Source organism: Colius striatus, unplaced genomic scaffold (assembly GCF_028858725.1).
Source record: "Colius striatus isolate bColStr4 unplaced genomic scaffold, bColStr4.1.hap1 scaffold_45, whole genome shotgun sequence".
In the NCBI taxonomy this organism is placed as follows: Eukaryota; Metazoa; Chordata; class Aves; order Coliiformes; family Coliidae; genus Colius; species Colius striatus.
In genome coordinates, this window is record NW_026908526.1 from 267,771 (window position 1) to 338,149 (window position 70,379).

The following is a 70,379-nucleotide window of genomic DNA, read 5'->3' on the forward strand; positions in this document are numbered from 1 at the left end:
AGGTGAGGAGAATGCAGAGCACATGCTCAGTGAGGGCTGGTGGCACCTTGGAGGTGGGTGGGCTTTGGGATGGAGCTGTGTTTCAGTGTTATAATGAGAGTCTAATGAGCAAAGTTCACCCAAAACCCAGCGTTTTTTTAGACAATGACAGAAGGTTGGCCCAGGTGTCAAATGAATTGCAGATGTTACAGAAGCATCAGAGCACAGAAGCGTCATTCAGCCAGAAATCTGCAAGAACACATTTGTAAGTGTTTGGTATCTGAAATGTTGGCGTTAGGAACTTGTTCCCTTGTGGCAGCACAAGCTTCAGGACATTGCTGATCTTGGAGAGTCACAAGAAGCCGTCACTGCAGCACATCTCACTCCTGTTGTTATCTGGCAAGAACAGAACTTATCTTGGAACAATCAGAGTGAGGAAAATGAATCAGAAACTGCTCAAGCCTGTCCTGTGGTTTGGCCAAACAAAGGTGAAGAATACACTGTGAGGAAGACTCAGATCTTCATCCTCAATGGCCCCTGAGGCCCAGCGAAGGAGGCGTGAGGGAGCTGTGGCCTGGGCAGATGGAGGCAGGACAATGGGGGGAACTCATGAAGAAGTGCAATGAACATGCAGATCTAGTCTGGGACATGTGGAAAGTTTCGCTCTAAGCAGGGCACACACTCGGTGGAGACATCCCCTGTGTGCCCAGCGCTGCCAGAAAGAATCCCTGCTTGACAGTCACATTGGTTACTGAGTCCTGATTGGCACTTTCCTGGCATCACAGACATACAGTTTGTGAGTTCCACAGTACCCTGCAGCTCCCTTCTTCTGCAAGAGCTCACAGGGCTGCCCACGCAGTCTCTGCTCTGTCCCAGCCTCTGTGCTGGTGTCCCAGGGAGCCACTGTGGAGCGGATTTCTTGCTCCCCAGCTGCCTCCTCCCTGCAGCCCTGCTCAGTGTCAGACTTTTGCTGACAGTGTGAACAGTGCTGTGCCTTTAGTAGAAGCTGAAGTTCTAAATGATTGCCAGGAATGATTCCAGAGGCCAAGCCAGGGGAGGGGCAGCGCTGTGGCCGTCACCAAGGGAGAGGGAGAACGTTGGCCGCTGCTGATGTCACACAGGGGCTGTTCCAGACCCCACCCAGCATTTGTGACCTCACCTGGCCAGAGTCTATAAAGCCTCCCAGCGGGACAGCCAGAGCCAGTTGGGCTGAGCTGCCCTCGGGAGGACTCAGCTCCTCCTTTGGCTACTTGCCTTCCTGATTGCTTACAGCCATTTCTCATTTCCTACCCACTTCTCAACTTCCATCCTCTTCCAAAGGTAGGGATGACCCAAACTCTCAGGACAGGGAAGAGGATGTAGACAGGGCTGACAGGAGAGTCTGCTCTGCAACTCCCAGTCCATTTCCAGGCTGAGCTCTTCCACCTCCAGAGCCTGGCCAAGGCTATGGGTAGTGTTGCTGTCTGGTGATTCTTCTGTTGACCACAAGATGAGGCTTTGGAAGCTAAAAGCAATGCTTTGGGCCCAAACATGAGGGTTTAGAGCACAGAGCTGGTAGAGCAGAGCTGTGAATGGAAGGAGCAGCCGGAAACCTGCTCCTAGCAATAGCTCAAGCTATTCCTGTTCCCTTGCCTGGGACTACAGCTTGGCTGCAGCTTGTGGTTTTGGTGTGATGGTTCAGCCCTGGCTGGGTGCCAGGTGCCCACCAAGTCGCTCTATCCCTCCCCCTCCTCAGCTGGACAGGGGAGAGAGAAATAAAACAAGAGGTTTGTGAGGCAAGGTAAGGACAGGGAGATCCCTCAGCAATTAATGTCTGGGGCAAACCAGACTCAGCATGGAGAGAAAAGGTTTGATTTATTAATGAACCCTTCAAACTGAGCAGGGAGAGGAGATCTCCTCCTCTGGAGGTCTTCAAAAGCCACCTGGACATGTTCATACAATCATAGAATCACAGACTGGTGGGGGCTGGAAGGGACCTTTAGAGATCATCCAGTGCAACCCCACTGCTTTGACAGCCAGTGTGTGTCTGTGGGAAAGATTCCACAACCAGTGTGTGAGTGTGTGTGCAAAGGTTTTATCCTTTTTAGCCCTGCTCAGTGTCAGACTTTTCCTGACAGTGTGAACAATGCTGTGCCTCTAGCAGAAGTTCTAAATTATGGCCAGTAGTGATTCCAGAGGCCATCCCAGGGGAGGGGCAGCGCTGTGGCCATCACCAAGGGAGAGGGAGACCTTTGTGATGTCACACAGGGGCTGTTCCAGACCCCACCCGGTGTTGTGACCTCACCTGGCCAGGGGCTGTAGAGCCTCCCAGCGGGACAGCCAGAGCCAGTTGGGCTGAGCTGCCCTCGGGAGGACTCAGCTCCATCTGTAGCTACTTGCTTTTGTGCTTTCTTCAACGACTGCTTGTTTGCTGCCCACTTCTCCTCAACTTCCATCCACTTCCAAAGGTAAGGATGAACCAAATCTGCACCTCCAGTTCGATCTCTAGGCTGAGCTCTTGCCCCTGCCTAGGCTGGCCATGGCTGTGGGAAGTGTTGCTCTGTTCTAGTTTAGATTGTGGTCCAAAAAGGAGGCTACAGAGGAGGGTTTGTGCCCAAACAGGAGGGTTTGGAAGCTCGGGATGGTAGAGCCGAGCTGTGAGTTTCAGGAGCAGCTGGAAAACTGCTCCTGGAAATACCTCAAGGCATTTGTGACACTTTTGCCTTCCTGTTTCTTTCCCTGTGTCTATTTGAACGTGCTGTCTGTGTCTCCTGCTAGATCCTGCTGAGGCTGTGTGCAATGTCTCTGTGCTTCTGCAGCGTGATCCCATACGTCGTGCCCGGAGCGCTGGCACTGCTGGGCTGCTGGTGGCTCTATTCCTCCCGAAAAGCGCAGGCCAGAGACCGTGAGGAACCGGCCACAGCTGCTGAGGAAGCGCTGGAGGAAGGAGGCACAGAGAAGGAATCGTGGCCCCAGATAGAAGCCTGTGTCCCTCAGGGACTCTCTTCCTCATTGGAAGAGGAATGCCCAGAGACTGAGCTTCCAGAAGTGTCAACACCACCAGTTGTGCCGAGCACCCAGGAGGATGACAAAGACAGAGAAGAGCCAGCAGGATGTGCAGGGGAAAGCAGAGTCCCTGCTGCTGTTTCTGTCCCCGTGCAGAGCACAGAGTGTCCCGGCAGCGCTGCAGGTAGCCCCGCACAGGGCTCAGGCTCAGGCGCCGACGCAGAGCAGCGGCCGTCAGCAGCGCCGGCAGCGCCAGGAGCCGGGCAGAAGCCGAGCTATGCCCAGATAGCTGCTGCGCTGCCGCCATCCCCGCAGGCAGAGCCCCGGGCTGAGGAAGCGCTGCCGGGTGCCGCGCGGGATGTGCCCGCTGGGCTCTGCCCGGCTGCAGCCGCCCCAGCTGATGCCCCTCCGCAGGCTGCCGGCGCTGCTGCCCCTGAGCGGGGGCTGGCGGAGGCGGCGGCAGCGGCTGAGCACACGGCTGCCAGCAGGGATGCTGCGGGGCTGCTGGCGGCGGGCAGCGACGCGCGTGGCGCGGCAGGTAAGGGCTGTGCCGGGCTGCTGGGCACCTGCCTGGGCTGGGGCACTGACACAAACGGCTGCTGCTCCACTTGGGGCAGCGCTTGCTCAGCACTTCTTGGACTGTCTTGCCTCTGCTGCTGGGGAAAGGGTCACTGGGTTTGAGGGGCTGCTGCTTAACTCGGGCCTCCTCCTGTTGCATTCCAAGAGGTGGGCTGGTTTCTCCCCAGGCATCAAGGGTGTGTGATGGGACTTGACCCTTTGCGACATCCTGGGGAACCTGATGGAGGAGCATCCCCATGGAATGCGTAGCAAGTGCTCAGTGTCACCTCTCTAGGAAAGGATCTCATTGCCTGGCCTGCTGTGTGGCAGCTGCACTGTGTGGGCTGTCTGAATGCTGACCTGTGTGCCTGTCTTGCAGGTGTAAATGGCTCTGACAAGCACTCGGAGGACACAGACGGTCCCGAGTGGCAGACAGTGACCCCAAAGAAGCGCAGCCAAAGAGGAAAATCCAAGGTGGTTGTCTGGGCAATAGAGGTGCCAAAGGTAAGCAGCCACTGTCCTGCTCGTGCCTCCTGCCCTGCCCTACAGAGACACTTTCAGCTGCCATGGGGACCCAACAGGAATGAAGAAGAGGTGCAGAGATGGAAAGAAGAGGCATGTTAGGGCTACACCCAGGGCTGGTGGTTGGAGTCCTTCTCCAGCACCTTCCACCCTGATCTGTCAGGGCGATGCTCTGAAAGCCCTCAGAAGCCTTTGAGGGTTCACAGCTCCTAAGAGCAGGGGATGAATTGTGGTGCTTTCCACTGTGCAGGAGGGTCACGCTCCCGCTGCCTGTCCAAACCCACCCTGCAAATGAGCTGCAGGAACCAGGAAGATGGGCAAAAGAAGCCCCAGGGCTCAGTGGTGTTTGATCTACATTTCTCTCCTTGACTCTTGCTTTCTTGTCTTTCATCAAGGATACAGTCAGATACTTGATTGGCAAGCAAGGACAATTTATTAACAGCTTGAGGAGAGAGTCTGGGGCCACAATTTCTCTCTCAGCGCTCCCTGATGTCGAAGACTACGACGTCTGTCACATCAAAGGTAAGAGGAATGCCTCTTTGTTCAGAGTCTAGAGCGTAGCTTGGGGGCTTTAATTAGACTAGAAATGGATTCAGTGGCTTGGCAAGGCCACGGCTTTTACCCAAGTGTTCTGCTCAGGGCTGTTCCAGCAGAGGGATGTGGCAAGTGGCCTGGGCCTGGGCACGTGCAGCCTGTGTTGTAGGGCTGGGAATGCATTTGAGCAGCTTTGGCTGCTGGAGCTGGAGGTGTCCTCAGCCTACCTGTGCTGCTGACCTTGGGTGGGATTCTTGTCTTCCAGGCTTCTCCCATGAAGTTGAAGGAGCGCTGAGCCTGATTGGCAGGAGGTTCAAACACCTGTGTCTCGACAACATCTACCCTCTGCATCCCCCTGCACCGGTGACACGTCCTTCTGTCCCTAGGACTGCAAAGTCCCAGACGCCTCAAGCGCTTGCAGCAGAGAAAAAGAAGAGGAAATAGTAGTAAATTGTAGTAAATAGTAGTAATTGTAGTAAATACACTACAAAATAAAGTCTAATGTTGCCAAAGAAAAACACAGGAAACAAAGGAAACTTGACAGAAAGTGAAGTACAGAAACTTGAGGGAAAGCCAGAGCCCCAGGCAGCTGCTGCCACCTGGACACAGGCTCTGCTGCCCAGGGCGGCCCCTAGTGCAGGGCTTTGCAGATGGCCAGGGAGCGGCCGTAGCACATGATGGGGAGAAGATAACGCTGTCCTGAAATGAAAAGGAGAGTCCTCAATGTGTGGGCAGCACATCCCAAGTAGGAGATGTCCCAATGGTCCCAGTGGGAATTGGCCATAGCTTTGGGGACAGTGGTGAAGGTGACACCCAGGTCCGCGAGGGAGAGGCTGAGGAGGAAGTCCATGGGAGTGGGGAGGGGGTGGTCACAGGCTACGGCGCTGATGACGAGGCCGTTGGCCAGGAGGGCAGCCAGGGAGATGCCCAGGCAGAGCCCAAAGGGCAGCAGCTGCAGCTCCCCCGTGTCTGCCAAGGGCAGGAGCAGGAACTGGCTGATGGAGCTGCTGTTGGGCATTGGCTGTTCCTTTGAAGGAGAGCCTTTTAAAAAACAGCAAAGTGCAGGGAAAATAGAAGACAGACTCCTCTGAGCAAAGCCACTCCATTCTTCAGGTAATCACCCTCCCAATGAAATGCATTTCTCTGCTGTGGTGTGTGTTGGCTGTGAGGGGCAGGAGCTCTGCTCCTGTGCTGCTGAGGAGTCAGCTTTTCTGTGTCAGGGGTGATCTTTTTTGGGATAGAACTCACTTTTATCACTGAAAATTGGAGGAATCTTGGCACACGACGTGGAAAGGTTCCTCTCTCCGTGCCTTAGTGCAGTCAGGAGAGTTGCAGTGCCCATTAGTCTTTTTCCTCTCTGCCCTGTGTTTTCCCTCATGCTGCTTGAAGATGACTTCACACACAAGTAACTCCTGAAAAAGCATCTGGGCCGTAAGTCAAGCAGGACAGTCCTGTTGCAAAGGGCACTTCTGCAGGCTCTGCTCTGTCCCACCCTGGAGATGGAGCTGTCCTGGAGAAACAGGACACAACTCCTGCTCCAGAGAAGCAAAGGGAACAGGATCACAACAATCAGAATATCAGACCAATCCTAATGAGGTTGAGGAAGTGACCCTGACTCTGTCTGCAAGCCAAAGTGTGCTGAGTCCTGACACTCCCTGCTTTATCCTCCTCTCAGTGGCACAAATGAGGGATTTGTATGCTCTACAAATGAGACGAGTTTCTATGTCCCATTGCCCAGCCAGACAACCCAGAGGTGAAGACTGTTAGAACAGGATCCTTCCCTTTCAGACAGCCCCTGCTTGAATATGTGCACTGGGAAATGTCCTGGGGCTGGTCTGGAGCTCTGAAAGGCTTTCAGTGCTTTCTTTAAAAAGACAGAATTGCCAGGTGTAGGAGGGGAATTGCTGTGTTTCCTGAGAAATCATTGAAAAGAGGAATGAAAAACAGTTCCAACACATCTGTGTGAAAGATTCACCGAGGTGGGCAAGGGGAGGGCTTCCCAGCACGGCCATGGCAACTCAGGATGGCTGCTGCTGCCTCGCAGATCTTGCCATGGGATGTGTAGGAAAGGACCAAACCAAGGCAAAGGGTGAGATCAGGTGGTTTCTGGAGGAACAGAGGTGGGAAAACAGAGAGAAAAGGGGTTGAAAGGAGCAGGTCACACGTACACAGGGGGCTGATCAGTCCACTTCTGTGGCCTTGCCTTGCAGCTGATCACCACAGCCTGTCCTGCTTTCCCAATACCTGCACATCCAAGTGCTTTCTAGGGCAAGGGAGCTCTCTGCTCTAGGTACAGATGGAGGTCCGAATGCCAGCCCATCTGAGTGGGAACTAGAAGTCGTCAGGTCTAGTGTTCTCTGTTGGGGGCAACTGGTGAGAGCAGTGGGGGGGTGGTGTTTGTGTGTGTGTGGTGGTTTGGCCCAACCAGCCCAGCAGCAGCACGACAGTCTCTTGCTCGGTGCCCACATCCACCCCCACCCTCGCTAGGATGGCAGAGGCCCCAGCGAAATGGCAGTAAAAAGATCACCAAGGTGGTTGTGGATGGAGACAAGGGCAGGGAGGGCTCGCTGCCAGTGATGGTCCTGAGCAAAACAGTCTCCAGTGCTTGACCGAGAGAGGAGAGTAGGAAAGCTTATTCTACAAGAAATAGGAAGGTGGGAGCTCTCGTCATTCGTGTGCAGTCAGTCTGCTCAGCCCAGACTCAAATAAAGGCTGCCCTCGGACCCCTCTACAGCAGTAGGATGGACACCTTGTGACTGGGTTTGTGGTGCCAGCTTTGACGTGAACCATTCTTTGAAGTGGGCCGTGGTCAGGGAATCACGGAATCACAGAGTGGTGGGGTTGGAAGGGAGATTTAGAGATCATCTAGTCCAACCCCCACTGCTAAAGCAGGTCCATCTCTGTCAGGTCCCACAGGAACGTGTCCATATAGGTTCAGAGAGCTCCAAGGAAGGAGCCTCCACACCCTCCCTGGGCAGCCTGGGCCAGGGCTCCCTCACCTCACAGGGAAACATTGTTTTCCTTACATTTCAATGGAACTTTTGTTGTTCCAGCTTCTTTCCATGACTTCTTGTCCTGTCACTGCCTACAACAGGAAAGAAAGGGAAACCCCAGCCTCCTGACACCCACCATGTAGACGTTTGTAACTGTCAATGAGATCCCCCCTCAGTCTCCTCCAGACTAAACAGCCCCAGATCAGAAGAAAGCCCCCAGCCACAGCTCTCCTACTCCTCTAGAGAGGTCCCAGGGGAGCCTGTCAGCCAGCAAAGTGCTCCCTTGCCAGCTCCTGTGATGTGGGAGCTATGACAGAATCACAGAGTGGTAGGAGCTGGAAGGGACCTCTAGAGATCATCTAGGCAAGCCCTCTGCTAAAGCTCCCAACTAGATCAGGTCACACGGGAAGGTGTCCAGGCCGGGCCTGAGAACCTGCAGAGCAGGAGCCTCCACAGGCTCCTGGGGCAGCCTGTGCCAGGGCTCCCTCAGCCTTCCTCTAAAGAGGCTTTTCCTTCGGTGAGACTACTTGTGTTGCAGCTCTTGTCCATCAGCCCTGGTGCTCTCCCTGGGCACTCCCATCCCGTCCCATCCCCTTGCCATGCAACTGTCAAAGTGCCAAAATGCCGAGCTGCTGGCTTCAGTCTTCTTCCCTAGGCCGTGTCCCCCCCAGGCCAAGCCCCAGCGCCCAGGACACCCAGCCCAGGGCTGCGTCATGGGCTCGTCTTTATTGCAGGAGCCGTGGCGGCGCTGCTGCGGCGGCACAGCAGCGGTGCTGGCAGCGGCCAGGAGGCTCAGGACCAGCGGCCGCGCGGCGGATCAGAGCCGGCCGGGCTCAGCCACAGCGGCGGCTGCGCGTCCCGCGGCGGCGGCGGCTCCTCACGGGCCGCGGGCGCCTGGGCTGCCCGGCCCTGCGGGCTCTCTTGGCTCGGCATGGGCCCCGGGAGCGGCGGCTCCTGCTGCGGCTCCTGCTGCGGCTCCTGCTGCGCGCTCTGCGGCTCCGGGCCCGGGCCATGCTGCCGCTGCCCGAGCGTGCTGCTCAGCCGCTGCCCGCGCTGCCGGCTCGCTGCCCCCGGCCCGCTTTTATAGGGCTGCTGGGGCCGGGCCCTTCGTGACAGCGGCACCTTCTCTGGCCCATCCACGCTCTCGGGCACCTTCTCTCAGCACTGACGTCACCAGGGCTGCACCCGCCGGGCTGCGCGTGGGCTCCAGCGCAACAACGGTGCTGACCACAGGGCATCCTGCAGGGACCGCAGGGAAAAAACACCACGACACAGCAACAGAAAGGATTGTGCAGGGCACCCGTGTTTTCTTTCTAAGCTGCTCAGGCCAGACTGAAAAAGCCCAGATGCAGCCAAGAGAGATTCAGGGAACAGGGTGGACACTGAGGGACACCCGAAAGCCCCCAGCCCCAGGTTTCTCACACTTTTCTGAGGTTCCATGGCAGCCTGTCTGCCCGCAAAGTTCTGCCTTCATCCTACTCTTGGTGTAGGAGCTCTCCTCATTCGTGTGCATTCAGTCTGCTCAGCGCAGACTGAAAAACGGCTGCCCTGGGACCCCTCTACAGGAGTGGGATACCTGAGGCTGGGGCCTTTTTGCTGCCCGTCAGGATCTATTCTGTCTCTTTCTCAGCTGCAGCCTGGCTTTTTCAGGCTGGGTTAAGCAGGCTCCCTGCATACAATTGAGGAGAGCTCCCACAGCAGTAGGGCTGGGAAGGTCGAAGTTTGCTGGCTGACAGGCAACCCTGGGGCCTCTCTTAAGGAGATGGAAACCTGAGACTGGGACCTTTCTTGTGTCTCTCCCTACCAAGCACATCTTTCTCAGCTGCAGCTTTCTTGGCTTCTGGGCTCATGTGCTGATTTTGTTCTGACTGGCTGCCTGGTGCCTACCAAGTTGTTCCACCACTCCCTGTGCAATGATGACTGGGAAGAATTAAGGAAGAATGTAGCAATGACACTTCTCTGGCAGAGATGGCATTGTATCAGAGGGACACACGGCAGTGCCAGGCTCGTTTCTTTCTGGCTGAGCGGCCGGTTGAGTGTATCTGGGGGTTCCTGGAGCACAGGGAGCAGAGCAGTAGCGAGGAGCCCCGCCAGGAGCCAGCAGGTCTTACAAGAGGATGCTCCTGGTGAGTGTTGGAGCCGCTGCAACCACATGGGTTTAAACATTCCCCAGGGAGCTCAGTGACCAGGATGGGCAAACAGAGCCTGGGCATCAGCCAGGGCCTGGCACAGCAGCTTGTGCGGCAGGTGGCACAGGCAGGGCGAGCAGGGAGGACGGGCAGGCAACGATTTCAGTCCAGCATCTGACACCGTCTCCCACAGCATCCTGGCTGCAAAACTGAGACAGTGTGGGCTGGATGATCAGGTGGTGAGGTGGGTTGTGAACTGGTTGAAGGGAAGAAGGCAGAGAGTGGTGATCAACAGGTCAGGGTCTAGTTGGAGGCCTGTGACTCCTGTAGGGGTCGGTGCTGGGACCAGTACTGTTCAATCTCTTCATTAATGACCTTGCTGAGGGAACAGAGGCACTGTCAGCAAGTTTGCTGATGATACTAAACTAGGGGCAGTAGCTGCCACCCCAGAGGCTGTGCTGCCATTCAACCATACCTGGACAGGCTGCAGGGTTGGGCAGAGAAAAATCTAATGAAGTTCAACAAGGGCAAGTGTAGAGTCTCGCATCTGGGCAAGAACAACCCCATGTACCAGTACAGGTTGGGGAATGAACTCAGACAGAAGTGTAGGGGAAAGGGTGCTGAGGGTGCCAGTGGGCATCAGGATGAGCATGAACCAGCAATGGGCCCTCGTGGCCAAGAATTCCAATGGCATGTTGGGGTGGATTAGAAGGGCTGTGGGCAGTAGTTGGAGAGAGGTTCTGCTCCCCCTCTCCTCTGCCCTTGTAAGACCACATCTGGAATATTGTATCTGGTCTGGGCCCCTCAGTTCCAGAAGGACAGGGAGCTGCTGGAGAGAGTTCAGCACAGGGCCACAAAGATGATGGAGTAGAGCATCTCCCCTGTGACGAAAGGCTGAGGGAGCTGGGTGTCTTCAGCTTGGAGGAGACTGAGAGATGACCACAGGAATGTTTACAAATCCATCAAGGGTGGGTGTCAGGAGGATGGAGCCAGGCTCTGCTCAGTGATGACCAACGATAGGACAAGGGGGAATGGCTACAAACTGGAAGAGAAGAGGTTCCAAAGAAACACAAGGAAAAACTTCTTCCCTGTTGAGGTGAGGGAGCACTGGAAGGGGCTGCCCAGATGGGCTGTGGAGGCTCCTTCTCTGGAGACATTCCAAACCCACCTGAACTAGTTCCTGTGTAACCTACTCTGGCAGGGGAGTTGGACTGGATGAGCTTTCGAGGTCCCTTCCAACCCTTAAGATTCCGTGTAACTACAAATAAGTGTGAGGCACTGGTGGCAAGGGACCTGGATGAGCAAGCTCCAGAAAGGGAAACCCCAGCAAACAATTCACCATCAGCTGCTCCACCAGCAACAGGTAATGGGCACCGTAGCAAGAAGCGACAGGTGCTCATTATGGGTCACTCATTACTAAGAGGCATTGGGTGGTGGTTTAGCCCAGTGCCCACCAAGTCCAAACTGGACAGGAGAGAGAGAGACATAACAAATGGCTTGTGAGTTCAGATAAGGATGGAGAGATCACTCAGCAATGAGCATCACAGGCAGAACAGAAACAACTTGGGGAGAAAAAGGTGTGATTTATTAAAGGAACAATAAGAGCAGGGAGGTGAGAAATGAAACCATCTTAAAAAAACCTCCTCCCACCCCTCCTCTTCCCAGGACTCTCCTTCCTTCCCCCTCCAGCAGCACAGGGGATGGGGAGTGGGACTTGGGGTCACTTCATTACAGATGCACTTTGATGCTGCTGCTTCTCAGGGGGAGGCCTCCTGACACTTCCCACTGCTGCACTGTGGGCTCCCTCCCACGGGAGACAGTCCCTCCCCAACTGCTCCAGCGTGGCTCCTTCCCGTGTGCTGCAGCTCCTCAACAACTGCTCCAGCCTGGGGCCTGCCACAGGGGCAGCTCCTCACACCCTGCCCCAGCGAGGGTCACGCAGCAGGAGAGCAGTCCTTCAGGGACAGACTGCTCCAGCCTGGATCCATCACAGGGTCACAAGTCCTGACAGCAAACAGGCTCTGTCGTGGTGTTTTTTCCCTGCGGTCCCTGTAGGATGCCCTGTGGTCAGCACCATCGTTGCGCTGGTGCCCACGCGCAGCCCGGCGGGTGCAGCCCTGGTGACGTCAGTGCTGAGAGAAGGTGCCCGAGAGCGTGGATGGGCCAGAGAAGGTGCCGCTGTCACAAAGGGCCCGGCCCCAGCAGCCCTATAAAAGCGGGCCGGGGGCAGGGAGCCGACAGCGCGGGCAGCGGCTGAGCAGCACGCTCGGGCAGCGGCAGCATGGCCCGGGCCCGGAGCCGCAGAGCGCGCAGCAGGAGCCGCAGCAGGAGCCGCAGCAGGAGCTGCCGCTCCCAGGGCCCTCGCCGAGCCAAGAGAGCCCGCAGGGCCGGGCAGCCCAGGCGCCCGCGGCCCGTGAGGAGCCGCCGCCGCCGTGGGACGCGCAGCCGCCGCTGCGGGATGCGCGGCCGCCGCCGTGGCTGAGCCCGGCCGGCTCTGATCCGCCGCGCGGCCGCTGGGCCTGAGCCTCCTGCCATGGCTCCTGCAATAAAGACGAGCCCATGACGCAGCCCTGGGCTGGGTGTCCTTGGCGCTGGGGCTGGGCCAGGGGGGGACATGCCCTAGGGAAGAAGACTGAAGCCAGCAGCTCGGCACTTTGGCACTTTGACAGTTGCATGGCAAGGGGATGGGGCGGGATGGGAGTGCCCAGGGAGAGCACCAGGGCTGATGGACAAGAGCTGCAACACAAGTAGTCTCACCGAAGGAAAAGCCTCTTTAGAGGAAGGCTGAGGGAGCCCTGGCACAGGCTGCCCCAGGAGCCTGTGGAGGCTCCTGCTCTGCAGGTTCTCAGGCCCGGCCTGGACACCTTCCCGTGTGACCTGATCTAGTTGGGAGCTTTAGCAGAGGGCTTGCCTAGATGATCTCTAGAGGTCCCTTCCAGCTCCTACCACTCTGTGATTCTGTCATAGCTCCCACATCACAGGAGCTGGCAAGGGAGCACTTTGCTGGCTGACAGGCTCCCCTGGGACCTCTCTAGAGGAGTAGGAGAGCTGTGGCTGGGGGCTTTCTTCTGATCTGGGGCTGTTTAGTCTGGAGGAGACTGAGGGGGGATCTCATTGACAGTTACAAACGTCTACATGGTGGGTGTCAGGAGGCTGGGGTTTCCCTTTCTTTCCTGTTGTAGGCAGTGACAGGACAAGAAGTCATGGAAAGAAGCTGGAACAACAAAAGTTCCATTGAAATGTAAGGAAAACAATGTTTCCCTGTGAGGTGAGGGAGCCCTGGCCCAGGCTGCCCAGGGAGGGTGTGGAGGCTCCTTCCTTGGAGCTCTCTGAACCTATATGGACACGTTCCTGTGGGACCTGACAGAGATGGACCTGCTTTAGCAGTGGGGGTTGGACTAGATGATCTCTAAAGCTCCCTTCCAACCCCACCACTCTGTGATTCCGTGATTCCCTGACCACGGCCCACTTCAAAGAATGGTTCACGTCAAAGCTGGCACCACAAACCCAGTCACAAGGTGTCCATCCTACTGCTGTAGAGGGGTCCGAGGGCAGCCTTTATTTGAGTCTGGGCTGAGCAGACTGACTGCACACGAATGACGAGAGCTCCCACCTTCCTATTTCTTGTAGAATAAGCTTTCCTACTCTCCTCTCTCGGTCAAGCACTGGAGACTGTTTTGCTCAGGACCATCACTGGCAGCGAGCCCTCCCTGCCCTTGTCTCCATCCACAACCACCTTGGTGATCTTTTTACTGCCATTTCGCTGGGGCCTCTGCCATCCTAACGAGGGTGGGGGTGGATGTGGGCACCGAGCAAGAGACTGTCGTGCTGCTGCTGGGCTGGTTGGGCCAAACCACCACACACACACACACCCCCCCACTGCTCTCACCAGTTGCCCCCAACAGAGAACACTAGACCTGACGACTTCTAGTTCCCACTCAGATGGGCTGGCATTCGGACCTCCATCTGTACCTAGAGCAGAGAGCTCCCTTGCCCTAGAAAGCACTTGGATGTGCAGGTATTGGGAAAGCAGGACAGGCTGTGGTGATCAGCTGCAAGGCAAGGCCACAGAAGTGGACTGATCAGCCCCCTGTGTACGTGTGACCTGCTCCTTTCAACCCCTTTTCTCTCTGTTTTCCGAGCTCTGTTTCTCCAGAAACCACCTGATCTCACCCTTTGCCTTGGTTTGGTCCTTTCCTACACATCCCATGGCAAGATCTGCGAGGCAGCAGCAGCCATCCTGAGTTGCCACGGCCATGCTGGGAAGCTCTCCCCTTGCCCTCCTCGGTGAATCTTTCACACAGATGTGTTGGAACTGTTTTTCATTCATCTTTACAATGATTTCTCAGGAAACACAGCAATTCCCCTCCTACACCTGGCAATTCTGTCTTTTTTAAGAAAGCACTGAAAGCCATTCAGAGCTCCAGACCAGCCCCAGGACAGTTCCCGGTGCACATATTCAAGCAGGGGCTATCTGAAAGGGAAGGATCCTGTTCTAACAGTCTTCACCTCTGGGTTGTCTGGCTGGGCAATGGGACATAGAAACTCGTCTCATTTGAAGAGCAGACAAATCCCTCATTTGTGCCACTGAGAGGAGGATAAAGCAGGGAGTGTCAGGACTCAGCACACTTTGGCTTGCAGACAGAGTCAGGGTCACTTCCTCGACCTCATTAGGATTGGTCTGATATTCTGATTGTTGTGATCCTGTTCCCTTTGCTTCTCTGGAGCAGGAGTTGTGTCCTGTTTCTCCAGGACAGCTCCATCTCCAGGGTGGGACAGAGCAGAGCCTGCAGAAATGCCCTTTGCAACAGGACTGTCCTGCTTGACTTACAGCCCAGATGCTTTTTGAGGAGTTACTTGTGTGTGAAGTCATCTTCAAGCAGCATGAGGGAAAACACAGGGCAGAGAGGAAAAAGACTAATGGGCACTGCAGCTCTCCTGACTGCACTAAGGCACGGAGAGAGGAACCTTTCCACGTCGTGTGCCAAGATTCCTCCAATTTTCAGGGATAAAAGGGAGATCTGTCCCAAAAGAGAGCACCCCCTGACACAGAAAAGCTGACTCCTCAGCAGCACAGGAGCAGAGCTCCTGCCCCTCACAGCCAACACACAGCACAGCAGAGAAATGCATTCCATTGGGAGAGTGATTGCCTGAAGAATGGACTGGCTTTGCTCAGAGGAGTCTGTCTTCTATTTTATGCACTTTGCTGTTTTTTAAAAGGATCTTCTTCAAAGGGACAGCAAATGCCCAACAGCAGCTGCAGCAGCCAGCTCCTGCTCCTGGGGGGAGCTGCAGCTGCTGCCCTTTGGGCTCTGCCTGGGCATCTCCCTGGCTGCCCTCCTGGCCAACGGCCTCGTCATCAGCGCTGTAGCCTGTGACCATTCCCTCCACACCCCCATCACGGAGGCTGGGAGAGAGCCAAGACTCTGTGGGCAGGTCCTGTGAGCTCTTTCCCAAGAAAAGAGCTGCAGGGTACTGTGGAGCTCATAAGCTGCATGTTTGACACCCTGGGCCAAGAGTCTGTCAATGTGTGAGAAAATGCCGGGCTTGGGGTGACCTTTGCTCATGAGAATCTCATTCTACTACCAAAACACAGCTCCATGCCAAAGCCACCCACCTCCCAGGTGCCACCAGCCCTCACTGAGCGTGTGCTCTGCATTCTCCTCACCCTACAGCTTGGCAAGCAAAGCCAGAGCATTTCCCAGCACTCCTGATGAAGGTCTGTGTGCCCAGAGTCACTCCAGCCCCACCTGGGAGGGAAAAGGACTCTGCAAAGGGCTTAAGAAAGGGGGCTGTTGGGGAAGACACCCTCGTGAATCAGTCAGGGAAGGTTCCAGCTCAGGCTACCTCTGACTCGTGGGAGCAGCTGACGACTGCACCTCTGCACCCACAGGCATGCCTCTGGCTCAGAGCTGGTTGTGCCAAGGGCTGGCTGGGGAAGCCCAGCCGGGGACAAAGAGCCAGGAGGCTGCTGGCTCACTACTGGAACTGACACAAGGGAAAACACCCAAAAGCTCCTGGGGGTTGCAGTCAGAACAGTTTAATGGAACAACAAGAAGGAACAAGGGAAGGAGAAACACTCTAACAATGCATGAGGGGATGTACAAAGGGGATGGTGCGTGATGCCATTGCTCATCAGCTAGGACCTGACAAAACTGCACACATGTGCTGGGCACGATGTCAGGATGGGATCCAACACCTGCTGGCCATGCTGCACCCCTTCCTACATCCTTCTAGAACATAACCTTTTGCCAGCAGAAACGAGCACAGTGTTTGTTGTCCAGACACAGGTGCTGGAACCTCCTGCCAGTCAGGCTCAGCGCTCTGTCCACTTGATGGGAGAGGCCTGGAAGACAAGAATCCCACCCAAGGTCAGCAGCACAGGTAGGCTGAGGACACCTCCAGCCCTGCCATGGGAAGCAACCCAGCTGCCAGAAGCCTCCTGTGCTGCATCAACCAGTTCAGTTGGAACAGATTGGACACAGACCCTGATATCCAACCAACGTGAGCAGCTCAGAGCCCCAGGCCCCACTTGGAATGGCTTTGGCCTCCAGCAGGGACCCAATTGGCTGACAGATACTTCTCAGCCCCAATTGATCCAACATCCTTCCCAGTCATCCTTCCCATCCCTCCTTCTCATCCCCTATCTGCTGCTTCAAGCCCAAAGGGATCCTGCAAAAGGGGCTGGTTCAGCTCCAGCAGCCAAAGCTGCTCAAATGCATTCCCAGCCCTACAACAGAGGTTGCACGTGCCCAGGCCCAGGCCACTTGCCACATCCCTCTGCTGGAACAGCCCTGAGCAGAACACTTGGGTAAAAGCTGTGGCCTTGCCAAGCCACTGAATCCATTTCTAATCTAATTCAAGGCCCCAGAGCTACATCCTAGACCCTGCACAAAGAGGCATTCCTCTTACCTTTGATGTGACAGACTTCGACATCAGGGAGCTGTCGATCTCCCTCCCCCAGCCCTCTTCTCTTCCCAGCCCAGCTCACTGCTCCCCAGATCTCTCCCTCCTCCCCTCTCAATGGCTCAGGGGGGCAGGGAATGGGGGATGTGCTCAGTCTCTCACAGATGGGCTCTGCTTCTTCTCTCTGCTCAGATGAGGACGACTCCTGGCATCCTTCCCCTGCTCCAACACGGGGTCCCTGTCCCGGGACACAGTCCTGAATTAACTTCTCTGGGGTGGGTTGTTCCCAGCAGCTGCAGCTTCTGCCCATACAGGGGCCCTCACACGGGACACAGTCCTTGGTGAATATCTCTGGTGTGGATTCTTCACCACAGCTTCAGTTTCTGCAGTTACAGGGTCCCTCTCTCGGGACAAGGCCTCTTCTGGGCATAGTTTTAATGAGCTGCTTTGTCGTGGGTTCCTCCCCACAGTTACAGCTCCTGTGGATATTGGGTCCCTTCCTCGGGACACGGCCTCCTCCGGCCATAGTCACTGTCCCTGGAAGTGAATCGCTGCCCCTGGTCCGGGGCCAGCTTCACCAAATGAGTCTCTGCCCCTGATACGGGCTCATTATCAAAATGAGTCTCTACCGCTGCTGCGGGGTCTTTAAAGAAATGCAAACAAACCTCAGCTTCACCAGATCTCTCCATAGAATGCAGGGGAGTCTCTGCTCCAGCACACCTCCTCCTCGCTTTCCCAACTGGAGTCCGCATGGTTATTCCTCTCACTGTTCCTACTCCTTGCACCACCAGCAGCCAGAAGAAGAAGAAAAGGGCAGAAGATGGAAGAAGATGGAGGAAGAAACCTCCCCTTCCGGCTTCTTCCTAAAAAGTGATGGTGGAGGCGTCTCACTGGCTCAGCCCCAGCAGTGGGTCTGGCTCAGAGCCGGGGAGAGTTGTGAGCAACTTCTTACAGGAGCCATCTTTACAGCCCCTTCCCCCTCACCAGAAAAGACTGTCAGGTCAAACCATGACACCTGCTCAGCCTTCCTTCTGTGTTCCACTAAAGAAAGTGTTTCCATCAAGCCAGCACAATGAGAGAGCTGTGAGCCAGTACCTCAGAGCTTCTTTCTAGATGATGTGCATCTTACCTAGGAAGTATTTGGTTGAGAAATAATGTTGAGCAAGTTCTTACCATAAAAGTCATTGGAGGATGTGTTTATTTACACAGCCACAGCAAGTGGGCTGGTCTTTAAAGAAAGGCAACATTGCAGGAGCTGTACCTGCTGTGGCTCAGCCTGGTATGCTGCAGGTTTGGTCGGAAGTAAGAGAAACCAACACATGAACCAGTTGATGTTTAACATACTGCAGACTCATCTGGGAGAGAAGATTTAGCGGCTTGTTATCACCAGATTGAACAGGAATTGTTTTACAAATGACCTAACCAAAAAGAGAACATGCCTAGTTCTTGGCCAGGTGTGAAATCCACTTGACCAGGCCCAGGCCACTGTTTGTGGAGCTCTGTGACATCAGTGACAGCCTCATGTTTGCAGCTGGAATGCTGTGTGTGTACTCCACAGCAACACACAGAGTCACAGAAAGAATGCACGTGAAATAAGGGAATCTGTCAGTAGCTGAGCTGATGCTCTTCACATAGAAAGGAATTCTCACATTCACTTGAACGGCAACAGTCACCTGGCCATGATGATGTCACAGTGTCATCACCCAGGAGCAATGATGTCACCTGAGAATGATGATACCACAGTGCCAGCACCTGGCAACGAATGTGTCCCCTAACAGCAGTGATGTCAGCTGAGAATGATGACACCACAGTGCCCAGGAGAGTATAAAAGGGGGGTCCTCCCAGGTCCTGCTGCCAGATCTGGCCTGGGCAGCCATCTGAGAGGAAGCTCTTGATGGGGTTGAGGGAGGAAGGCAAGCCAGCAGCTGGAGGTTCTCCTCTGCAGCAGCGGCTCCTGGCTAGGCCACTTTCCAAGCTCATCTGAGGGACAAGAAATCTTCTTCAGCTGCAGAGCAGGAGCCAGAACACAGGACTGCCTTCTGGAGGGGCATTGCAGAGCTCCCCATCCTCATCCCCTGTGGAGCGAGGGGCAGCAGCCTTAAGCAATAGAGGTCCTGATGGTTTGGAGCACCCACTGTGGGTCTTGTCCCCAAGGTTGATCAGGCCTGGGGCATTTGGCCACTCTGGGAAGCCCCAGAGATGGCTGCAGCTTGAGGGAGAAGAGGGCTTGTGCATCTCGTGGGAGGCATGAGCAGCCCGTGGGACCAGGAGGCAGGTCTGCTCACATGCTCAGGGAGGAGCTGATCGCCAGCACTGGGGTCAGGAAGGAATTTTCCCCTGGGGCACATTGGCACAGGTCCCCAGGGGTTTTTTGCCTTCCTCTGCAGCATTGAGCATGACTGCTTAAGTGTCAGGGCTCCTTTGGTCCATTTGGGCTGGGCTACTGCCCGCTGTCATGCACCACCAAGGTGGCCTCTCGTGCCCTCCAGCTGACAGGAGGAAGGCTTTTTTCCCCAAGGTGGACTAGCAAGTGTCCCTGGGGTTTTTTTTGCCTTCCTCTGCAGCACTGAGCAGAGTCTTTAGCTCCTTGAAGCCATTGTTTGGCAAGTACCTGCAGTTGCTTCTCCACAACAGTGGCCCTGGTGCCCACATCCAGGGGGAGGAAGCTTTCTACACACTTCTTGTGGGCCATCCTCAGGGCTTGCTTCTCATCTGCTGTGGCATTGAGCACAGCCCCTTGGAAGGGCTCCTCTGGCCCATTTTGGTCTCTTGCACCTCCAGCCTCTTCTCCATTTCTGCACTTTTTGGTCTCCATCCTAAAATCATCTGCAGCAAAACTGTGTGCTGGGCAATGTTTTCTCTCTTCTCTGTCAAACCTCCTCATTGCTTTTGGATGGGGATGGTCTCTTGCCCATGCTGGAAGCCTTCATGTTCCAGGGGCATATGCTGGTGTTGCTCTCAGCTTCAGATGCTTTGGGCCCAAGACTTGCTGGGCTGAGTCTTGCTGGAGAGCTCCCATGCTTGCTGCTGGCAGGGGAGCAGGCTGCAAAGGGAAGCAAGCCCAGCTGGATCTTCCATTCAGAGCTTGCCCACCTGTTTGGTGGCATGCAGCACCTTGCAGCCTGGCATAACTCTGTCTGCTCTGAGTTCCACCACTCCCTTTCCCATCCTGGGCTCTTACCAAGCTTCTTTGGCTGTGTTTGAGGTCCTGCCCGATGGCAGAGACCACATGGCATCGGTCAGCAGCTGGGAGGAATGTGCCTCTGAACCAGGAGATGAGATCTGAGCGCATCCCTGCTTTCTCTTTTGCTTTGGAATATTCCTTGATCACTGTCATCTGACTTTCACCATCTGGAATGCACCAAGCCAAAGCAGCTCTGCTAGCAATGTGCATACCCATCTGCATGGCAGCTCTCCTCATCTGCTGTGCTGCTTAGGGACAGAGAAGATGTGAAGGAAGATTTTTGATGTCTCTTTCATTGCACCTGACCTGTGAGAAGTGAGATGAAGAAACATGGTGTTGATTGGAGAGAGCTGGGCTTCCTCCCCAGAAAAACTGGCCATCACTGCAGTTCTTTGGAGTCTATTAACTGACAACCTCCATCCCTTTGGTTTGGGAGTCATTGTTGAAGCCTGGCTTGATGGTGGGTCTGGAACAATGACAGGATCTTCAGCCAAGCACCTAGGGAAGGAAAATGTACTGTGTGAGGAGGATTTGTTCTGTGAGTGAAGTGCCTCATCACCCACACACTCTTCTCATCAGTTTTTGCGTGTTTTAAAAGCTCAGGCTGGGATAAAAGTTGAGCATTTCAGGTACCAGATTTCTCTGGCACTGCTGATCCTTCCCATTGGCACCATTTCCTTTCCATACCATGGACTTACACTGGGTAAGTATCTCATTGGTTTAGTCCCAGCTATATTCCAGCTGTAAGTTTGTAGTGGATGGGGATTTTTGCCCTTCCTTTGGTGCTCAGTTGAGCATTTCAGAAGGTACAAGATTTCTCTGGCACAGCTGATCCTTTCTTTCCATGTACCATGGATTTATGCTGGGTAAGTATTGTATGAGTCGAGTTGCAGGTATTTTCTAGCCACTGGTTTGTAGTGGATGTGAGGACTTTTGTCCAGGTGCTCCCTGGAGTTCAGGAGTTGGCCAAGGACTGAGGTAAGTGCCTCTGCATCACAGCATTTCCCTTCTCAGGTGTCAGCTTCCTCTCTGAGAACGCTCTGCTCTACAAAAGCTGCCTGTGTTTACCAAGTCTTGGCTCCTCTTTTAGCAAGTACTTATCCTGGGCTTCATATTAAGAAGACAGAGCCTGGCTCTTCTCAGTGCTGCCACGTGACAGAAAAGGCGTCAGGCAGAAACTGAAACATGGGATATTTGGTCTCAGCAGAACATTTCACTCCTGTGGTTGAACAAAAGAAAGTGCAGGGACAAAAAGGAGGCGAGTTGCTGAGCGAGGTTTTGGAGTCATCTCTTTGGAGAGATTTGAGACCTGACTGGACATGGCCCTGGGCAACCTGCTGCAGTTGGCCTTGCTTTGAGCAGGAGGGTTGGGCTACAGTCTGTGGAGGTCCCTTCCCACCTCGACTGCTCTGTGAGTTTGTGGTTGCCATTGTGGTTTGTCATCAGGCCAACAGGAGACCTGTGCTCCATTGTGCTGGGTTTCTTTTGTCAAAAGCCACCGTGTGCTCATAGGAGATTCTTTTTGCTCTGACTGCTGTCAAAAAGCTGCAGAGTCCAGCAGTAGCAGCTCCTCCTTCCATGCCATTAGTTTGAAGCCTCCCCAGAGAAGCAGGTGAGTATGCTCAATTACAAGCTAGCAATGTCTAAGGAAGGCTCAGTGAGCCATAGTTGTGGACTGCTGCAGAATCCTGAACCAAAGTCTCCCACTGAAGAAGTAAACCATAGCAAGGGAGAAGGCTCCTTCTCCCAAGACACAGAGATCTCAGTCTAGCACTGAAGGAAGCAGCCAGCACCCTTGAAACCTTCATGGCACAGAGAGGAAATGCTGACTTCTGGCTTCAGTGCAAGAGCCAAGGACAGAGACCTGTGCAGTGCTTCACTTGGAAAGCCACCAACGCAAATCTTGCAGCTGCAGATGGTTCAGTGAGAGGCTAGAAATATTGCTAGGACCTGCAGAATAACCCAGGTGTCACTTGAAATGATGCCAGCTTGTCCTAGGTGACACTGAAAAGCGTGACAGCCCGTGGATGCCAGCACAGAACTTCTTTCCAGGACACCACAGATCCCAGCACAGCTGCTGCAGCGCTGCCATCTCCCTGTGCCCATTCCCACAGCTTTGTTCCCCCTCTCTTGCTTTCCTTCCTACTTATTCCTTGGAGCCAGAGAGTAATTAACTGACCTTGACTAAGTGTTCTCCATTAGAATTCCTTTCCCAGGAAGTCTGAGCAAAGCCCAGTGAGATGGACTTTGGGTAACAATGGACATGACCACACTGGACAAACTTTCCTGCCCTGTTTTCATGCAGTTAGATGTGTGATGCTTTGCTGGTGAGGTGTTGGTGAGAAGAATGGGTCTTTCACCACAGTAACTGATTTTCCAGTGCAAATGAGCCCAGGGCAGCAGTGTGCTCCTAGCAGGTAGGAATGCAAGGAAAACATGTGTGTGATTCACTGTTCCTACTTAAAGAAGGTTTTCTTCTGGTTTGATGGGGCACATTCTACAGACTTTGGAGTCTTTAAACCTTTTGGTCTTATCCTCTTGCATAGTTCAGATACAGGACAAGAATGGCAAAGCACTGGACAATATACTCACTTCTTTCTCTTTGCCAAGCTTCTGTTCTGTGTTTCTTGGCTTTTCATATGCAAGCAAGGCTCAAGGGTAGGGCTGGCTCTTATGACAACAATTCCTTGGACAGAAAATAAGGTTTCAACAAGAAGAGCACCTTGGTTTTCTCATTTCCCTGGCAGGATGCCCTTTGTGTCAGTGGGATTTCTGACACTCATGAGTAAGGAGATGGCTGCCCTGGAGGAGTTGCATGCTTTGGAGAGAGTCAACTTCTCCCTGGGAGCCTGTCTGCAGCACAGCAGTGTTCCTCAACAGTCCTGATGGAGACAGACTTCTGTTTTGGAAAGACACAGAAATGCATCAACACCTGTGCAGCAAGGTCTTGGAGGGGGCAGCAAAATCATACTGAGTGGCTAAAACAAAGCAGAGGAGCTCTGTGCCCTCATTTTGCCTTCAAAATTCACCAAACCAGGTCTTCAGGTAAAGAAACAGACTGCAGGGATATTTCTTTAGTTTCAGACTGAAACAGAGATCTGAACACCACACTTGGAGGGTCCCAGAGTGTGTGAGAAGGTTTGGACTGAGAGTCACAGGGAGCAACAAAAACTCTTGTTTTTTAAACCAGTCTGGCTGCTGTGACATCAGCTGTAGCCTGGCTTCTGTGACATCAACTGTGGCAAGCAGAAGTGGTCACCTGCCCTCCCTTGCCTAACAGGTGAGCAAAGGTGTGAAGGGCTGACAGTGAGAATGGTTGTGCTTAGTCTTAGATGCAATCTATGAACTGTAAAGCTACTGTCCAAACTCAACAAGGAGCAAAGGTAAGTTCACTTTGTTCTTTTGAAACTCTAACATGTGGATTCTTTGGGTGTTGGTGTCTATTTACCCTTTTCACCTTTAGTGGTCACGCCAACCCCACATTTTATGCAGGTAGGAGTTAAAGACATTGGCATTCTGGGCATTCCCTTGGCAAGTACCAATCACCAGGTTCTTAACAAGAAGAAGACTCAACAGATCCATGGCCAGCTTGGATTGACAGTGCTACAGCTGCCAACAGCTGCATACAGCACAGCAACAGCTTCTGGTCAGATCAATACCTTCAGTCACTGGAAACAAACTCCAGCATCTGTTTCAGAGTGTGCCCGTCTGGTGGGGTTCCAGGAGAACTCCCAGAAAGCCTGCACAAGGCACGCTGAAATCTGGGGCATGATTCACTACCTTCCAGTTGATTTCGATGGACATCCCTTCAGATGGCCATGGCCCTTGTCCTCTCTGTGCTCTTACAGGGGATCAGTCTCCAGAACACACTTGGAGGGAACAAGGAAATCGCCTTCAGCCAAAAGCCTTTGCACGTTTCTGTTCTGGAGCTTGTACTCGCTGCCCTTCAGCTCTGTGTGGAAGCAGAGCAGCACCCCGCAGTGCAACCTCCCCTGCACTGTCTGTCTCTTCTTCCCCAGTAAGGAAAGGAATTCAAATGCCATTGAAACAAATGGAATGACAATTCCTTCCTTCTGGAAGAATTCCTTTCTACTACCCTTCTGATTTCATAGACTCAGGCTGTTATTTTTGACCTGTTTTCAGCCAGAAAGCTTTCTCCTCACATTTGATGTGACCCTCCATCCATTTCCAACTCTGAAGCAGTTCCTGGGGCACTCTGCCCTGCTGCTTTTTCTCTGCCTTTGAGGCTTGAAGACATTTCTTCAGCCACAGTCAAGGCTTTGCCCAGCTTCACCTGATGGATGAGCAGCTCTCCATCCCTTTCTGGCTGCAGATCCCCTTGCACAACTGCACCTTTCTGAAGATTGAAATAAAAATGCATCTTGTATTGATTGGCTGTTGTGTCAGTGTCTTTTACCTTCTTGTGGAAAGAGTTCCCTTGATAGACTGGGTCCTCTGGAGAATACCCTGTCCTGAGCTTTGTGTGCTGAAGGCTGCTCTTGGAATGCCATTCAATGTCTTGATTTTGCTTCCCTCTTCCTTCCTGACCTTAGAATAACAGACACAGGCACTATGTGATTCTTTCTATCCAGATCACTCAAAAAAATAAACCACATGTAGTTCCAACACAGAAACTGTCATTTGACTGGAAACCAGCAGCAGAACTGTTTGAATTCAGTGCTGCACTAGGTGCATTCTGTTCTGACAAAACCGCCCTCTGGTAGGCAGAGCAGTCAGGTCAGGTACAGTGTGAGATGTGTACATGACCATAGGGTTTGTGCAGATGGGAAGAGGTAAAGCAATGGGTTCTCCAGACCCTTCATTGCTGCCATCCAGTGCAGCACGTTCATTAAACTTGAAGACACAGGAGACACTGCACTCCTCAGCAGCTTACACATAACCATCCCTCATGTCCTTGTTCATTGAGATCTCTGTATTTTACTTGAGTCTTTGGAAGTGTGGTTATACAGTGGTTGAGTTACTTCAGCTTTTCCCAAGAGCTGAAGGTTTTGAGATTGTTACAGTGGTCCTTAGGAGCAAAACACAAACCCCAACAGCAAAGCAAAAGGAGTGCATCACAGTCTTGACAGAACTGCATTCATAGAGCTTTTCTGTCTTGGTTCTGGTTTCAAAGCTTGGAGCTAATATTCTATGCGGAGCATATTGGGCTTTATACCTGTGAAACACATCAATACCATCTTCCCTTAGAGACACCAGAAAAGTTCATTGTCAATGAAATTAATTAGTTTGTATCCCTCATAAAAATGCATATCCTAAGTAGAGCTCATTCAACATGGACATAAATGACTTTCAATCTACCAAGGACTGCGGTTTTACTCAGATTATGACATTCTTTCATAGAATCATCATCATTCCCTTTAAAAACAACCCACTACAAATTCTCTACGAGAATTATGCTTTTCCAAGCTTCAAATCTCAGCTGTAACCTTGGGAGTGTTGACATCACACTTTAAGAAGTGGAGGAGAAGTCTGTATTGAGAGCAGAATATTTTTACATTCCCATTTTTTGTGAAGGATGCAAATTCTAACGTTGAAGACATTCTTGATGTTAAGGTTTAGAGAAACGTTAAAGATGAGGTTTTTTATGTGTCTGTGGGCGAAAGGGCCAGCTTACAAATGAAGATGATTGAAGATCAGAAGCTCTTTAGTATTGTCTGATTTACCTTTTTTAGTATTGTCTGATTTACCTCTTTGTTGCACTATGATAAAGACGTGGCACGTGGGCTTGCATCATGTTGTGAGAGAAACAGTGTGGTATCAGATTGCAGCACATGTTGCCATTCTGGCTCTGGAGTTCATCTGTAGACAGATCCTGTGGTGGGATCTGCTATTTGCAGGTGGCTGTGAGATGAGATGCCAAATGACTGAAGCAGGACGACAAGACAGCAGAAGTTGTCTTCCTTTTGGTTTACCCGAGACTTGTTCTGGAGGGAAATCATCTTGAGGTAAATTGACCAATGGAGGCTCCAGTGTTCTGGAATCTCCTGTGGTAGTCAGCTCATCTTCCACAAAATCTTCTTTCCTGCATGGGTGGGTGCACACCAGAAATCTCTGCCTGTTAAAAACCAAACAAGCAGCTTTCATTGTAAACAGTGTCAGCAGAAATAAGTGCAGTTCCTTATCAGAAATGGTGCTGATCATAAGCATGGAAAGGTGAAGTGGCCAGTCATTTTTGCTGTGCTCCAACTTTGCTCTCTCCCATGTATGGACAAGGCTTTCTAGCTACATTGGCAGTAACAGAAACTGCAGGGATTGGATTTAGTAAAGACCTCAGTAATCCCATCAAACCTCAGCGTGAGGTGGAGCTGCTGTGAACTGCTCTTGCACAGCTTGGTGTGAAGAACCTTCAAAGCCTCTAAACATGGCAGCAGTAACTGAGTATTCTACCCCATTCCCTCCAGGCATGTTTCACATCACAGAGCTGTTGAAGTTGGGTCTTTCATGTCTTTTAAAGGTTAAAAAAATAATAAACATTTAAAAAATCTCCAATTTTGTCTGTGTGGGTTTTTTTTCTATTCCTAACATGAATCTGTGAGGGAGAAGAACAGACAACAAAGCTCCTTGACAGCTGGAGAGAATTTCAAATGACCTTTTGCCTTGGGAAACAGAACCTGAAGGTTTGGTATTTTGCAGAAAGAAGAGTCAAAGGATGGATCAGCAAGAGCTACGACAGACTTGCCTGACAGGCTGATGGCAGTGTTCAGTGCTCCCTGCTGATGATTTTGCAGGGGCATATGATTAGTCTGAAGGGCAGGGAGGGCTCGCTGCCCATTACAGCTCTGGGCAAAACAGACTCCAGCGCTCGACTGAGAGAGGAAAGGAGGAGAGTTTATTCTACAAGAAACAGAACAGAGCAAAAGCAAAAAGGGAGCAGGATGATGAGAAAATTACAATCAGTTCTTTAAGATCTCCCTCCCCTGTCCCTCTTTCTTCCCAGGCCCAGCTCACTGCTCCCCACATCTCTACCTCCTTCCCCTTCACAGTCACTGCCCCTGGCACAGCATCTTTAATGAAGAGAATCACTGCCCCTGGTGTGGGGTCCTTAGCAAAATGAGTCTCTGCCCTTGATGCAGGGTCTTTAGAAAAATGACTCTGCCCCTGGTCCAGGGTCTTTAACGAAATGCAAACAACTCTCAGCTTCACCAGTCCTCTCCACAGGATGCGGGGAGTCTCTGCTCCAGCACACCTCCTCCTCTCCCCTCACTGACCTTGGAGTCCACATGCTTGTTCCTCTCTCTCTTCCCACTCCTTGCACTACCACCAGCTGGAGAAGAAGGGACAGATGAAGGAAGGAACAGGAGAAGCCTTCTCTTCAGGCTTTTTCTTAAAAAGTGGTGGTGGAGGCGTCTCGTTGGCTCAGCCCCAGCAGTGGGTCTGGCTCAGAGCTGGGGAGAGTTTCCAGCAACTTGCTACAGGAGCCTTTACAGCCCCTTCCCCATTAGCAGAAATGGCTCCATGTCAAACCATGACACCTACCTACAAGTGTAGGCAAGGTCTGTCTGTAACTCTCAGGGTGAGAGGTTTGTCTCTGAGCAGCAGCCTGTGTTTTCAACAGGAGCCGAGCAGGCAAAATGCACGCCTCTGCAGATAGCTGCCACGGGAAAGCTGCGAGGAAGGCAGCACAGTGCTGGCTGACAGATTACCCTACCAAACCAAATAAATAAATAAATAAATATATGGAAAACAAGTGTTTAGTCTGTGAAGTCACAGAAGAAAAACCACTCACCAGTGGGATACAGCACAGGATTCATCTCAGGGTCTGGAGCTGCATCTGCAACCAAACACCCAGAAGTTGTTTCCATCATCCAGTGGGAGATACACTGAATAGCAGAGTACCAAATACTCTGTGTGCATTCACAAGAGTCCATGAAGAGCCCACAGGCCCCGAGAAGAAGACAAAAATCAGCCACAGTTTCAAAAACACAAGTAGAAACAGACAGTCCCACCAGCCAGGGCTGAGCTCAGAGCCCTTCATCGCAGCTGCCTTCTGGTTACGAGCCTGGCCTCAAGCTGGGGCTGTAGCTTCCAGCTGTCCCTCACCCCGAGGGATCACTGAGAGCCCTCAGACACCCAGGAGAACAAGGGGCTGGACCAGGCTGTGGAGGATATAAACCCTCAGTTTCCCAAGGCTTTTGGTTGAGAGTGACAGATTTACCCACTATTTCCTGCCTTTGCCATGTTTCCCATCAATCTCTTTACAACTTCATTAAATAGCTCTCAACGGTTTTCTGTTTCAGATTTGTTCCCAGCTCCTTCAAGATCTGAACACAATGAGTAAACTTATATTTCTGATTAATAAAATCTGGGTATCAGAGTGTTTGGTCTGTGCAGTCACTCAAGACAGAGCCCTCACTGCTGGGATACACGGTGCGTTCCAGCACAGGAACTGGAGCCACAGCCAGGACAAGTTTCCATCATACACTGGGACATTCACCCAACAGCAGAACAGCCCAGTGTCCGAGGGGCTCACGCCATGGTGTAGCCCACACCATGCAGGGCTGTGTCCTCACACCCACAGCACAGCCCTGGCTCCCATTTCTGCCCTGCTGTGGCAAGACATCGACGGGCAGCTGCAAAAGCTGCCTGTGGAAATAAAACCCTGAGAGTGTGGCCACTGAAGAACATCAAAAAGACCAAGAGGTGCATCAGGCTGCTGAGGCAGAAGGGGCTGAGGTGGATCTGGGTTGGCAAGGTAACGGTGGGTTATTTCTGGCCTGATGTGAAGAGCTGCAACGTGGAGGGATGGAGCTAACCGTGGTCACTCTCACACAGGCTGTTCATCATCAATGTGACACGGGCTGCAGCCAAGCAAGCCAGGCAAAAGCTCAGAACCTCATTTTTCAGCACTAAAGACACATTTTCAGTGTTCAAAGCTGCATTTTGTGTTCCAAAGACCTAGTTTAGGTTCTTATGATTAGTCCTATCTTTATAGTCCAAAGCCACAATATTTAGGCCCAGAGCCTCAAATTAGGGCTCAAAGTGTCAGTGTAGGGTCCAAAGCCTCATTTTTAGGTTCCAAAGCCTGAAATTAGGGTCCCAAGCCTTCTCCTAGGACCCAAAGCTACATTTTTAGAGTCAAAATTCTAAGTTTCAAGGCCCAAAGCCTTATTTTAAGGTCCGAAGCCCTGTATTTGGGACATAGAGCCTCTTTTTTTAGGGCTCCAAGTCTCATCTTTAGCAATCAAAGTCCAATTTTTTAGGGTCCAAAGCCTGGAATGTTCTTTTTTTCAGGACCAAATCCTCATTTTTGTTTTTCCAGAATCTTCTTTCCAGCCTCCAGATCCTTGTTTTAGGTTCCAAAATTGCATTCTTAGCATTCTACCTGTCATTTTTACACTCAAAGCTGCATCTTGAGTGTCCAAATACTCCTTTTTAGTGTCTAAATCTGCATTTTCTGGCCTCAAAACAACTTTTCATGGCCTGAAGCCTTATTTTTTGTCTCAAACCCCTATTTCAGGACCTAAATCCTTATTTAGAGGATTCAAATCCTCATTGCTAAGTCCCAGAACCTCATTCTTAGAGCTCAAACCCTCATTTCTAGGGTCCAGACCCTCACTTTTAAGGCCTCAAAATCTCACATTTAAGGCCCAAAGCAAGAAGCGAGGGTCCAAATCCTAGTTTTACAGCTCAAAACCTCCCTCTTGGAACCCTAAGTCTCATTTTAAACCTTAAAATCTTCCTCTTGGGGTCCTAAAAGCTCTTCTGTAAGCTCTAAAGCTTCCTTTTTTCTCTTCCTAAATCTTCACTTGTGCTTCCAGAGCCTGGTTTTAGACCCAAAGGGGCATTTTTAGCAGCCCACCACTTATTTTTAGCCTCCAAGACGCATCTTTGTTCCTTATGGAATGTAACTTTCCTTTAAAGCAAAGACAAGGAGCTTGAGAAACAGGCTGTGGTGGTTAGAAGGAGTTAATGTTGAGCCTGTAGGAACACTAAGTTGGGATGACCATGAATCAACAACTTCCTTGTGTGAACCTGAGAACAGGCTGACAAGAAGGGAAGCTCCTGCCTCAGAAAGCCCAAAGGCTGCTGGTGCCTAAGGAGCGTGAAGTCAGCAAACATCTGCAAACCCAGTTTTGCTGAGCTCTGTCAAGTTATTTGTAAACTTAATTTAAACTGCCTATTTGATAAAATCACTTTAATTTTTGTACTTTTTATAATGTTTCTATGATTGATGCTGTGACTCTGTGACTCAGTGGTTGATGCTGTGACTCTGTGACTCTGGTTGATGTTGTGACTCTGTGACTCAGTGGTTGATGCTGTGACTCTGTGACTCTGTGGTTGATGCTGTGACTCTGTGACTCTGTGGTTGATGCTGTGACTCTGTGACTCTGGTTGATGCTGTGACTCAGTGGCTGATGCTGTGACTCTGTGACTCTGTGGTTGATGTTGTGACTCTGTGACTCAGTGGTTGATGCTGTGACTCTGTGACTCAGTGGCTGATGCTGTGACTCTGTGACTCTGTGGTTGATGCTGTGACTCTGTGACTCTGGTTGATGCTGTGACTCAGTGGCTGATGCTGTGACTCTGTGACTCTGTGGTTGATGCTGTGACTCTGTGACTCAGTGGTTGATGCTGTGACTCTGTGACTGTGGTTGATGCTGTGACTCTGTGACTCAGTGGTTGATGCTGTGACTCTGTGACTCTGTGGCTGATGCAGTGACTCTGTGACTCTGTGGTTGATGCTGTGACTCTGTTACTCATTGGCTGATGCTGTGACTCTGTGACTCTGTGGTTGATGCTGTGACTCTGACTCTGGTTGATGCTGTGACTCTGTGACTCAGTGGCTGATGCTGTGACTCTGTGACTCTGTGGTTGATGCTGTGACTCTGTGACTCTGGTTGATGCTGTGACTCTGTGGTTGATGCTGTGACTCTGTGACTCAGTGGCTGATGCTGTGACTCTGTGACTCAGTGGTTGATGCTGTGACTCTGTGACTGTGGTTGATGCTGTGACTCTGTGACTCTGTGGTTGATGCTGTGACTCTGTGACTGTGGTTGATGCTGTGACTCTGTGACTCTGTGGTTGATGCTATGACTCTGTTACTCAGTGGCTGATGCTGTGACTCTGTGACTCTGTGGTTGATGCTGTGACTCTGTGACTCAGTGGTTGATGCTGTGACTCTGTGACTGTGGTTGATGCTGTGACTCTGTGACTCAGTGGTTGATGCTGTGACTCTGTGACTCTGTGGCTGATGCAGTGACTCTGTGACTCTGTGGTTGATGCTGTGACTCTGTTACTCAGTGGCTGATGCTGTGACTCTGTGACTCTGTGGTTGATGCTGTGACTCTCTGACTCAGTGGTTGATGCTGTGACTCTGTGACTGTGGTTGATGCTGTGACTCTGTGACTCAGTGGTTGATGCTGTGACTCTGTGACTCTGTGGCTGATGCAGTGACTCTGTGACTCAGTGGCTGATGCTGTGACTGTGTGACTCTGTGGTTGATGCTGTGACTCTGTGACTCAGTGGTTGATGCTGTGACTCTGTGATAGATTCTGTGACTCTGTGATGGATTCTGTGGCTCTGTGACTCTGCAGTTGATGCTGTGACTCTGTGACCCAGCTGCAATGGTGGCAGTCTGGGAGCCAGGCCCTGCCTGAGTGTCCAACCCACCTCCCCTCCTGGCTTCAGTGTAAGAGCTTTCCCTGCTGTGGGCGGCCAGGCAGGTGAAAACCCTGAGCATGGGAGAGGGACCCTGGCAGTGCTGCCAGCAGCTCCTGCTTTAGGGGAGAGACACAAACATCTCCTGTGCCATGGAAACGTGTTCCCCTGAGCCTCGTCCTCAGCCAGGCCAGGGGCTGGGCCACTGCTTTGGGCTGCAGCACGTGTCTCCTGGGCATCCCATCTCCATTGGCCTGGCCCTCCAGCAGTGCTGAGTGACAGAAAGGTGTCCCCAGCCCCTCTGCCCCCAGCCTCTTGCTCCCACACACAAATTCTGAGCCTGCACAAGCCCAAAGTGACATCCCTGTTGAGGCAGCAGGAAGGCAGAGGTGGGGGCTGGAGGCGAGCTGCACAAGAGGGTCCCAGGGCTGCTGTGGAACATCCCGGGCCCTGCTGAGGGAGGAGGTGGCTCTGCGGCTGTGCCCAGAGCGCTGGGGCTGTGCCAGGCCCTGAGGCAGCAGGAATGGCCCCCAGTGAGGGGGATGATGGCAGAGGGTGGGAAGAGGGAATCCCAGCCTGTGTGGCCCACATCAGGGTGGCGGGGAGCACAGCTGCCTCCTGACCCCGCTGGGAGCTGAGGAGATGGGCACTGCCACGGGGGCACGTGGCGGCACCTCCCACAGGGCCCTTTGTGCCGGCCCCGCGGCTGGCGGCGTGGCAGTGTCTGTGCCAGGGGCACGTGCCCAAGGGCTGAGGGGCTCCCGCGGCCCCAAAGCCCGACCCCAAACCCGCTGCCCCTGGGACGGGCTCCTTCCCAGCGCCACGAGACACCGCGACGCCTGCACAGGGAAGCACCGGCTGCGGGGCAACCCCCCGAGGCTTTTAATCACAACCACCGCGACACTGAGGCTCGGCACGAGGCCAAAGCCAGAGGAAACTCCTTCTGCCGCCCCTGGGTGCAGACAGTGTCCTGGTGCTCAGGGCTCTCCCGGCTGCTGCGGCCCTGCGGCAGCATCGCGCGCTCCCGTCGGGGGCTGTTGTGCCCCGACCTGCGGTGCCACGGCCTTGGTGTCCTCACAGGGACGTGCCACAGACACCTCTTGGGCATCGTCGTAGCTGCAGCTCCCCCGGGACAGGGACGAGGGCTCTCCTCCAGCTCCAGGGACCCCGGCGCTTCTGCGGGAGCGCAGCTTCGCCCCTGCCAGCAGCGAGGCAGGACGTTGCAGTTTCCCCTCCTGTGCGTCCCCCTCCTCCCTGCTCCTTACCACCTGCAGCTCCTGCTGCCAGCCCCGGCCCTTCCAAGGAACACTCCTTGGCAGCTTCGCCCTTCCTGGCAGCTTTGGGCCTCGCTAACGGCAGCGCCTCAGGCGGCACCAGGGCATTTCCCTCTCACCTGCGGCCACGTCCCCGGGCCCTGCTCCCTCCTCCGGCTCCCTGGGCCTTTGCCAAGCTCCCTGCCCAGGGCCAGCAGCCTCCTCGGGCTCAGAAACCTCTCTGGCATCATCGTAGCCATCCGCTGGGCCGCCTGAGGGCAGGACGGGGCTGTCTGGAAGGAGAGAGGAGCCGCTGACAGGGAGCAGACGCCTCGCATGGAGCAGAGGGCGGGTAGATGTGCAGGGACACGGGGCTGAGACCACAGGAGACCCCCTCATGGCCTCCCCGTCTCCCATGGTGACACTCGGGGCCACCTCATTCCATCCCAGCCTTACCTGGAGCTGCTCCCACAGCATCCTCCTCCTCACTGGCCACAGGGGAGGGCTGCAGCCGGGGCAGGGACCCCTCTGAGGAGGAGCCTGGGGAGATGCACAGTGGGTATCATGCAGCGAAGCCCCCACAGCTGCTGGGGAAGGGGAAGGAGGACTCCCAGAGCTGGGGCTGCACAGGGATGAGGCCGGCTGGGAATACACCCAGCTCCCCTTGGACAAACACCATCTATGGAGAGACTGTCTCACAGCACAGTCCCTTCTCTCCCTCCCTCTCTCCCTCCATCCTCGGGGGTCTGGTGGTGGGCAGGAGGAGAGGGGCTGTCAGGATGGGACAGGGAAAGCTGGAGGGGAGGGAGCTGCTTTGGCTGGGCCACGACCCAGATGCTCCCTGCACAGCCCACGTGCTGCAAGAGTTGGGGGTTGTGAGGGACCAGGCCTGTCTCGGGGCCAGGGGAAAGGGGCCTGCAGATGTGCCCCCAGGAAAGCCCCGCACCCACCTGAGTGCCCAAACCTCTCCTGCTCCTGCCACACCGGGCTGTAACCGATCTCCTCGTACACGGCCTCGGGGAAGGGCTGCTGAGCTCTCCTGGAGCCTGGGCACAGGGACAGCGCTGGCACAGGGACGGGCAGAGGGGCTGCGGGACCCCACCGTGCTCCCCCAGACCTGTTCCTGGGGCCAGCCCAGGGCTGCTCCAGCCCCACTGCGCTGCCCAGCCGTGGCTGCCACATCCCCAGGGAGGGCAACGGCGCTGCGCAGACGCTCTGCAGCTGCTCCAGGCAGCGCCCAGCCTCATCCCCTCAGCTCTGCCCCTGCCCCTCGGTGCCACCCTGCAGCCCCCACAGCCCCGCCAGGAGCCATCTGCCCCCGGGACCATTCTGCAAGGACCCACCTCTGCGCCTCAGCACTTGCCCAGCCAGGAGGGCCAGGAGCAGGCAGAGAAGGGCCCCCAGGACGATGCAGACGATGACGGGCACCGAGACTCTCCCGTTGCTGCTCACACGGCCTCGTGTGGGACCTGCATGGGCAAGAGCACGGAAGGGGCAGTGCCATCCGGGGCTGGGGAGCTGGAGGCAGCACCAGTCCTGGCTGCCGGCACACACGGAGCAGCCCAGGATCCAGCACTGGGGCAGCTCCCACTCTGCTGAGCCACTTACAGCCCTCTCCAGCCCCTCAACCCCAGCCCAGGGCCTCCTCCCACCACATTTGCACCCCCCAGCAAGCAGCCCCTTCCCTCAGGCTTTGGGGCAGAGCCCAGCCCCAGGGATCCCCAGGGACAAGACAAGTTACCTGCTCGGGGTGGTGATGCTGCTGTCGCAACTGGAGCTGCAGGGGAGGAAAAGCAGAGCTGTGCTTCTGAGGTTGTGCGGGCGTCAGGGAGCCCCCTCCCCACCACAGCCCCCTGTATCTGGGGCGGCCCTGAAACATCCCACAGCCCAAGCTGCCCCATCCTGCAGTGCTGCAAAGCCAGAGCAGGATGAGGCCCAGTGTCTGTGATCCAGGCAGCAGGTGGGATGACCCAGGTAGCCAGGGGCCAGCCCCAGGGCTGCTGGGCCCCATGGGCAGTGGCCGCGGGATGGCCGGTTCCACTGAGGCTGCTGCCACTCGGCACCAGGCGCCTGCACTGCACAGGGAGGTTCTGGCTCTGGAGAGGGGGAAAACGTGGGGATGGCCCTTCCCAGGGACTGGGGGCTTGGAGCTTGATCCAGTTAGAAGGACACTGAGGGGTGATTGACAGGAGAGTGGAGTGAGGTGGGGATAAATCACTTCTCCCGAGTAAGGAGTGATAGGACAAGAGGAAACAGCCTCAAGCTGTCCGAGGGGAGGTTGAGGTTGGAGCTGAGGCAGAACTGTTTCCCTGAGAGGGTTGTCAGCCCCTGTGCCAGGCTGCCCAGGGAGGTGGGGGAGTCCTCAGCCCTGGAGGGATCCCAAAGCCGTGGAGCTGAGGTGCTGGGGGCCATGGGTCAGTGGTGAGCTTGGCAGTGTGAGGGCAACACTTGGACTCCATGATCTCAAAGGACTTTTCCAGTCTGACGAACTCCATGAGAGGCCAGGGCCATGATGTCAGGCCCAAGCGAGCCCAAATCCCTTCCCCAACCCCCTGCCCCTGCCCCGGGCAGAGCTGCAGCCCCTGCACTCACCCGCGCAGCGCACGGCCGCGTCCTCCTTGTGCCGGCAGAGCCCGCGGTCCCCGGGCCAGGCCCAGCACTGCTGCAGAGCCGCCTCTGTGCCCTGACACTCCACCTGCTCCAGCCAGATGGGGCCCGTGCCCTCCCCAAAGGCAGCCTCGGGCAGGGCGGCCACGGCGGGCCCACAGCCCAGCTGCCTGCAGGCCACCTCGGCATCCCGCACGTCCCACGCGTCGTCGCACACCGTCCCCCAGGAGCCGCGGTGCCACAGCTCCACCCGGCCCGAGCAGCCGTCCTCTCCTCCCATGGCGCGGATCCTCTCCCTGTCTGCAGGAGCCACAGAGCTGCTGGGGCAGCGGGATGGTGGGCACAGCCCTGCCAGGCCAGAGGGGCAGCAGAGGAGCAGCTCCCTACCTGTGCAGCTCGTGGCGTTGGGGCACGGGGCCGGCGGGGTCGGGGGCACTGCAGAGCGAAGCCCTGGAGGAGGAAATGCTGTGGTGAAGGGGCTGCTCGGGGGATGGGGCAGAGGAGAGTGGGGATCACAGAATCACACAATCACGGAATCCTAAGGTTGGGAAGGGACCTCGAGACCTCATCCAGTGCAATTCCCCTGTCAGAGCAGGGCCACCTAGAGTAGGTCACACAGGAACTCATCCAGGTGGGTTTGGAAAGTCACCAGAGAAGGAGACTCCACAGCCCCTCTGTGCAGCCCGTTCCTGTGCCCCTCACCATCACAGTGGAGGCATGGGCTGAGGCCAGTTTTATGAGGGGCTGGAGCACAACTCTGACTGGGAGGGGCTGAGAGAATGGGGGTGTTCAGGCTGGCAAAGAGGAGACTGAGGAATGACACGATCACTCTCTGCAGCTGCCTGGCAGGAGGTCGGAGTGAGGAGAGGATCGGTCACTTCTCCCAAGTAAGGAGTGATAGGACAAGAGGAAACAGCCTCAAGTTTCCCCAGGGGAGGTTTATATTAGAGCTGAGAAGAACTGTTTCCCTGAGAGGATTGACAGCCCCATTCTAAAGCTTCCCACGGAGGTGAGGGACTCCACATCCTTGGAGCAACCCCAACACCGTGGAGCTGAGGTGCTGAGGGCCATGGGTCAATGGTGGGCTTTGTGGTGTGAGGGGAGGGCTGGGACTCAATGACTTTCAAGGTCTTTTTCAACCCAAACAACTCTGTGATTCCGGTATTCTCTGCCTTGGCCATGCCCAGGGGGAGCAGGAGCCGGGGTGACCCTGGTGCCTGGGTGGCTCCGAGTTACCGTTGCAGGTGATGTGGATCTCCTCCCGCAGATCGACACAGGACTGCGGGTTCCAGGGAGCGGAGGGACACTGCCAGAAAGAGCTGGTTCTCTCCCCACACTGGATGTTGTCCAGCCAGGCGGGGCCAGACACCCTGCGATGGGGCAGGAACGATTCCAGGGTCCCTGTGTCCCCGCAGCCCAGCTCCTTGCACACCAGTGACACCGTCTCGAGAGTCAGCGAGTTGGAGCAAACGCTGCCCCACGTCCCGTTGTAGAAAACCTGCAGGCGGCCGGAGCAGCCGTCGCTGTTCTCCAGCCTCAGGGCCGTGAACTCTGGCAGGGGAGGGAGACAAGTCCCTGAGGGCCGCACACCGCTGCCCTTGCCGCCCACCCCCAGGCACAGCTGAGCTCCCCAGGGACCCCAGCGGCCCCGGCGCTGCCCATCCCTGGCTGTGCGCAGGAGGTGCCCGCGCAGGAGCTCAGCGGCAGCCCGGGCCAGCGCTGGCCGTGCCCGGCTCTCCTGCTGGCCCGGGCTCCCTGAGCACCAGCCTCCCGCCACAGCTCCCGCCACGCACCTGAGCAGACGGCTCCGGCGTCCTCTTTGTGCCCGCAGTCGTGCCGCCCCCAGGGCCCAGCCGGGCAGTCCCAGAGAGCGGCTTCGGCCCCGGAGCAGTTGACGCCGTCCAGCCAGATGTGCCCGGAGCCCTCCCCAAAGGCGGCAGAGCCCGGCGCCCGCACGGCCCCTCCGCAGCCCAGCTGCCGGCACACGACGGCGGCATCGGGCAGGTCCCAGCCGTCATCGCAGACGCTGCCCCAGCTGCCCTGGGAGTAGATCTCCACTCTCCCGGCGCAGCGCCCGGGCCCGTTCGCCAGCCGCACGCGCCGGCTCCCTGCGGCGGGGACGGAGCCCAGATGGCGGCGGGGGCCAGCTGCCCACCCACCCTGTGCCCCGGGGGGCCCGTGGGGACACTCACCCTCGCAGACCACCCCCACGTCCTCCACGACCCCCTCTGCCGCCGGCCTCCCGGGCCAGGAGACGTTGCAGAGGCTCAGCTGGGCCTCGTGCCCCTGGCACCGCACCCCTCGCAGCCCCACGGGGCCCGTCCCTCGCTTGGCCTTGGGTGGGTTGTAGGCCGTCTCTGCCTCTCCGCACCGCAGCTGCCGACACACCACACGGGCCTCCGCCACGTCCCACTGCTCAGACAGGACTCTGCCCCACGTCCCGCGCTGGAAGATCTCCACTCGCCCGGCGCACCGGCTCCCTCCCCCCACCAGCCGCAGGGACCCGGAGCCCACGGGGCCTGTGGAGAGCAGACAATTAATTGCCAATCCTTTCTGTTGGAGAAGCCCTTGAAGCGGCTGCAGTCCAAGCGCTCCCCTCACCCTGCCACGGCCACCACCACCCCATGGCCCTTACCGCCATCAGTGGCAACAGGGCCCGTGGCACTCTTCAGGGAGAAGGGCAAGGCAGGGGTTTTGTACTAAACATGACAAGATGGAGCCTTGTGCTGATGAAAAATATAGGCTAAGCTCGGGCCCTTTCTGCACTTCAGAATCACAGAAGCACAGTGTGATGGGGGCAGGAAGAGCCCTGCACAGATCCTCCAGCCCAACTCCCTTCTAAAGCAGGCTCCCCTCAATCAGAGAGCACAATAACTTGACAGGCAGGCTGGGAAACCTCCCAAGAAGGAGCTTCCCCACCCTCCCTGGGCAGCCTGTGCTCCTCCTGTCCCAGTGGAACTCCCTGTGTTCCAGCCTGTGCCTGGTACCCCTTGTCCTGTCATGGACACCACACGGGCTCCTGGGGAAGCCAGGCTTTCTCCAGGGAGACATTCAGCCCGCTGCTGCCACGAGACCCCTTCTTTGGGCAGCCACACAGCACCCCGAGGCCAAAGGGGGTGGAGGCGGCATCTTCCCGGCGCTCACCTGAGCAGATGAGCGCGGCGTTGTTCCCGCGGGAGCACGGGGAGGCCCCCAGAGCGGTCACTGGGCACTGGCTCAGCCGGGCTTCAGTCCCATCGCAGTGGAAGGAGTCTCTCCAGACAGGGCCGGGCGCCGGGCCGAAACGCTCTCCTCCAGGAATGGACTCGGCAAAGCCGCAGCCCAGTTGCCCACAGAGAACGTGGGCATCGGCCAGATCCCAGCGCGAGGCACAGAGGGTCCCCCAGGTCTCCAGCAGCTGAACCTCCACCCTCCCCTCGCACGCTGTGCTGCCGTTGGCCAGCCTGAACCCTGCGTACTCTGGGGACACAGGAGGAGGAGGAGAGGGGCTGCCCTGGGGCTCCTGGGCCCGCAGCAGCTGGCACAGAGGCCCCAGGGCCAGCACGCCTTTGTCCTTGGGCACTGGCAGCCTGCTGCACACAAGCCCGGCAGCGCTCCTGGCCCCAGAGCCACGTCCGGCCTCTGCTCCCCGAGCCCCAGCACAGCCCCGGCCTCCAGCCCCCCGTCCCGCAGCCCTTACGTGTGCAGGTGAGGACAGCGCTGTCCTGCTGGCTGCAGGGCCGCTCCCCCGAGGGCCCCGTGGGGCAGGAGATGAGCTGGGATTCATTCCCCACGCAGCGCAGCTCTCTGTCCCAGCTGGCACCCAGTCCTGCTCCAGAGGCAGCTGTGCCAGACACAGACAGGGCCCCGCCGCAGCGCAGCTCCCTGCAGGCCACAGCGGCAGCTTGGGCACCAAAGTGGGAGCTGCAGACACCTTTCCACTGCCCCCCGGCATGGACCTGCACACGTCCTGAGCAGCGGCTCTGCCCTCCCACCAGACGCACAAATCCTGCCAAGAAACAACGTGGTGAGGAGCTGCCCCTGAGCCCAAACTTCTCCTCTCCAGCCTCCACAGCCCCAGGGCCCCCCAGCCTTTCATCCTCACAGAGATGTTCCCTCCCCTCAGCATCTTGGTAACCCTGCACTGGCCTCTCTCCAGCAGTTCCCTATCTCCCTTCAGCTGAAGAGCTCAGAACCGGACACAGGACTCCAGATGTAGCATTAGACATGTAAAGCAGAAGGGGAGGAGATACTCATCAACCTGCTGGCTACACTGTTCTTGATGCCCTCCAGGATGCTATTGGCTTTTTGACAACGAGGATATGTCACTGCTTATGACTCTGGTTTTATGTCAACCAGCAGTCACTGGTCCTTCTCAATAGAGGTGCCCTCAAGCAGGTCACCCACAGTTTGTCCTGGGGCATGAGGTTGTTCTTTCCCCAGTGCAGGACTCTGCACGGTCTCCTCATGAACCTCAGGAGATTCCCCTTGCCAAAACAGGTACAGGGACACTCAAGCTCAAATGGGCCCTGCTCCAGTATCTGCTTGAGGCTTTTTGAGAGCACAGCCAGATCCCTTCCCCCAACCCAGACTCAAAGATCAACACCAGGCTGACTCCTTACCTGAACAAATAACTCCAGCCTCCTCACCCTCATCGCAGTCATGTTTGTCCCATCCTCCATATTTGCAGTCAGAGAGGGCAGGCTCGGTGCCGTTACAAGTCACATCATCCATCCAGATGAACCCAGATCCTGGCCCAAAATAGCCATCCTGGGTAGCTCCAAGGGCAGCCCCACAGTCCAGCTGCTTACAAACCACCTCTGCATCAGCCATGTCCCAGTAGTCATCACACACGGTGCCCCACTCGTGCTCTCGTCTCACTTCCACTCTCCCAGCACAGCGATGTTCACCATCCACCAGCCTCAGCTCCACAGCACCTTCAGACACTGACACAGCACCAGTCAGAGCAGCCCCGAGCCCCAGCACTGTGGGGTGGGGGAATCCCCTGTCTGGGAAGTCAACTCAAAGCTTGGGGTTTATTGTCAGTTTGGGTGTTTTTGTGGGCATTGGAAGAAAGGGGTTTGTTCACAGCACGGGGATCCCCGACCAAATACGGACCCAGCATCAGACAGCGATTGCAAAGCACCCAATCACCAGAGGAAGCAGCAGCCAGGCACTGTAAGGCCCATCCTTTTCGGACAGACCTCGGTCCCTAGGGGCAATCAGCTCCCAGGCCAATGGAAAAAGAGGCAGCAGGAAAAAGCATCCAGTTGGTTATATCCCCTCCCAAATAGAACCACCCAAAGAAGTGCCTGAGTGTCAGATTCAGGACAGGCAGCTGGCAGAGACCTTGGAGTTGTGGAAGCATGGGAACTTTGAATGGTGGGGGTGAGAAGGGACTTCTGGAGCTCATCTAGTCCAACCCCCTGCTTAAATGGGTTCCCCTTGACCAGGAGCACAGGAATGTGTCCTGGCGGGTTTGGAAACCTCCAGGAGAGGTTTAAGGCCCATCAAAACCCTGCAGGGTGCTGGGTAACAACACCACACGGGGTTTTAGTACCACAGGCCTGAACGAGACAAACAGCTGAAGATCAACACAGGGATACAGGCTGGGGAGAAGAGCCTCTTGCTTAACAGATCAAGTGATTAAGGTAAGGAGAGGCCCCAGGGCCAGCACACCTTTGTCCTTGGGCACTGGGAGCCTGCTGCACACAAGCCCAGCAGCCCTCCTGGCCCCACAGCCCGCCCAGCACGGCCTGCCTCTGCTCCCCGAGCACCAGCACAGCCCCAGCACAGCCCTGGCCTCCAGCCCCCCGTCCCGCAGCCCTTACGTGTGCAGGTGAGGACAGCGCTGTCCTGCTGGCTGCAGGGCCGCTCCCCCGAGGGCCCCGTGGGGCAGGAGATGAGCTGGGATTCATTCCCCACGCAGCGCAGCTCTCTGTCCCAGCTGGCACCCAGTCCTGCTCCAGAGGCAGCTGTGCCAGACACAGACAGGGCCCCACCGCAGCGCAGCTCCCTGCAGGCCACAGCGGCAGCTTGGGCACCAAAGTGGGAGCTGCAGACGCCTTTCCACTGTCCCTCGGCATGGACCTGCACACGTCCTGAGCAGCGGCTCTGCCCTCCCACCAGACGCACAAATCCTGCCAAGAAACAACGTGGTGAGGAGCTGCCCCTGAGCCCAAACTTCTCCTCTCCAGCCTCCACAGCCCCAGGGCCCCCCAGCCTTTCGTCCTCACAGAGATGTTCCCTCCCCTCAGCATCTTGGTAACCCTGCACTGGCCTCTCTCCAGCAGTTCCCTGTCTCCCTGCAACTGGGGAGCCCAAAACTGGACACAGGACTCCAAATGCTGTATGAACAGAGCAGAGGAGAACCTCCCTCGACCTGCTGCCCACACATGTCTTGATGTACCCCAGGATGCCTTTGGCCTTCTTGCTCATGAAGGCACAGTGCTGCTCATGTTTAGTTGTTTCCCAATGGAAGTCCCACACCCCTCTGCAGAGCTGCTCTCCAGCATGCCATCCCCATCCTGTCCAGGTGCATGGGCTGTTCCTGCCCAGCTGCAGGTCTATGCCCTTGCCCTTGGTGAACCTGAGAGGGTTCTCTTGTCCAACTATGAAACAAATCTGGGCAAAATCTCAAGTCCAACTGGGCCCTGCTTCAGTTAATACATGGGGCTTCCTGATGAAACAGACAGTTACTTTCTCACAACCCAGTACCAAATATCAGCCCCAGGCTTACCCCTTACCTGAACAAATCACTCCGGCCTCCTCACCCTCATCGCAGTCATGTTTTCCCCAGCCTTCATATTTGCAGTCAGACAGGGCAGACTCGGTACCATTACAGGTGACATCATCCATCCAGATGAAGTCAGTTCCTGCCCCAAAATAGCCACCCCGGGGAGCTCCAATTGCAGTCCCACAGTCCAGCTGCTTACAAACCACTTCTGCATCGTCCATATCCCAGTAGTCATCGCACACGGTGCCCCACTCTTGCTCTTGTCTCACTTCCACTCTCCCAGCACAGCGATGTTCACCATCCACCAGCCTCAGCTCCACAGCACCTTCAGACACTGACAAAGGACCATTTAGAGCAGCCCTGAGCCCCAGCACTGCAGGGCTGGGGGAATCCTCTGCCTTGCTTCTCAGAGGACTCATTGAGACGTATTTGCACTCCTGGAACCTAAAGTTACATCCACATTTTGAGAGAAGGAACAGCAGTGAGGGAATCTGCTTTATCCTCTGCAGCCTTAGATGTTGGCAACACCAGGGGAGCTTGGGACAGGGATGAGAACTTGATAGTGCCTCGGACCTGCTGAGCTGCAGAGCTGCCCCCAGCCCAGTCGCTGAATGCTAAGTGCTGCTGTCAGTGAGCAACCAGCCATTTGGAAATGGGGAACCACCAGGAAAGTTTCGGTTCAGGCTGCCCCTCCAGCTGATGCAGGTTTAACTCAGTCAGTCTCCTCTCCCAAGTAACCAGTGAAAGGACTAGAGGAAACGGAATCCAGTTGCCCCAGGGGGACAATGGCCACGAAGGGACTGAAGGTGCTTCGTGCTCTTTGTGTCTCTCTGCTACAGACACCCTGGTTCTCCTCTCTGGGAGGGGCGCTCGTGAGGTCAGGAATCTCCTGGACCAAGGGCTAGAAGAGGAGCATCCAACACCCTGGGGCACCCCAGGCATTTGCAGTGCCCTGGGCATCTCTGGGTGCTTCTGGCCCAGCCAGGCCACCACCAGCTCCAGGGGCACAGTGCTGGCAAAAGGCTGTCCCAGGACACAGGCTCTGTGAATGCAGCCAGGGACAGGCTGCCCTGAGCACTGGAGCCCTGCAAAAGCAGATGCTCTCCCACCCAAAAGGGCACAGGGGAGGGCACAGGCTCCATGGACTTGAGCACCTTCTGCCTCTGCTCTCAGGTGCATCCCCAAAGGAACCCCATTCCCAGACAGATGCCACTGGGCACACAGGTACCTGCTGGCCCTGGGCTGTGGGACAAGGGACCCAGCACTTACCCCTCCACAGCTGAATCCAGAGGAGCAGCCACAGCATCTGAGGGCAGCTCAGTCCCTCAGGGCCCATCCTGAGCCTCCTGCCCCGCCAGCACATCCCTGCTGCACCACGCTCCCTGCCACGGCTCCTGAACCTCCCGGAGACAATGGCCAGGGGAGGGCAAGTTCTCTCTGCAGATGCCAGCCCAGCTGCAGCAGCAGCCAATCAAAGCAGCAGCAGCAGCACCTTTGGAGACATTATCAGGAGCTCTCTCCCCTGCCACACAGCCCAGGCCTCCAATGAACTTCTCCAGCACCGTTCATGACCATATTTGAGAGACGGCTCCGCTGCGGGGTCATGGCACCGTGCTGGGGGGTTGTCACCAGGCAGGGCCAGAGGAGCTGAGGGGGGACCAGCTTTTCAGCCCCCGAACCACGGAGTGTGGAGCAGCAGCCCCGAGCATCTCCTCTGCTGGGCACGGCTAAAGGCCTGCGGTAGCAGTGTCCGAGCCATCCCCGTGCTGCGCAACCACAGGGCCAGGGCTGCAGCGGGGCCAGTGTCAGGAGAGCAGGGAAGCAGCCTCTGGCCCTGCTCCAGCCCCCTCTGTGCCAATGGAAGTTTCCAACAACTCCTCACAGGAGCCACCACTGCAGCCCCTTCCCCAGGACCAGCCACAGCTCCACACAAACCCACAACAGCTTCTGTACACCACGGCCCAGGGTGGGTTTGTGGCTGAACCAGCAGCAGCACAAGCCCCCAGTCCCAGTCCCCCACATGTAGCAGTGAAACTCCTGCCAGCTCAGCAGGGGCTGGAGCAGGGTGTGAGGTCCCGGCCCTGATGGCACCTCGTGCTCTGGGGCCTGGCGCAGAGAGGCCACGTGCCGTGCCGAGGCCGTCCCGAGGGCTGGGAGCTGCTGTCCCTGTCCCTGTGAGGCCGAAGGAGCAGCCCTGGCAGGAGCAGTTGCAGTGGGGGTGTCTGGAAGGGCCCCGCGGGCTGTGCCTGGGCACGGAGCCAGGAGGAAACCACCAACTTCCTGCCCGGGTACTGCGAGGCCGCGGGGGCTGCGGTTTGTGCAGCTGCAGCTGCAGCTCCTGATGCATCCACCCGCCCCAGGGGAACAACGGCTGCAGCCCAAAGCAGTGGCCCAGCCCCCGGCCTGGCCAAGGAGGAGGCTCAGGGAAATGTTTCTATGGCACAGGAGATGTTGGTGTCTCTTCCCTAACGCAGGAGCTGCTGGCAACAGTGCCAGGGTCTCGGGGTCACAGAGCCACAGCATCAAACACAGATTCACAGAATCCATCACAGAGTCAGAGTCACAGCATCAAACACAGAGTCACAGAATCCATCACAGAGTCAGAGTCACAGCATCAAACACAGAGTTACAGAATCCATCACAGAGTCAGAGTCACAACATCAAACACAGAGTCACAGCATCCATCACAGTGTCACAGAGCCACAGCATCAAAGAGTCACAGCATCAAACACAGAATCAGAGCCACAGCATCAAACACAGAGTCAGAGTCACAGAATCCATCTTAGAAATGTTACAGAAACTATAAAAAATTAAGTGATTTTATTGAACAGTTATTTTTAAGTAAATTGACAAGTAAGAGTTTAGAGCTCAGCAAAACTCGGCCTCCTTTGTGAAGCTGCTCCCAGAGGGAAGAACATTAATTGGAAATCAGGCACCATGGGGGTGAGAGAGAGAACCAGGGGGACTGTTCAGAACTGAGCACCTGCAGGCCATGAAACAGCCAAGAGCAATGTTGGCAGCAACTGCTGCCAAGGAAGAAGAAAAGAGTTTGTGAAGTTATCTATGAAGCTGCTCAGTGCCCTGAAGCCCTGCAACATCCTGGGCCAGAACACCAGGTAATTATTTCCTTTCTGGTGTAGCCCACCAGATACTCAACAGCTTAGCTCAGTTATTGCCAAGTGATTTGGAAATGTCTATACATGCGTGTAACGAGTGCCATAAGGGACCAATGTCTCCAATGGTCTTTATCTCTACAGGGAACACAAGGGAGATTCTTGCAAACCCCATGGGCATGGAGTAACATTAGCTGCAGTGCTCATCTCTCCTGTGAAGCCATCTTAGACGTGGCTTGTGACTGAATATTGGCATCTTGTAGCCCCCTTCCTGTACTTACCTGAACAGAAATTCCAAACAGAACAGAAATTGTCCCCACAGATTACAGAACCACATAAAATCTGGAAACAAGGTGGTTTGAGGCCTAAAAATAGCTTCTAATATCCATCCCACTTCTGTTCCCTTAGCAGGGTGTCTCCATGGGTCTGTGTCACCTTGTTTTCCTTTCCCTCATAACTGGAGACCAGATGGTCTTTTTGTCCCCAGTGGTCTTTATCTCCACAGGAGACACAGGTTGACACACCTGAAGTCTGCTGGTGTGCCTTTTCTTTCCAAGGAGAACTGAGTGGTCCACGTTCCATCACACACGGGTCTGGGCCATGACAGGCACTGTTCCCCTGGTGCAGAGTCGCTTTGGATCATGGTGCCACCATTTACAGAGGTGGAGTCATTCCCACAGAGACCGTAAAGCCCTGGCTACTGGACCCAGACACTGGATTTCACCACCAGCTGTGCAACAAGTCAAAACCCGTGATTTTGTGGTTCTTTCAGCTCTCTTGGCTTCTGCTGCCTTTCCAAAGCTTTGCCTTTGGTGTCATCCTGACATCCTTGGACAAGGTTTTGAAATTCCTCCCTTCTCCCCCTGCTGCCACCTCCTGGCTGCTGCCTTTTTGCCAAGGAGCTCATTCAGCCAGGTCAGACAAGCAGCTTACTTCAATGGTTGCTCCTCCTCATGGGTATTTGGAGAGGTCATTCTTGACCCAGTGCTCGTGCTCCTTCACCCTCCAGAGCTGCTTCCAGTGGCACCACTCGAATGGGGGGCTGTGGATCCTGGTGGTGGCTGTTGTGACTTCTCTCTCTCTGTCTCTCTCTCTTCTTTCTTTCTCTCCTTTCCCCTACAATGTTGTTTGTTGTGGGTAAAATAAAGTGGTTTAGCGATTGACTCCATTTTGAGTCTTAATTCTGTTCCTGAGAGCATACAAAACCTGACCATGGTCACCTGTTTGATTGGACATCACTCAGGAGTGAAGCCCAGCCACCTCCAGCCACCCAGAATTGTCTGAGCTCAGTTGGAAAGCAACAGGGTTTAACTGCTGCCAAATTAAACCCAGCAGGGGATCGTTAAGGGTCTCTGGTAGCCCAAGTGGTGCAGCTCATGGACAATGACAAGGGGGCTCCCTGGCTCAGGGATGTGTCTGGTAGTCCAGGGAGATCAATTGCCAAGTGTAAAGGGCTGGGGACAGCCCTGCTGGTTGGTAGCCAAGGGAAGGTATCTGGTAGTCCAAGGGGCTCAGTAGCATCTGGACACAGACAGGAGTGTTTCTGTGGATCAGTAGCCTCAGGGCTGAATATGGTAGTCCCTGGGTTCTGCAGCTCATGGACACAGATAGGGGTTCCCTATGGGTTGGCAGTCCAGGAGAGGGGTTTGGTAGTCCAGGGGGCTCAGTAGCCTGTTGACACAGCTGAAAGGATCCCTGTGGCTTGGTAGCCCACGGGAGTTGTCCTGTAGCCCCCAGGGTGTATTAGTGCATAGACACAGGATGGGGGAGTGTCTCTGTAGGTTGGTAGCCACAAAAGGCTTTCTGGTAGTCCCGGGGAATTAAATTGCCAATGAGCATGAGATAGTGGAGGCTCCATGGGTCTGTAGCCCAGAGGGAGATCTGGTAGCCCAAGGGGCACAGTAGCTCATATACATAGACAGGGAGGCTCTTTGTAGGTCAGTAGCCCAGGAAGAGTGTCTGGTAGCCCAGGGAGGTCAGTTGCCAAATGGAAAAGGCTGGAGGGATTCCCTGTCAGTTGGTAGCCCAGGAGGAGTATCTGGTAGCTCGAGGGTGTCTCTGTGGGTTGCTAGCCATAAGGGGTTGTCCTGTAGCCCAGGGGGTTAATTGCCCATGGGCATGTGATGGTGCAGTTTTACACTTTGGGGCTTCAAATGAAACTCAGAGTCCTAGAATGATGCTTTGTGTGGTCAAACAAAGATTTGGACCCTGTGTTCTGGTTTAGCAAGGAGCAGCTTTTGGCTTAGTAACAGGGGGAGTGGGTTGCAGTGAAGACCCGAGAAAGAGTTTGCGGACTCTCCCCCGGCTCCTGGGTTCACATCCACCTCCGGCCCGGCTGGGCCAATCTGGCACCTCTGCCAGCACTATTTAGGGGACAGGAATTTGGAATGCGAGGCAGGAGGTGTAAGAGTGACACGAGGTGGAGGCGACCACGCGGACCCTTCAGCCAGAGAAGGAGGAAGGAAGGAGAAGCAACAGACCAGAGACCCCTCTGCAAGCCGTGGCGAGAATGCAGCTGTGCCCCTGCAGCCTGTGGAGATCCATGGCAGGAGCGAGAGTTCCCAGCAGCTCCGTGTGAGTGAGCCCGGACGGGAGAGGGACTGTGTGGGGAGGGGCCATGGCCCAGGCCGTGCTGGAGAGCCTGCACGCCGCAGAGCAGCCCCACACGAGAGGCAGAGACGAGCTGCAGCCTTTGGAGTCAGTGGGCATCGGAGCAGCCCGTGCAGGGCTGCCATGCGTGTGAGTTACCCCACGGACTCACAGGGAGGACTGGTGTGGAGTTCACCCGTCCTGAGGAGGGACAAACGGCAGAAGCTATCGGGAACAGACTGACTGAAACCCCCACTGCCTGCCCCCCGAACCGTTCAGGGAGGGACAAGGTAAAAACCCCGGGATCAGGGCTCTGAGCCCGGGAAGAGGGGAGGGGTGGCAAGAAGGTGTTCTTCAAAAGGCTGGTTGGACTCTTCATTGATGTATTGCTCCGTGTTGTTTCATTTTGGTTATGTTTTGGGTTTTTGGGGGTATGTTTTAGTTGATGTTGCATTACACTGTTTCTCTGTTTTCTTCCCCAAACCGAGTGGCCTGGTCTGCTTTGTCCTGAACCTTCAGCGGCAATTAAGCTCTCCCTGCCCTTGAGCAATTCTCAGCCACTTCGGTACTTGGGGCTAATCGTGGTCTTTGTTCCCTGATGGGCCTAAACCAGGACAATTTCTGAGAAGAAAAGTCAGGTTTTGTTGGAGTTTTAGGATAAAAAAGTGGGTTTTGGTGCAGCTTTGCAGGGAAAAGTGTAGTTTGGAAGAGTTTTGAGAGGCAAAGTGGGGATGGAGTAGATTTCTGAGGGCCAAAAGCAGTGGAGTTATGGGATAAAATGAGGTTTTGGTGCAATTCTGAGGGGAAAAGGTGGGATTTGGGTGGAGTTTTGAGGGAAAAAGTGAGGTTTTGGTAAATTTTTAAAGGGAAAAAGTGGGATTTGTGTGGATTTTTGAAAAAAACCAAATGTTTTGGTGGGGTTTTGAGGGGAAAAGTGGGGTTTTGTGGAAATTCTGAGGGTAAAAGTGGAGTTTGGTGGTGTTTTGAGGGGGAAAATGGGGTTTTGGTGGAGTTTTGAGGGGAAAAAGTGGGGTTTGGTAGAGGTTTGAGGGGAAAGGTGCAGTTTTGGGGAACTTCTGGGGGAAGAAGCGGGGTTTTGGTGCAGTTTTGAGGGAAACAGTGGTGTTTTGGTGGAGTTCTGAGTGAAAAAGTGAGGTTTTGGAGGTCTTTTCAGAGGAAAAGGGGGTTTTAGGTGCTATTCTGAGGGAAAAAGTGGGATTTTTGGGAACTGCTGGGTAAAAAAGTGCCATCTTGAGGGAAAAAGTGGAGTTTTGGAAGCGTTTTGAGGGGAAAAAGTGGGGTTTGGGTGGAGTTTGAATGCAAAAAAAGGAGGAGTTGGTTGGGTTTTGACGGGAAAAGTGGGGTTTGGGGGAGTTGTGAGGGATAAAATGAGGTTTTGGTGCAGTTCTGAGAGGAAAAAAAAGGATTTTGGAGGAGTTTTGAGGCTGTAAAGTGGGGTTTGAGTACATTTCTGAGAAAGAAAAGTGGCATTTGGGTGGAGTTTTGAGGGCAAAGATGAGGTTTTGGGGCATTTCTGAGGGAAAAGGTGGGATTTGGGTGGTGTTTTGAGGGAAAAAGCAGGGTTTTGGTAAATTTCTGAGAGCAAAAGTGGGGTTTAGGTGGAGTTTGGATGGAAAAAGTGAGGTTTTGGAGTAGTTCTGAGGGGAAAAGAGGGACTTTGGGGAAGATGTGAGGAGAAAAGGGGTTTTGTGCGAGTTTTGAAGGACCAAGTGGGGTTTTTGGGGAGTTCTGAGGGATCAAAAGAGGTTTTGGGGTAATTGTGAGGGAAAGCAATTGGGATTTGGGTGTAGTTTTGAGAGGAAAAGTGGGGTTTTGGAGCAATTTTGAGGGAAAAAGTGGGGGTTTGTATGGAGTTTGGAAGGAAAATATGTGTTTTTGTTGGGGTGTTTAAAGAAAAAGTGAGGTTTTTGGGAAATCTTGAGGGGAAAGTGTGGGGGTCTGGGTGGAGTTGTGAGAAAAAAAGGAAGGTTTTGGTAACTATCTGAGGTCCAAAGTGGGGGTTTGGGTGGAGGTTTGAAGGAGCAAGTTGTTTTCTGTTGGGATTTAGAGGGGAAAAGTGTGGGTTTGTGGGAGTTGTGAGGGATAACATGAGGTGTGGGGGCAAATCTGAGGGGAAAAGTGAGGTTTGGGTAGCGTTTTGAGTGGAAAATTGGTATTTGGGTGGAATTTTATAGAGGAAAAGTGGGGTTTTGGAGCAATTCTGAGGGGCATAGTGGGGTTTTGGTTTATTTCTGAAAGGAGAAGTGGGGTTTTGTTGGAGTTTTGGGAGAAAAAGTGGGGCTTTGGTGCAGTTTTGCAGGGGAAAGCTGGGATTGAGTACATTTGCGAGGGCAAAGAGCGGTGGAGTTCTGGGATAAAATCAGGTTTTGTTTCAATTCTGAGAGCAAAAGTGTGGGTTTGTGTGGAGTTTGCAAGGAAAAAGTGTGTTTTTGTTGGGGTTTTGAGGGGAAAAGTGAGGGTTTAGGGGAGTTCTGAGAGATAAAATGAGGTTGGGGGCAATTCAGAAGTCAAGTGAGGTTTGGGTGGCGTTTTGAGTGGAAAAGTGGGTTTTTGGGGAACTTCGGTGGCAAAAAGTGGGGTTTTGGTAGAGTTTTGAGAAGAAAAGTAGGGTTTGGGGGGTGTTTGGAGGGATAAAATAAGGTTTTGGCGCAATTGAGAGAGCCAAAGTGTGGTTTCAGTGGAGTTGTGAGGGATGAAAGGAGGTTTTTGGGCATGTCTGAGGGGAAAAGAGAGGTTTGGGTGGCATTTTCCAGGAAAACAGTTGGGATTTGGGTGGAATTTGATAGAGGAAAAGCGGTGTTTTTGAGCAATTCTGAGGCTTTGGTGCAATTCTGAGGGGAAAAGGTGGGATTTGGGTGGAGTTTTGAGGGGAAAAGTGAGGTTTGGGTGAATTTGTGGAAAAACAAGTGTTTTGGTGGTGTTTTGAGGGGAAAAAGTGGTGTTTTGGTGGAGTTCTGAATGAAAAAGTGAGGTTTTGGAGGTATTTTCAGAGGAAAAGTGGGTTTTGGGTGCTATTCTGAGGGAAAAAGTGGGATTTTTGGGAACTGCTGGGTAAAAATGTGCCATCTTGAGGGAAAAAGTGGAGTTTTGGAAGCGTTTTGAGGGGAAAAAGTGGGGTTTGGGGGAGTTGTGAGGGATAAAATGAGGTTTTGGTGCAATTCTGAGAGAAAAAAAAGGATTTTGGAGGAGTTTTGATGCAAATTGCCTTTGCATCAGGCCAGTGCAGAGAGCCTCAGGTTCCATCAGAAATCATCTGCTGGTTATTTCAAGTGCAGAGCACAGAGTCTGGATAAATGTCCAGCAAGAACTGTAAAGGGAGAATCCTAGGCAACAAATGTGAAAAGGGGGGTGGAAAAGGGAGGGAGAATTCTCAAGTCCAGGTGGCCAAAATGTCAAACCAAACCCAAAGTAAAGTCCCCAGGAGATCAACAGAAACTTGTCACCACTACAGTGAGAGGGAGACTTTTAAAACACCCGTTGTTTGCTCTTCCAGATGCTGGGTTAGTGAGGAAACACTGGGCTGGAGAAGAGCAGGAAAGAACAGGCAGCTGCGTCATTGAAACACCATCACTCAGTTTTGCTACTACGCAGACGACAGCCAAAGCATGTGCTGTAGAAGATACCACATCTGATGTTTTCCTTTATGTGACAATAAAAGGTGAAAAGGTAAGATATTTTTCTCTCTACAAAGCTCTTTGTGCACTCTGCTGTAGAAGTTATAACTTTGTGACAAATTTAAGACCGAAAAGTGTTATTTGCAAGTGAATTTTGTAATTTGCCATATACAGTAGAAGTGCAATCATTAACTTATTAGAAGATTTATTTTCTAAATCTGTTGTTTGTGAACTTTGGAATGAATTCTGTGAGGTGGAAACTTGTGAACCGCTTTGGAAGGTATTGACAAGCAAATGAAGTCCCCCAAGTACTTCAGATGAACAACTATGTGAATTTACTGTACTTCTTTGTGATACACTTAAAGATATTTCAAGAAGGCAGTTGCATGATGTTATGAAAATAAATACAAGTTCATATGTGCATAAGGCTGAATTCCCAAACAGTTGGGAGAAAGGAAGAAAGCTCGTTGCACTTACCAAAGTGCGTAACTCCTGCTAAATCTCTGCTGCAGCTACTGTCAGACTTAAGCAGCTGCCTAGTAGACAAAAATAAATGTGTTTGCAAACTGCTGCCATTTGGAGTATTTTACCAAGACTTTTAACATTAGAGCTGTGCTCTTCACTGTAGATAATAACTTGGATTACATCTTAATTTGAATACCTTCTCTGTTCAGAATCACAGTTGGCAAGTGTCACTTCTCTCTGAGCCAGTAAGAACTTTGAAGTTGAATATTGTTTTTTCCTGCCAGGTTTGGATGCACTCTGAATCAAAGGGACATAAAACTAAGATAGTTTTTCTAAAAATGTTTAAAGCTCATAGAAAACTGAGCACAGAATTTTAGGCAAAAGCATGAAACTGGTAAGTAACACCTGTTTGGAGAACATAGAGGAAGATATGACCAACTTTCCTGCCCTGGAATGAGTACTCTTCAGAAAGCATTTGTACATACTGCATATGTCTTCCTGTTGTCCCAGCTTCAAATAAATTCTAAAGCAGTATGTGATGGTGACTTGCTTGTTGATTCTGGTCAGTCAAAGACTTGGGTTTTTTAGGTATGCATTAATGATGATCTCGTCTTAAGCAGCTTTGCTCATTTTGAGCAAGCTGAAGAGAATGCAGTGAGTTCAGCAGATTATCAGCAGACCCAAACATCATTAAATCTTGACTCTCTTCCAATGAAAGTTGTTAATCCTGCACTTGATTTGAGGACAGTGCTGGCCTTTCATAGATTCAGATAATCACAAACGTGTTTCTGCATCTTTTAAAATTGTCTTTCTAGATCTTGCTGTATCTGGTTCTGTTCTTGAAAAGACATGACAAAGCTCCAACACAGATGACAGTGAAACTACCACATCTGTAAGTGTTAGATTTTCTATTCAAATGTCAGAATGAATTAAGTGAAGCATCTGTAAGGCAGATTAGGAATACTGTAGTCAGCTATCACGTCCTTTTCTGTAACAAATCTGGGACTAACTCTTGATCTAGTTAAAAGAGAACGTTGTCCTTCAAGTTTGTGGTTCTGGTGGTTTTGGTTTTTTAGATTGCAACGATGGACTTTGAACAGGTTGTGTCTCCTTTTGTACTCACTTGCTCTAGTGCTGTGAAGATGTGTAGTGGTTTTGTGTGGCCAGCTTTTGGTAGTTGTTGGGGGAATACAGGGGCGGATTCTTCAAAGAAAGAGCTGCCAGAAGCTATAGCTTGAGCTGTGAACATGAACTGATTCTCCTGTGTGGTTGATGTTCTTGTTGCATGCTTGATTCTTAATGAAGAAAATTCGGTTAGGTAAGAAAACCACCTTGAGCTCAGTAATCTTTTTTTTCTAAAATGTTGCTCTTAAACAGTATTTTACTGCCAGAAAAGGGTTTGTCTTTTCTTGATAGATTGTCAAAACAATCCCAGGATTGCCTTTCAAGGAAAATCCAGCAGTTCACACAGACAGGTATGGTACAGTATGTTACATATTTGAACCAATTGTGTAGCCAGATAATTAGGAGCTGTAGTATGTTTCCAGTTACTCTTCTTAGACAGTTAAAAGGACAGAGGGTAAGAGAAGATGTGTGCACATGGTATTGGGGAAGGAGGCCATTAGAAGCTGCTGATACTTATCCAGACCACAGTAAAAATAGCAATTCTTTCTAAACAAGGATGTGATGAGGCAGTACGCTTCTGCACACTCAGCATATTCAGTTGCCTTCTTTTATTCTTAGTGTGATTTATAAAGATTTCAAGCTGAATGAAATCTGACTGAGTTGACTTGTGCAAGGCTTTTGTTATGCTGGAGATCACTTGCTGCATATGTAAACAACCTGAGGGGTGTTTTTAATTCAAGTTTTAACTGTTGCAAAGATACATTGTTTCATGGTTTTGCAACTTTAAGACACCTTTTTCCTGCAGTCCCATCTGATTTTCTTCTGAAGCTGAGGAACCCACCAATTATCTTGGTTAAAAAACCTTTGGGTTATTTTCAGATACCTAAAACCTAATAGTAAATTTTACATCCAAAATGGTACTTTTTGATTTCTTCTGTCATATTTGAGGGTTTTTGTTAGCATAGGTAATACATCAGAGATATTTTGTAGGTGAACTGTTATCGATTACACTTTCCTTTTGCATTTCCATTGAATTTAATATTTGTATATTTCTCAGGCTTCAGCAGTGCTTAAATTCTGATCCTTTGAACACACATAGAACTGAAAATGAGCAACAGGTAATTCCAGGATATAACTTCCATTTAAACCTCTGCAAACGTGTGTCATATATGTGGAGGTGTGGGTAGTGTTGAGGCTACAAGAGTGGTCTTTGTGGAGGGACTCTGTGGAGGGACATCAGGGACTGAATCCAGCCACATCAGCAACAAGACCAGACCAAAGGTCAGCAAGCCAGCAAAGTTGGTGATGCCTCTGTGAAAATATGAAGGGCAAAAAAAAATGCAGGGGAAGAGACAAAAAGAAAAAAAGCAAGAAACAGAGGCAATGGCCAAGTCAGGGGACAGTAGGAGTCTCAGCACTGTTCTGTGTGACGTGTGTGTGAGTTGTACTTCATTTGTGTTTACATTTCTTTGGCTAATTCTTCTCAAAAAAAACAGTTTTTAAGTTGGATGTAAGCTCAAACCCATTTACTAAGTATTGCCTTTGTCATCTATTTCACATGGTTTCAGAGTTTTCAAAATCTTGAAGAAAGAAACTTTGTCTTTCTTGGCAAGAAAATGAAGCCACCATCAATTCTGGAAACAGCACCACTTCTTGAAGATCTGGAAAGGGTAATGCTAATGTAATACATTACATTTAGTATTTTTAAGACTAGTATCATACCTTAACTTTCAGATACTAAATATGACAGTAGCTAATTTTGATTGAGGAATGTGTAGGAGGTTGTTCATATGGTTGAGTAATTTATGCTTCAGAGAGACTGTAGAATTGTACAGTTTCATCTGATCTATCAACCACTGCTACAAATGATGGCATTTGAATTAGATGTAAGAATTTAACTCCTCATCCCAGAAGAACTCTTATCATATTGTGTGTTAAGGAAATGTATTATGCAGTGGGTCAAAGGCTTTTAAATTGCTCAGTGCTTTGTGTTGCCTTGTTGGTGTTTCAAGCACACGATTTTCAGGTAGAACTCTTTATTTCTCTTGCTGTAGGAACTTACTTGGAAAAAAAGTTGTAGGCCCTAACTCCACTGAATCTTACTGTTGGCCACCAATAGCTCAAGGATGTGATGTAGTTGCCATCTCATGTCAGGGAAATAATCCTTTCTTGTATATTCCACCAATTCTTACACTTTTGCAGTTGAGCAGTTGCTACAAAGCCTTGAAAAACAGGAGTGGAGGATGTATATATTAGAGTACTGCAGGTTTTGTGTTCTAAGGTGCAAATGTCAATGAATGATCCAAAAGGTAGTGCATGTTGAGAATGGGTGCATCTGATGTCATCTTAGAGTATCTTCATGATGCTTCCCAGGTTATTTAGGCCATCTGCTTAGACATTGACAGAGATGGACTGCATGAGTGTGGGAGTCTGTAACTTATTTATCAAGTAATATCTAACAAGTGGTTAATGTCATATCACTTTGATACTCGATGAAGCTTGATTTTTAAGGGGCTGTTACATCGTGAAATGGAAATGTCTGGTTTGATTTTTAAAACATTGTCATTCATTTTCTAATGCATTAGATCACAGAAACATAGACTCACTGAGGCTTTTAGGGGCCACTGAAACTGGCTCACACAGCTCCAAGTAAGACAAGATGTTTCTGCTTCTATGAAACTTTTGGACCTTTCACCGTGTGTTGCTGCACATCCATTTGTCTCCAGCTTGGTGCATGGTTCCTCGGGCCTGTACCATCTGCATTGAAGAGGTGATATGGTGTTAAAAGCTTCTGTTTGAACCATTGAAAGGCCTGTTTTGCGGATTTTAGTTTTGCCCTAAATTCTGAAATAGTACAATGACTAAGATTCTAAACAGTTGTCTCATGCTCTACTGTAACTCTTTTGTCCATACACACCTACCCACTAGCACTTATCTTGTGTCCTGGGTGGGAGAAGGCACAACTTGTTTTTGAGCTACTGAGAACATACCGGAGATGCTCCAGACAGCTTCATCCAATGTTGTTAATACTTGGGCAGAACAAAGAAGCAGCTAAAAGTGTGAAAATCTGAGGAAGTAAGAATACTTCTGTTGTCTTAATGACACTTGAATGCAGTGTAGGCTGTCTTAGTTGTTTGTGACCAGAATGTTGAGAATGTTTTTGTGGTTGTTGATTGAGTGGCAGAACTACAAGTGAGTTTTCCAAAGACAGAGCTAGTAAAATGCTTGTTTGACTGCTCTGTGCCACACAGTGCAGAAATTAATTTGACCTAATATTTTGAGAAAGCTACTGTATATCCTGAGGTGTCTTCTCATGGAACTTCCAGTCAGTGTGGTATAGAGCTGAAGAACTGTATAAAATGTTACAAGTATGATCTTAATTCTTCAGTGACTCAAAACATAATCATTTGGGGATTGAAAATGTTGGGAAGTCTCTAAGACCAGACATTCTGAGCATGACATGAAACTGGAAAAACATCACTTTTTGTGAAAAGTCTAGTGATTTGGCAGCACTGCAAATGTCCATGTTTTGGGGCTTTTTTTAAGACTATCTGAGGTAGTGCACTGTGCTTATGGAGTGTGAAACTTCTTCAGTGGTACTTCAATGAGAAACTTCAACACTGACAAATCATCAAAAATCACACGTATAAGAAAATACCGATGTGAGATTTTGATTGTGATGGGTTTTGATTTTGCTTCTGGAAGCTGTCAGAAATTCACACCCTTTGTGAGAATTGTATATTGTGCATTGTAAGTTCAACAGGAGATTTACGATGTACCGATGTTCTTTGGCATATAACAATGCTTCGTGCTTCTTAAAAGAAGAAACACACGGTAAAGCATGTCTAGATTACATGAATTACCAGCCCTCTGGTTTGTATCCACCTTTAGGTTGTACAGCCTTGTATGGACAGTGAAAGAACCGCTGTGTTACTCAAAATACTGGCTTTTACCCACAGTAATCTTCAGAAGGTGCCGACATTCACTAATTCAGGAGATGAGGCAGAAATGGTTCATCAGGTGAGCATCATTTTACACAGGTAAGTGGGGTTTTTAATTATTCAGATATAACAAACTAAAATATCTTGACTTCTAAGAATAAAGGAGGTTTGTGAATTTGTAATTTAACTACTTCTGCTAAAAATAGCCCAAACCCTGCCCTTCTGCCAGCTAGAAGAAAGGCTGACAGGAATGTCTGACACAGAATGCATTCATGATGACATTTTTAACTATGTTCTGTCTCATTTTGATAAATCCCAATCTGGTTCCTCCCCACAGTTACAGCTGTGGATATTGAGTCCCTCCTTCGGGACATGGCCTGCTCTGGCCATAGTGATAAAGAAGGAAATCACTGCCCCTGGCTCGGGGCCATTAATGAAGTGAATCGCTGCCCCTGGACTGGGGCCAGCTTTACCAAAATGAGTCTCTACCGCTGCTGTAGGGTCTTTAAAGAAATGCAAACAAATCTCAGCTTCCCCAGTTCTCTCCATAGAATGCAGGGAGGTCTCTGCTCCAGCACACCTCCTCCTCTCTTTCATCGCTGACCTTGGAGTCTGCATGGTTGTTTCTCTCACTGTTCCTACTCCTTGCACTACCACCAGCCAGAAGAAGAAAGGGCAGAAGAAAGAAGAATGGAGGAAGAAACCTCCTCTTCAGGCTTCTCTTAAAAAGTGATGATGGAGGCTCATTGGCTCAGCCCCAGCAGTGGGTCTGGCTCAGAGCTGGGGAGAGCTGCGAGCAGCTTCTTCCAGGAGTCATCTTTACAGCCCCTTCCCCCTCACCAGAAAAGGCTGTCATGGCAAACCATGACAAAGTGGTTTGGGAAGGACCTTTTTTCTTAATGCTTAAATCAGTGGATGGAGAGATGGAAACAGCCACTGTTAAAGTGATGTCACACTTCACATGCTTCGAGTAGTACACTTACACGTGTGTATAAACCGTGTGCTTAGCTTTAACAGATGAATGCATGCAGTCTTTGGAAGCTACAGATGCCACTTGTGTGACACATTTCAGTTTTCCTTCTCCAAGAATCTTTGCTCATCGTGTACACAGCATGCCTGACAACTTCTGTAATGCGATAAAGGTTTGACAAACCGTTACCAGGTTCATACTGCATTTGATCACAAAGTAGTGGATACACAGAAGCTGTTAAAAATACGTGTGTATTTGTTTTAGGATTCTTCTGTAGACCAAGAGATCACAAAGGCAAAGTCAGTCATTCTGTTAACAGAAAACAACGAGTGTGATGCACTTGGGATCCTCCGCTATTTGCAGCAGGCAGAAGCTGAAGTTCCCCCAGAACTGCCTGGTTTGACTGCCAAGGTGCTAAAAGATGAAGAATACCAGAAATTGTCAAGGCCACTGTGTACCCATCTTAAAACATTTGGGACTTGCAGGTAAGGAATTGCCAAGCTTTCTTACCACCCATACTGGTGTAGGAAGGTGGTATATGCCTCAATCATGGCTGCTTCTGTTTTCTTGCTCAATTTTCCTGTTGGATACTTTCATGAAACCATTTTTTGCTCATGACTCTTTTTCTTGTGGTTACTTTTGCATCAGTTTCACTCTTCTTAGATACTGCTACGAAAATCAAAATACCAACATTTTCTGGAGACCAATCTCATGTAGCCTGACAGGATATCATAATTCATTGTCATTCCTGCCCAAGTGTTCTTGAGGGAACTTCAGACTCTTTTTTGATTAGTACTCTAGCCCATAACTGCCCAAGGCTTATGCTTTGCTCTCTCCTCTGTTGTCTTCTGTCCCTCCAGATTAGGTAAGTAGATGACTTCTCTGAGCTGTGTCTAACTGTTATTGCTTTTTCCCTTGGTTTGGTGTACCTTCCTGGTTACTGGTTTGACTTTGCTATAGTGGCTCTTCACATCTCAGTAACAGTTTGTATGTCAAAACTCCCTTCACTTGGCTTTTCAGTCCCTACTTTACTAGATGTCTTCCTGTACAGCAGTACTGTAGAGTCTGTCTCGTCTCCACCTTGGATAATGATTGCTGAGGGCAGGTGTGTAGACACTGGTGCTTCCTTTCAAGGTTAGTACTTGAGAACTGCTGGGTGCTTTCCTTTTTGGATGAGCTGCTTACACTTTCTTCCTGTCCTGTCTTTAGCTAGAATTCAGGTGTGCTCAAGTCATGCAATCAATGGGTGTTCCCCATTCCCAAAAATCATAGGTTGTGAAAATAGACAATAAAAACTGGGTGGATTCCTTGGTGTCACTCCATTTCTGCCTAATAAATAAGCTTTTGTTGGCAGCTGGTAGTTGAAACTCATTGATAACCTATAGATACAATCTGAGTGCTTGAAACCTGGACAGATTTCATAATACTCCTGTTATAAACTTGTACTTCCCTTTTGTGCACTCAAGACAGCAGTTGTGGCCTCTTTCCTCATCTAGTTCTGCTTCTGCTGACTGCAGAGCCTGGATATATGTCTTACAAATCCATTGTCAATTGGATAAGTGTTCACTGTCTCTTTTGTTTAGAACTCGGTATCATGTTGCTTTCCTTTAAGAATCTCTAGTTGCATTGTGAGAGTTTTAGGGTTTTAGTAAGTGGAAATTACCTTTCTGGTCTTCTTTTCTGTCTGGCCTCATACACTCAGCTGTATCTCAGTACTTGTGCCTAGCATGAGCCTTTGGATCAAATGCACCCAGCATTTTGTGAATTGGTGTTCTTGGTAGCTTATGTCAAGCATTTTCTGTGCAAAAAGAGGGAAGGCGTCACACTTCCCCAGTCAGTTCTTCTAAATCTCATTGTAAGGTTGGAGAACACTTAAAATTAAGCTTGGATGATGTGAAATGCTGTAGTGGTTAATAGCTTTACAGGTAATACTGTAGTTCACTAGTGTTCATTTAAGTGGAATACCACCAAGAGCTATTGATCTTGCTCTATAAACTTGTGTCCAGTCTGGACTGGGCTATGGACAGTTACTATTCATAAGGATTCATTCATTCAGGATTATTCCTAATCTTTGGAGTAATAAGAGGTCATCATCTTCTGAAATGCATGTGTACAGCAGTATTTGTCATCTCTTTAGGCTGGAAAGAGGTAGATCATCTTCAATATGAAAACGTCTCATTAACTTAAGAAACCATCAGTTGTCTTTATAACATATTTTATGCTTTCAGATTCTGCCTCTCCACGTTGTAAATGCAACAAACTACTTTGGTCGAAGAGTAGATCAGCAGAAGGACCAATATACAATTCTTGCTGAAGGAATTAATGGGCATTTTAAGGAACCTGGTAATAAGATTGCTGTTAAAAATGTGGAGAAGCTGGCATTTCATGGTTTGTGTCAGAAAACAGTTGTTCACAGGTAAAAATGTGGATTTTTTTTGGTTTAAATTATTCATGTGCACTTTTTAATACAAAGTAGTTTAGAACTTTTACTGCTAAGTTAAAGTTAACCCACCATGAAAACTAGCAAAAAAATCTCTGCTGTACAAATTGCTCTTTAAAAAGCTCTCCCATGCTGCCTGTGCTGAAGGGAAGCCAGAATGGCTCCACATACACACCACTGAACATTGTGCTGTGAAAGTTTAATCTTTTTTAGACACAAGTAGGTGAAGAAACTTTACAACTATAATAATTCTTTGTTTCCTCTCCAACTCTGAAGGGCTCAGGTGCTAGATATTTCCCCAAAAGAGAAGGAAAATATGTTCTGTAGTGTCAAAATTAACTATCTAGATGAAGGCAGAACATGTCAAGTCCAAAGTTACCAGCTGCTTCACTCACCTGCCAAGTTTCAGTGTCTGCCACCTCAGGCTGGGGAATTTGTAGAGTGACACCCATTGGTAATGAACTGGAGTGGAACCCAAAGGTAATATTTATCAGATTTTCAATGCTATGTTCTTTTATTTCTCTTTGTGTGTTATTTTCTGTAAGAAAGCAGTAATGAACTGCAAAGTTAGTTTTCAAATTTAACTCCTCATTAGTATTGACAAGAAATATCTACTATTGGGCCAGATTCTGAGAAGTCAGCTTTCTTGGTTTGTTTTCCTGCAAAATCAAGTGAGATTTATGCGATTTTTTTTCTTCAATTCTTCTGAATTCAGTATCTTCTTCCAGAAAACGTTATTGCTGCTTTTGCATCTGTGGGGATTCAACGGGGGAAGGGTAGCCTCTGTAAATGAAACTGTGTTTGAGTACTGTCCCATTCAGGAAGCTCCTTCCTTAATGAGTAACAAAATCTGGTTTTATTTGTTTAATACTCGTGTCATTTTTAAGCTTGGAAGATTTGTTTCATTGCAGTTACTGTAAAGTTATGTTGGAATTCACCTCAAGTGCAGTGACTTTGTTTTTCCTTAGGTAACTAATTCTATTCATCAAAAAGTTAAAGGAGAACTACAGAAAGCGAAAGTAGTACTGACCTTGGGAAACACAACTGGGATTGACCCAATGGGAGGTATAGAATTGCAGCATTACAAAATATTTGTATCTAAACTCCTTTACCAAGAGCACCTGTTCTTTTCTTTGCTTCTGTCCGTTCCAAGTTCAATTTGATTCCACATGGTATTCAGGTAATACTGTTGGATAATTTACTGTGGTGGTGTCTGACCCCTGGAACAGGTTTCTCAGAGACTGTAGAGTCTCTGTCCTTGGAAATAAGCAGAAGCAACCAGCATGTGGTCCTGGGCACATGATTCTAGGTGTCCCTGCTTGAGCAGGGAGTTTGGATGAAATTATCTCCAGAAGGCCATTCCAGCCACAGCCATTCTGTGGTAAACTGAGATAACTTCTCATGGCAATAATCTCAGGCATGGGATGAAATTGTTTTAATTATTGGTTTTCTCAGAGCCAACTCTTCAGGTTTTCCTGAAATGAAAATATTACAGTCAGTGCCATGTTTGTATTGTTCTGTCAGTTCCCTGGCCTGTAATAAAGGCACTGGCAAATATTCTTCTGGGTAAGACTGACTAGAAGGTAACAGCCCTCCATGCAATGAGTGTTTCCTCTCAGCATTCTCCTATTCTCCCAAAACCTTGTTGGTAGGAGATTCACTAAGAGGTGAGTTTTGCTTAAAGAGTTGGTTATTTTTTAATTGTCTGGACAAGTTCATCAGAAAGGCCACCCCTCCCTCTCAGGATCATGACGTGCCTCTTGTGGCTGCTTGGTCCTGTCCAAGAGTACAGTTAGTTAGTGTTTTGGAATGTGTGATGCTGTTTTCCATCTGAGCATTCAGTCCATTTCAGATTAAAAATAAAGTGGAAACGGGGAATTACTGGAAGTAATTCTCTTTAGCAATTTCCTTTTCTATATGGCACATCTCAGCCTTTTTCTGATTGCCATGCTTTTGTTCTTGTTTAGAGTTTTTCTAACTGTGTCCCCCCAGCAGTTTTCTTCTATGTTTTGGTCTAGGAAGTTACTCTGTGTGGTGTGTATTTCAGCTGTAACTTGTGTAATCAGGGCTCGGATTGTTTACTTGGTTGCTCTCTTGGTTGTGTTCCATGGAGTTGACTACGAGTTCCGTACGACACTATTATGATGAAAGAGATGGCAATATCTGGAGAAGAATTAAACATGGGAACGTGCCTGTTGGGACATTGGGAGAAAACCAATTACTTACAGGTATCAATAAATGGGTACATGTTTAAAGTTTCACTTAGAGCAGCTTAGAGTTAGACTACTGATGAGTTATGGTTTCAACTTGGTGTGTTTTGTCATCCAAGGTCCGGGTTACCAGGCTTCCAGACTTGAAGATGTCAGTTAACGAATACAACGTTCAATCTGAGGTTTTGCCTACAGGTCTGGGAACTGACAATGCAGAACATAGAACACAACTTCAGAAGCTGTGCAGCCACATGAACATATTGGACATGCAGCAAACTTAGAGCCCTTTAAGAGTTGACAAGGTTTTTTGAGCATACACTTTATGAAAAAAGAATGCTACAATTAAGGAGATGTTTTCATGATTGATATTACTGACTGTGTGTTTCGTTTGAACACAGAAACAATAGTGTTTGTAATATGTCTGCATTCCTGTGACTGTCTGTAGTGGGTCTGGGACGGTAGTGATTTTCCACAGCAGCTCCTGCAGTGCTGTGCTTACTGTTGATATCAATATTATGACTACCGCTCGCACAGCATCAGGGCTGTCCCTCCAGCATTCCTTCCCCCACCTTCACCAATAGCTGTGAGTGGGCATGATCTTGGCATGGGCCATGGCCAGGACAGCTGACCCAGGCTGACCAAGGAGATATTCCATACCCTATGACATCAGCTCAGGAATATAAACTGGGGGAGAGGAGCAGGAAGGGGAGGTGAGATTCATTTCTGGCCTTCCCAAAGCAACCGCTACGCGTACCGCAGCCCTGCTTGTCGGGAGGTGGCCGGACATCGCTGCTGATGGGAAGTGGAGAGGAACAGCTTTATCTGCTTCTGCTTTGCTTCCCGCGCGCAGCTTTGCTGCTTCTTTATTAAACTACTTTAATCTCCTCCCACGAGATTCCCATCTTATTTTTCTCTCCTTTCCTGGCTTGCTGAGGAGGTGGGGGACAGAGTGGTGTGGTGGGCACCTGGCATCCAGCCAGGCTCAAACTACCACACCTACTTACCACTGTAGTTGGGGTCTGTGTAGCTGCTTTCTTGTAGTGTCCACACGCAGTGGCATAACTTCTACTGGCAGCCTGTGTGTTTTCAATGGGAACTGAGCAGCCCAAGTGCATGGGATTGGAGATAAGTCCCACAGGAAAGCAGCTGCAAATGTGACACAGTGCAAGATGATAGACTACAATGGGACCTACTTACCACTATAGGTGGAGTCTGCCTTCCTGCTTTCTTGCAGCTCCCATACGCAGTGGTAGAGCTTAACCGACAACATGTGTTATTTCAATGGGAGCTGAGGAGTCCCAGTGAGTGGGAATGGAGATAGTTCCCTCAGGAAAGCAGCTGCAAATGTGACAGTGTGCTGGCTGATAGACTACATGGGGACATCACATCACACGTGGGCACTGCAACGGGGTTCAGTGACATTGCCGCACATGTGGCAATTGCAGAGAGACTGTGTGACATCACAGCAGACGTGGGCATGGCAAAAGTGCTCTATAACATCACATCACCTCTGGACGCTGCAACAGTGCTCCATGACATCACAGCACATGTGGGTACTGCATCCAGGCTGTGTGACATCATCGAATCCTAGAATGGTAGGGGTTGGAACAGACCATTAGATATCATCTAGACCAACCCTCTGCCCCACAATCAAGTTCACCTAGATCATGTCGCACAGGAACGTGTCCAGGCTTATGCTGAAATCCTCCAAGGAAGGACACTCCACAAGCCCTGTGGGCAACCTGTTCCAGTGCTCCGTCTTCCTCTTCCGCGGACGTTTGACATCACAGCACATCTGAACACTGCAAGAGTGCTCTGTGACATCACAGCACAGGTGTGCACTGCAACAGGAGTGTGTAATACAACAGCCCATCTGGGCTTTGCAGCGGCGCTGTGTGACATGACAGCACTTTTGGGCACTGTAGCAGTGCTCTAAGACTTCACATCATATCTGGGCACTGAAACGGGTTTCTGTGGCATCACAGCAGACGTTGTCACTGCAACGGTGCTCTGTGACATCACAGCACAACTAGGTACTGCAACATGGCTGTGTGACACTGCAGGAGATGTGGGCATTGCAGAGGTTGTGCTATGTGTATTGCATCACAGCACATCTGGGCACCACTACACTGCTCTGTGACATCATTGCTTATCTAGGCACTGGAATGGGGCTCTGTGACATCACATCACATCCGGACACTGCGGCAGTATTCTGTGACGTCACATCACCTTTGGGCACAGCAACAGTGCTGTGTGACATCACAGGACGTCTGGGCACTGTAGCAGTGCTCTAAGGCTTCACATAATATCTGGGCACTGAAACAGGACTCTCTGACATCACAGCACATCTGGGCACTGCAACAGTGCTCTATAACATCTTATCTCAACTGCACACTGCTACAGTGCTCTGTGACATTACAAGACATCTGAGCACTCAATCACTGCTGTGATATATAACAGCATCACTAGGCACTGGCACGGTGCTCTGTGACATCACAGCACATCTGGGAAAGGCAGCAGTGCTCTGTGACATCACAGAACATGTGCACAGTGCAACAGGACTGTGTAACACAACAGCACATCTGGGCTTTGCAGCAGGACTGTGTGACCTTAGAGCACATCTGGGCACTCCAATAGTGCTCTGTGACATCACAGGACGTCTGGGCACTGGACACACACTGCTCTGAGACTTCACATAGTATCTGAACACTGAAACGAGACTCTGTCATCACAGCAGACGTGGGCACTGCAACAGTGCTCTGAAACATCCTATCACAAGAGGACATTGCTACAGTGCCTGTGGCACAAGTGGGAACTGCAGTGGTACTCTGTGACATCACAGCACATCTGGGCACTGTAACAGTGCTCTGTGACATCATAGCACATCTGGGCCCTGCAACAGGGCTGTGTGACATCACAGCACATCTGGGCATTGCAAGGGGGTGTGTGAAATCAGAGAACATCTAGGCACTACAACAGGACTGTGTGGCACAGCAGTACATGTGGGCATTGCAGAGGATGTGCGGTGTGCGTCGCGTCACAGCATATCTGGGCAGTGCTACACTGCTCCGTGACATCATAGCATATCTAGGCACTGGAACGGGGCTGTAGGACATCACAGAGAATCTGGACACTGCAACAAGAGTGTTTGACATCACATCACATCCAGACACTGTCGTGGGGTTCTGCGACGTCCTAGTACTAGGCAGTGCAACAGTGCTCTGTGACATCACAGCACATCTGGGAAAGGCAACAGTACTCTGTGACAACATAAGACGTGTGCACTGCAATAGGACTATGTAACGCAACAGCACATCTGGGCTTTGCAGCAGGGCTGTGTGATATGACAGCACATCTGGGCACTGCAATAGTGCTCTGTGACATCACAGGATGTCTGAGCACTGGACACACAGTGCTCTGGGATTTCACACAATATCTGGGCACTGAAATGAGACTCTGTGACATCACAGCAGATGAGGGCATGGCAACAGATCTCTATAACATCACATCACCTCTGGATGCTGCAACAGTGCTCCGTGACATCACAGCACATCTGGGTACTGCATCTAGACTGTGTGACATCATAGAATCCTAGAGTGGTAGGGGTTGGAAGGGACCATTAGAGATCATCTAGAGCAACCCCCTCCCCCATAATTCAGTTCACCTAGATCAGGTCGCACAAGAACGTGTCCAGGCTTGTGCTGAAATCCTCCAAGGAAGGAGACTCCACAAGCCCTCTGGGCAGCCTGTTCTGCAGGGTTTCTTTTTCTTTGTGCAGGGGTTCTTCTTTGTTGCGTGAAATGGGAGAGACCAGACGCCAATCTGATGTGCATCAGCTCCAATTTATTGTCACATCATCATCACTTCTATACCTTTTCCAAATGCTTTGTACGTGCCAGAATTCATGGCAAATAGTTAATACTGAGCATCACGCACTATGCATAAGGCCTCAAAGTTTCATTTTGGTAACAACTTAAACACCAACCTCACTGTGTTTAAACACCATCCTTATTGTGCTTAAAACATCAGCCTTATTGTGTCTAAAATATCACCCCATTTGTTCGGCCTTCAGTTAGTTTTCTCTCACACTATGGTTATGCTTACCTTACGTTTAGTTACCTTTATATTATTGTTAGTTACATATGTTACCATTTATTAGTCAAGTACAGTCAATCATACAATGCTAAATTGAATGCTCTATTCAGTCCTCTAACAACGCTTGGTTTAATGTCCTGTCCTATCTTCTTGCTTTGACCTTGTTTCTGTTCCAATCTGCTGTTTCGGTTTTCCCCTTGCTCAAGCTTGCTATGGATGTGGACGAGGAGGTGCAAGCCGGTCCATCACAACTTTATCCGTCCATAATTAACCTCAACTCCCATTGAAAAAATACAAACTGTCGGTAGAAGTTATACCACTGCGTATGAGAGCTACAAGAAAGCAGGAAGGAAGACCCCAGCTACAGTTGTACGTAGGTCCCATTGTAGACTATCAGCCAGCACTGTGTCCCATTTGCAGCTGCTTTCCTGTGGGAGCTATCTTCAGTCCCACTCCTTTGGACTGCTCAGCTCCCATTGAAAAAATACATGTTGTCGGTTAAGTTATACCACTGAGTATGGGAGCTACAAGAAAGCAGGAAGGCAGACCCCAGCTACAGTAGTAAGAAGGTCCCCATGCAGTCTATCAGCCAGCATGGTGTCACATTTGCAGCTGCTTTGCTGTGGGAGCTATCTTCAATACCACACTCTTTGTCTCCTCATCTCCCATTGAAAAAATACATGTCTGTTAAGTTACAGCACTGTGTATGGGAGCTACAAGAAAGCGGGAAGGCAGATCCCACCCATGCGGTGAGTTTTGTGGAGACTTGGCTAGAGAAAAGAGGACATGTGTGGGGAGTTTTGTGGAGACTTGGCTAGAGAAATGAGGACATGATAGAATACAGCTGGTTAGGCAATGAGCACTAAGCGATACGCTACTGGACTCCTGCTCAAGGCCGTGAGAGCAAGAGAGTGGTATGATAACAGGATGAGAAAATCAGGAGCCTGGTTTGGGTTGAGCAGCCACAAGCATCCGAAGTATGTTGAAATGGGGGGGGGGTCGTACGTAATTGGGAACCAATGATGAGCTTAGCTTTTGCAATATGTATGAGCCTGATTATTGTATCTATAAAAGAGCTGTATCTTTGCAAATAAAGTTGAGACTTGTTGCACTACAGGGTGGGCTTGTCTCCCGTCGTCTTCAGCAAATGGTGACCCCGACGCGATACACGAAGGACGTGATATACCGACTGGGCCCCACGGCGGAGCGACGAAGGGGTTCGGGTCCTACGCAGCAAGGACGGCAATAAGCGTGAAAATTGGGAACACGCCGTGCCCTGGGTGACCGTATAGACGAGCCCGGCCGATACGTGCCGCCGGACCTTGAAGGGCTGCAACAGCGCGCTGACAAATAGGTATGGAAAGGCAAGCGGCATATAATTTATTTACTGCATTCTTGCAGAAGTGGCAGATAAAGGGTATAGATCTGCAAAAAGACCTACCAGGGTTGTTATCTTATGGGTATGCTAAGGGAGTGTTTCTGAATCCACATACAGTGCATGAATTGAGCGAATGGCGTAAATTTGGGGATTTGCTGTGGGAGGCTACCCTGGAGGATGATAAGGCAGCTGAAAAGTTAGGGAAGCTTTGGAAGATAGTGTATAATGATTTATTGCAACATCAGGCAGAAAAGAAGGCTGCTGAGCACGCATCAGCAGCACAGAGTAAGAATAAAAATTATGAGCATGACTGGTTCCAACCCACCCCTCTGGCTCCTACCGTCTCAAAAGTAGTGCTCCCCGCCCCGCGTGTAGAAAATGACCCTGAAGGCACGGATGGGGTACGAGAACCATATGAGCCATCAGCCCCTCCCGAGGAACGAGAGTGCCGGCCTAAAGAGCCCCCGCCTCTCCCCCCGCCACTTAGTGAGCCTGTCCCTGGGGCAGAGAGTGAACTGGCAGAGGCACCGAGAGTAGCGCCGGGAGAAGCGCTGGGAGAGGGGTTGAGAGCAGCGCCGGGAGCGGCGCTGAGGCGGATGATACCGAGAAAAAAGAAAAAGGTTCTTCTCTACACAAGAGTTTTTGCAAAGTCAGGGAGGCGAAGGGTCTTCGGAGCAGAGCCCCCGCGGGAGAGCTGCTTCCCATTCGAGCCCAACCCGCCGAGTTACCCCTGGGACGACTTGCAGGGGAATGCCAAGTGGGCGGAGTCGGGTGGGGGTGCAGCGCAGGATGATCAGAGGAGAGTGGGGGGCCGCGACCCCATGTTAGACTGGATACCATCGGGCACGCGGGGGAAGAAAAAGAAAACACGGGAGAGCCTAATACCGACTGCGCCGCCGGCGCCGGGGACGGCACGGAGTGAGCCAAACCCCCCCCGCCCCTTCCATCCGCAGCCGCCGCCGCGCAGCCGCTTCCCGCGCCCGGTCAGTGTCTCCGGAGCCCCCCCCACACACACCGCGCCGAGACCGTCGGCCCCAGCCCTCGAGGACCGCTGGGCTCATCCTTTCCATCCTCAATCCCTTGCCTCAAAGACTGTAAAAACTGTTGGTCGTGATGTTATGCCTTTTGCTGTAAATGTGATGATGAATAGTGGTTTTCTTACAGTGGAGGCTTTCTAAGGCGTTTTGGGTGTTGGGAATGGAACTTGGAAGAACAGAACATTTTGGCATTGAGAAGCTAAAAGGTGGTTTATGTTGATGCTTCAAATGATTGTGGTAAATGGTTTTAGACAATTTCAACAACCCAAGCAAAACATGTGGCTTACACTGGCCAAAGCAATCAATCAGTCTACAATATGTTTATCAATGGCCACTCCAGATAATCCTTTTTCTACCTGTTTGGTGGGCACAATGGCCTGTACCAAATGCAATAAAAACAAATCCCTTAGTTAAGGGTAATGGCAAAGTTGACAGCTGGGATTTGATCATTTCATGGTTGCCAATAATAACAACAGAGCCACAGGAGTTAGAATTATTGGGATCTATAAAGATGGATTTTTGTGTTATGTTTAATTTTACCAGCAATGCCAAAACATTTGGGACAGAATGTGGATCCCATCCTGGGCGTGTATAAGAACACAACCTCTTGGTGCAATTATACTTCACCAAAAAGATCCAGGTCTTCTGCCTGTACAGTTACCAAAGGGAATTTTTCTGATCTGTGGGGACCAGGCATGGCCTGGGATACCCTCGAGATTACAAAGGGGACCGTGCAGTTTGGGACAACTGACGATCTTGATGCCTAATCACACAATGATTTAGAAACATCATTGTCCAAAACAGTTTGTGCATGCATTTACTGGCGAATATGATGACTATGTTACCTTTGGTCTCCCTCAACAATAATAGCAACTAGTATATTTGCTCCAGGTGTAAGAGTATCTGCTTTATTAACTCAGCTATGCAAATTAGGATACTGGCCTAGCAAACAAAGTAACCAAACCTCAATGACATTAGAAGACTTGATTAGTAATGTAAGTAGTATTAGCCATACAACTTTGCAACATAGACCTGCTAGAGATTTTACCTTTAGCACAAGTATAATAACTTTCTTTGTCAGCTGTGCTTTTTTTTTTTCAGTGTATGAGAAGAAGCTTACCAGGCATGAGTTGCTAAACTAATGTGCAGATTGTCCTTGAGCTGCTCTCTACTGTGAGAAACGAAGAAGCAAAAATACCTACGAGATAACAACTTGGAGCAAGGAGGAGGCTGAGGCAGCATGTGAAACTGCAAGGCTTCTCGCAGAAAACTACAGCTGGTTTTTAGAGAAAGGACCAATTAGAAGTACTATAAACACGCTGGCTTTGCTGCTGATTATGGAGGTCTGATGCTTGTTAGTAAAATTTGAGTTATAGGCTGCCCGCAGGGGTCATGGA

General features: G+C 51.6%; 1 protein-coding gene across 1 annotated transcript; it reads right to left on the bottom strand.

Annotated features, from left to right (window-relative positions):
• Positions 1-32,386: 32,386 nt before the first annotated feature.
• Positions 32,387-42,403, bottom strand: LOC133629439 (scavenger receptor cysteine-rich type 1 protein M130-like). Its single transcript, XM_062020071.1, has 15 exons — positions 41,995-42,403; positions 41,080-41,388; positions 39,871-40,194; positions 38,949-39,257; positions 38,414-38,728; positions 37,462-37,788; positions 37,063-37,377; positions 36,506-36,820; positions 35,657-35,719; positions 35,255-35,569; positions 34,006-34,131; positions 33,613-33,708; positions 33,119-33,202; positions 32,803-32,955; positions 32,387-32,607 (listed from the first exon to the last, which is right to left on the bottom strand). Exons 1-15 carry the CDS (start codon positions 42,401-42,403, stop codon positions 32,387-32,389), a joined length of 3,681 nt encoding a protein of 1,226 aa, XP_061876055.1.
• Between the last annotated feature and the right edge of the window lie 27,976 nt (positions 42,404-70,379).

What these genes read in the sequence shown, in the direction of transcription:
- LOC133629439 (XM_062020071.1), bottom strand. Translation starts at nt 42,403, where the DNA reads ATGAGTCCTCTGAGAAGCAAGGCAGAGGATTCCCCCAGCCCTGCAGTG. An exon ending in GGCCGGAGTGATTTGTTCAG is followed by an intron (nt 41,389 to 41,994) that starts GTAAGGGGTAAG and finishes GTTTCTTGGCAG; the next exon opens with GATTTGTGCGTCTGGTGGGA. An exon ending in CGCGGCCGTGCGCTGCGCGG is followed by an intron (nt 34,132 to 35,254) that starts GTGAGTGCAGGG and finishes TTGCCCATGCAG; the next exon opens with GTCCCACACGAGGCCGTGTG.